Genomic DNA, 72,089 nt, shown 5'->3' on the forward strand with positions numbered 1-72,089 from the left:
AATGCATCAAAGAATCTTCTAGTGTAGTAACTCGGGCAACATACTGATCATAGAGAAAAAAATTATAATAGAAGTGTCCATACAAAAATCAATATCCAGGTTGAAGTGTCCATACAAAAGCATAAAGGGAAAGCCAATCTTCACAATCCTCTGGGCCACACACTATTTAGGCATGACACTGTCAATTTCTCTATTATTGGATTGCACTACAAATTTTTATTTTTTACTTTTTTATTTTTAAAAAGCTACTCAAAGTATGTGAATTCTGTGCAAAGTTTCCACTGAGTTAATTAGTACCTCCGTACTATATATATATATATATATATGCATTCACTTAATTAATTTCCTATAGTAGAAATTTGAATTAAATTCAGATAAAAAGAAGACCAATATTAATTAGCCGTGGACCATAGCCGTATTCCCCTAAAACACATCAAGCCAGTTAGAACAAGTAAACCCAACAAATATAATCAAGTTGGGTATTCCCCTAACAATTAAAACCAAACCCAGAAATCCAATGGAGGTCCAGTACTCTACTCAACCAAGTGATTACCCCATCCAATGGAGGTCCAGAATCATAGTTACAGGGGGAGAGAGAGAGAGAGAGAGTACGAGATGCAGTGACCGAGATGGGGCGAGGACGAGCGGCGACAGGGATGCAGCGACTGAGATGGGGTGAGGATGAGCAGCAGATAGTTATGGGGTCACGGCTCACACAATCACGGTGATGGAGGCATGGGCTTAGGATTTCTGTGTTTTTGCACTTCTCAGCGTAACGAGACAGCGAGAGAAAGCGAGCGAGAGAGACAGGGGGCGGGGGAAGAAGTATATAACCGGTATCAAAACGGCGTCGTTTTGATACCGATTTTTATTAAAAAAAATAAAAATCCGAGTACCGATACCCGGGTTTCAAACCCGTACCCGGACCGGGTTGGTCCGGGTTTTCAAACCCGGGTTTCGGCCCGTGTTTGATCCGGGCCGAAACTTGGAACCAGAACTCGATTTTTCGGGTTCCGGACCGGGCCGGGAAAAAACCCCGGCCCGGATGAACAGTCCTACTAGTAATCCATTTTAAGTCTATATATAAAGAACTATATAAATCATTATAGTATTAGATAACTATCAGTGATATAACTATATTGATAGTTATACTATTATATAGTTATACTAAATTAAAATCACTATAACAAATACTAATATATAATTATACAAATTAGTAATCACTATAACTTTAACTAATATAATTATACTAAATCACTATAACTAATACTAATATAGTTATACTAATACTAATACTATTATATAATTATAGTAATCACTGATTCTCTATAACTAAATCACTATGACTATATATAATATATATAAATCAGATTTTTGTAAATAGTAACATATTTTTAATAAAACATATTTTTTTAAAGTAGTTTTTTTTCCCTCTTAGAAACAGATTTTGTATGACAAATTTGCATTTTATTAAAACCGAACTGGTTACACCCCTAAATGAGTGTAATGCCTAAGGCCGCTCTATCCCTCTCATGGAGGAGTTTGGGTCAACCTTTGGCTACCCGAAGATGGAACTCCATTAGCTACTTAGGGTTGTTTCGGACCGGTACATATATATTTAAATTTTTTTATATTATATATAATTTTATATTATTATTATATATTATATGCTACATTTCTAATTAATATAACATGAATTCTAATTTTATTATTCAAGTTTATTAATTTTATAACATAAAATTAATATACTAGTATAATTAGACACTAATTATAATATTTTGATCTTATTATTCAAGTTTATTAATCACACTAATAAGTAAGACACTACTTATATTATACTACTATGATTGAACATTAAAGAATTAGTAATTGTTAATAATAAATACTAAATTCTCACAATTAAATTTAGTATTAAAACAATTATAATATTAAACATATATAGTATCACACGTGTAAATAGCAAACCGAAAAACCGGATCGGACCGGACCAAAACCAGAAAAAATTGAAAGTTTCGATTTTGGTGATGAATTGGTCCGTATCTGTTCTTAAATTTTCAAAATAGGTATATACCGGTTTGGTTCCAAAATCTCTCCAAAAACGGATTGGTTTCACTCTTAAACAGAATCTCCACCAACGAAATCTCCATCAACAAAATCTTTATGAACTACTTACTTCCCTGCGAGACACCAAAGGGATAAGTGTAATGCCTAAGGCTGCATTATCCCTCTCACGGAGGAGTGCGGGTCAGCCTTTGGCTACCCGAACTACTCCTGGGGCGTCATCTCCTGCAATGGAACACCATCTCCTATAGCGGAACGTCATCTCCAGCAACAGAATGCCAAACGGATAGCGCCTCAGACCTTCCCCGCACCCATGCAAGACATTTCAGGTTTACTAATTTCGCATTTATGATTAGAAAATATTTGCACTAACAAGTTTGACTTTTGTAGTATCTCCTACTTGCCTTCTCGTAAGGGTCAACAGGTGGGTTCAATAGTAAGGTGGCTTGGCTTGCCTCACGACGAAGTGCAGGTTCAGTCTTTCGATTGCCCAAGATTACTTTTGAGACAACATCTCCACTAGCGAACGCCAAGTGATCGTACTCGTGCCATAACTGCTGCTAGTGGGGTTACCTTTGGGAGTGAGCTTTCGGAGTTAACGTGCCTCCGAATTCTACAACCGCCTGAATTGGACCTAAAGGGTCGATGAGCTTCCTGACCACTTTACGCGGGTTACAACAAACATATTCTAACATTAACTGCAGTTCACATCGGAAAAGGAAAGTTCACCAGCATCATCGAAAAGAGAGACGCCGAAAGAACGTACGCCTTTCGGCAAGACTTGGGGTGAGTTCAGTCTTACAAGTTGCTCGACCTTCTTTACCATTTTTATAAAAAGTCAATAGTAGGGAAAGGTTAGGAACTGCTTGACCTCTCAGGTGCCCGAATAGGAGGGCAAGTCACTTGACTGCCTAGCCAACCTTCGTACGCATCTTATGCGGTCGAGCTCATCTCCCGCCATGGTCAAGCTACGTGCTCACGCCCTACACATCTTACGCGGTCGAGCCCACCTCCCGCCATAGCCGAGCTTCGCACTCGCGCTCCAAGCGGTCGAGCCTACCTCCCGTTTACCTCGCTAAGGCAGGCTTCGTGCTCGCACTCCAAGCGGTCGAGCCTACCTCCCGCTTATCCCACCAAGACAGACTTTACACTAGCACTCTACGCAGTCGAGCCCATTTCCTGCCTAATCTCGAGCTCGAAAATCTTTATTGCTTAATGCGAGAGGAACGAATGACCAAGGCCAGCTCCTAGAATTTATTTTTCTACGGACAGTGGTGGATCGGTTCGATTGCATATTTTACCTTTGAAGATTCTCAAGGTCTTTTTTGAACAAATTGCCCTTAAGAATCGCAGGCAACTGTGAGGGGATAAAATACACCAGGCCTAAAATGGTTCTCAAGGCCCAGCCTATCAAGGGGCCATCATTAGAAGACAAAGGAAGAGAGAGGAAAATTGGACAGAGAAGGGACAAGGTAAGGCAATGGGTAATGTGTCAGGAGAGAAAAAATGTTGACTTGATGTAAAATATAGGGAAATGACATAAAGTAAAAGGGGCAGGAGATAAAAGGGACAGGGTGCCTACGGTTTCAAGGACTTTTCTTTTGGACGCTTGGAGGGATTCTTGGCTAGGCTTCTTGGGGGGGCTTTTTCTTCGGCTGCTTCTTCAACCTCTAGATAGAGAGTGTCAGAGAGAACATTTTCTCCAGCAAGTAGATCTCCAGCTCCCATTGTATAGTGAGAAATGAGAGGCTATGAGAGACTGTAAACAAGCATATTATAGTGGAATCTCCCCTCCCTAAACCCCCGTGGACGTAGGCTTAATGCCGAATCACGTAAATCTGTGTGTCCATCTCTCATTATTTTATCCGCATTTAAATATTGTTTACTGCCATAGATGTACACACATATAACGTATAGTCATACCGGATCATCACCGGGGGCTGCGCCGTTCCAGGTCCAGCCCACCTTAGTGCATCAAAAAATGAATCTTTCTCCCCTTTCGGGTTGTGCCGTTTTGAGCGTTAATAGGGGTTGGCTCAGAAGCCATGACAAAGGGACGTTTCATGGCGGTCACACACATTGGTTAGGGGGAACATGGTGGCTACACATCGGTTGAATGGGCTGAAGGATAGTCATAGTAGGGTGCATGTAGAAAAACAAGGGGTGAGGATTTTTTTGTTGAAAGTTTCTCTGAAGGAGAGAGATCTTCATGCGTGACATAAATGCGATATGCGTGCATTTAGATCTCATTTGGTTACGCAATTCAAATGAGATGAGATATTTTGTTGAAAGTTAAATAAAATATTGTTAGAATATTATTTTTTAATATTATTTTTATTTTGAGATTTGAAAAAAGTTGAATTATTTATTATATTTTGTGTGAGAATTTGAGAAAGTTGTAATGATGAGATGTGATGAGATGTTTTGTGTATCTAAACCAAGCCTTAGGGTGTTGATTGTAATGCTAAGCATAATCATGAATTGTAAAACGCAATGTAATTATTTAAAAAAAAATAATATGATCTATTATTAAAATGCTAATTTTTATTTATATAAATATTATATTTTAAAAAAAATATGCACATTCTGTTACTAAAAAAATCATCAGTTACTGCCTAATTGGGTAGATGATATTTGTTTTTGGGTTACCGTTGCATGCTTTTCTTGGGATTGGCTCTCAGCAATTAAAACAGTTGAGAGTGTATCATTAATTGCTAAGCACAGGACTCATGGGTAAATACGCTCTCGCAGTTGATGCCCACAACCCATCTTTACTCCATTGCTGCAGGAAAATTATAGCCAAACTTAAAATAGCACATTCTCTTTTCAAGCTCTTTTCAAGAGTTCGAGGCTTAGATAATGTACATGTAGCTGCAGCCATGATTGGTAGGAGGATTTATCAGTGGAGTACATCTGATTTCGACTCCACTTTAGAATACTCTAGTATTAGAAGCAGTAACAGGCAAAGTGTAAAACCATAATTTTTATTTATTTTTATTTTTATTGCCTTTCAAAGTGGGAAATTCCCATTGCTAATTTATTTGCTTATACGCAGTATCCGTGCAACAAAAAGAATTATAAACAATGAACTTTGACAATGGCTACGCCAGCATTTTCTTATTGCGAGACGCATCAGACAATCGTCGTCTGCATTATCAGCTGGTTTATTGCATCTTATCAATGACAAAAGGCTACAGCTCTGTATAGAAGGAGGACTCTGTGGATTGGAAAGAAGTTGTTCGCAGTTTCGTCAAATATTGCCTCAACGCCCTGATAATAGAGAGAGGGTTCTCCAGATGGGCAGCGTGGCCACTGTTGGGAACCTCAACAATCTCATGCATCTCCTCCCTTGACTCATCTCCACTCTTCAAGCCATTGCTAACTTCATGATACATTTCACGAGCTATTTTCTTGAACTTTGTATCCTTGTCCCCGTGCACGAGCAAAAGTGGCGTTTTGCAATGCTTCAGGTCATCCCACAAAGACCTATAATGCAAAGGTAAAAAAGAAAACAATAAAAAACTACTATCTTTGTATAATTGACTTAATATTTCAGAAGCCTCACAAGCCTAAGGACAAAGGTACCACGCAAATTCCATGTTCAACCTTTTGCATTAGATGAGGGGAGCATCAAGTCATGCAAATACCAAAGAAGTTGCAGTCTATATAGATGACATGTCACCACAACATGGTTGTGATGTGGCACAGATTTCATCAGGTTTTTTAATGGAAGTTGGAACCTTGACCAAAGGACCTGTTGGGGGAGACTTTCTTTTGATTTGGAAGTCTAGGCAGTGATTGAAAACCAAGAGACTAATATTGAATTTTCCCTTTGAAGTAACTACATGAGATAGCACAATTTGAGTTGACATGTCCTAAATGCAAAAAGGAATTTGAAGCAAGTGCAAATGAATTTCACTTCAATAGGTTAAAGTTACCACATGCATCAATTGATTCAGCCCAAGCACTTAAACCTCCCAAAGTTAAAATTTCAAAACCACAATTTTCCAATTCCATATTTTCTAGAGAGATTTGTACGTATAAAAGATGCAGTTCAGATTCTTTGGTCTCCCATCAATATAAATGGGAAAAAACAAAACTTAAGATACAGATACTTTAAATGTGAAAAATTCTTATTGCTCCAGATAAACTTACAGCTGTCTCCCAACGCTTAAGTCAGCGAGAGCTTTTGCAAGATTCCGTTCATCATCATGCTGCAAGCGGCTGGTGACTATTTGATTGAAATGGGGATGGCCTCTTAAGCTGTTCAAATTCAGAACTTTATCAGATGACCCATAAAGCAGGATTTATGTGTATAGTGGAGCCTATCATAGAAGCTAGACATCCTGAAAGATAAAAACATAGAAATCACCTGTTCCACAAATCGGCAGTGTACCAGGTGTCCACAAATGGTTGTAAGCCATGAGTAAGAAGGGAATGTGCTTTGGAATCATCTTTAGCCGTACGAACTTTTCTTGCTGCTTTATCTTTTAAACCAGGGCTTCCAGCTATTACAACAGCTCCTTTGATCTTCATGATAAATAATTATCTCCATCAATTACAAAATAATAAATGTGAAGCACAGAATTATGATCAAAATCTCAAACATCATCAATGTACCTTATCACTAAATCTCAGGGCCATGTGCAGTGCGATCCTAGCTCCCATTGAGTATCCCACGCAAATAACTTTCCCTGGAGTAATTTGATTAATCATTTTGTACAATACATCTGCAACTACCTCGATTGACAAACTTGGATGCTGTGTGGCATCCTTAGCACTGTGGTTTTGAATCTTTGATCCCCCATGACAAGGAATATCAATTGAAATACATCTTGCTGATCCTGAGATGGCCTTCATGATAGGAATCCAGTCTTCACCAGTCCAAGAAATCCATGAAGAAATAAAACTGTATCATCCTGCACCAGCTAAATCATTGTGGAATGAGTATGCAAAAAATGAACATTACTGCAGGCTGATTCTTATAAGTCCAAAAAGTAATGGCTGCAGCAAATGCGAAGAATATTTAGTAAATGAAATTAGGGTCATGAAAGTTGTCCAGCTACCATGAAAAGTATAGAATTACAGACACCAGTGAAGCAAAAATTTAACCTCCATGTCTCAAGATGCCCTCACAACACCATTCAACCAACAAATCATACCCTTCATATTCATAGGGTGAATTTCCTTTGAGAATTTTGAAATTGACTAAAAACGGGCAATACCTCTATTAACTATCCATTAATAAGCCAAGAATGTTTCTCAGCATAAGAATTTGATTACCAAAAATATGATTCCCAAATATCATGTCGTATTCTGTCCAGTAATTGTAGCAATTATGATCCCAAAGAAAGGTGGACCATATATGCACGTTAAGTTGACAAAAGAGAGTAAAAAGAAAGACAAAATGACTAGTGTTACTATTGTAAAATTCTTACACTTGCATTGGTTCTTTGTCCAACCTCATGAACTTTGACAGAACAAGAGAAGCCCTTCACATCTACATTCAATCGGTATGTACTAACTTGCTCTCCAGTAAACTTTCTACGAATAACGTTGTGGTTAATTTGAAATTTCTGCAGAACTCGATTAGCATCGGCAACAGAAGCTTCTATGAAACCACTAGATGGATCACGATCAATCCTGAGAGGAGCAGTTGTAACATCCTCTTCAAGCCAGCGGTATGTCCCCAGACCATGGGCTATAGATGGGATCGGCTCATTTTTCATTACTTTGCATAAGTCTGCATTCTGCAGCTCAAGATAGCAAGAAAACTGAATATATGCTGACAAACCAAGGCCACTTTCATATGCAGCACTGACAACAGCCATCTTTCCCTGGTGTTGTGCCCAGCGTGCAACCAGTGCTGCATTTTCAAATCCACCAATGACACTTGGTTTGATAACCTGAAACGGCCAGCATAAGAAATCTAAATCAGAATAAAACCAACACAAATTTAATCATGACGTTTTTCATAATTGGGAGTTTATTCTGCACTTGCTCTAATCATTTTTCTGGACCCATAATTGTTCATCACATATAAATTCTTGTAAACGCTGGCAATGCTCTTACAATGGGGCACCCAGCAGCATGAGCTTGGCCAATCATAAAAAGATTTCACTAATGATTGAGCCAATAGTTGGGATAATGAGTTAAGTTACCCTTAATCCTTGGTGTTTTGGTATGTACAGATCCTTATTGAAGTATATGAACGTGTAAATTGCAGCCTAACTGCATCACTGGTGAAAAGTATGACACCAGCTTCCAAGACAAGCTTGTAACAATTAAAGTTTAATGCTACTTACAACAGCAACTATTCCAGGGTGAGTATACTTCTCCAGCTTTTCGAGAGTATTTTCCTGAAAATTGGCGATAGTTTCATCCAGAGCTACAGGCAAGCCGCTTTCTTCACAAAACTTGATGATATCATTTTCATCCTGAACAGGTTCCTGAAATAAAGGAAATATATATGCTAAACAATTACTTTATAAGAAACACCAAATATATCATATCTGCATCACAAATACTTGACAAGTGTACTGAATAAAAAAATATTGGACAAGTATCAGTATAACAATATAAAATAGAGATGTCAAACAAAGTGGAAGGGTCACTAGGGTATTCTTAAGACTACTGTGACTTTTCTTGAAAATCATTGGAGAAGTGTGTATAATTAGTTTTGGTAAAGGATACCTAGTATTATCCATTCTTAGGACCAACAAGGATTATAACAGTAACATTCACTGTTTATCCTCAGACTATACCTCAATATACTGCAGGTCACAATCCTTTACCAAAGAGCCAAATTGTACAGCTTCTTCTAAGGTCCAGTTTCGATTAGCATCTGCACGGAGATCTATCTGGCTGCCAACCCTCTTTCTTACTTCTTGTATTACAGTGGCATCATGCATGGGATTGCCCGACGCCCGACCTGTAGTGAGAATAATTGTTTAGCTAGTGAACATTACCAAAAAATCCAGGCCTATAGAAACATCAGTAAGGAAAATAGTGGAATCACAAACAAATATTAAGGAGAGTAGTATTGGCAGAATGATCACTGTAAGTTTCACTTACTTTTAACTTTATCGCAGTAAATCCTTCTTCAACAAGAGTTGTAGCAGCATCAGCTACTTCTGAAGGAGTTCCCTTGGGATCAAGAAGGGCACAAATCTTAACCTTTGATGAACTTTCAGATTTTTCTTTTTCAACAGTATTGGGCTGTAATATGTTTAGTAAACTGGAACCTTGCCTTGCTGCTATGGCATTGAGGATGGCCATTTCTAAGCCACATCTCACACTGGGAAAGACTGAGGATGGCTGTATCACCATGAAATCATTTAAAACTTTTAAATTTTGTTCCATCATAGATATGAGAAAAAGATATAAATAACATCAGGATTTGACCATGATCTTTTTAAGAATTTTGTTCACGGACCATGTCAATATTTTACTTTCAGAATAAACACAGAAGGACCTACCGGAATTCCCAAGTTGTTCCATATCCAAGAAGAAAATGAGCCCTTTAGCAGAGGAAGGAAGAAACTAATCTTCTTTCCTTTTATTACATGAAGAATAAATCTGAGTTGCTGCTCTACATCAAGCATATTTTCTCTGTCGATATCCAAAGGTGCAACCTGTTTAACAGCAGAGTGCATGATCAGAACATTCTTTGAAATCTTGGGGGATAAGGATTGAGGTATGAGGGAAAGAGGAAACAAGGATAATAAAGATAAAAGAAGGAGAGCAAATTCAAGAGTAGGGGGAGGGAGGAAAGTAGAGGATGATGAAGAACAGAGGCAAAAATCAGGCACAAATTATGCCGGCTTGTGACATGAAGGTTATATCTTTGTTCAAAGTGAGAATAGTAGATGAAGAGCTAACCTCACCAAGCCCAACACTTCCATCTTCAAGATATAAAGACAACATATAACCTTCTCGATAAAGCTTGGTATGATCACGATCAACTGAAGTCAAAGTAGATGGAGCAGAAAGCGGGATTCTGCCACAAGGGAAAATTGAAGATTTATACCAAGTTCTTCAACTTTGCAAATTTCAGATAAATGAATACCCACCTAAACAGGGAGTACTCCATTCTCTCGACCTTGCAAAGGAAGTCTCCATGTGAAATGGAATCTTGAACAGAAAATCTTGAGAGGATGCTTACAGCATGATTTGCCGCCTGGCTTGCATATTGTCTCAAAATACTGAGATGAAAGGCACAATATGTCAGTAGACAGTGACAAAACAATGGACCTATAGAGAGAGATTAATTGAAGCAGCAATGGAACCTAATAACCTGGCATAGGTAGCATTGGCATCAATGGCACTCTCAACTTCAATTACACAATCCATCTCATCACCTTGAGATATCATTAAAGCATCTTGAAGCTCCATCTTTGTCTGCACTGGTAAATGCTTCACACTGCACATTTGATGATTATCTCTAAAGTAATTAGAGGAACATTTGATTTACAAAAAGAGATGATTCATATATTCTAGGCATAATAAGTTTGCACTTTAGGTTCTTTCCATTTTAAATATGCTTTGCATGTTTATCTCATAAGCAAATAATGATGCCTAAAGATATTGCCCTTCTGAAAATTCATGTCTATTACCCTCAGATTGCTCATTGGACGGTAATCGTCTTCGGGTGGGGGGAGATCACTTCTCCTAAAACCTATCCCTAATTTTAGATTTTGTTGATTTATTGCTCACTTCTGATTAGAAAAAGTACCCAACAAAGGACATCAAAAGGTAACAATTTAAGCCCCCTTTTGGTGCCTTTCAGTATCATTCACAATTTTGTATCCAATATCAGGATGTGATGGTTTGCAGAGTAACCAATGGGAATATTAGAGTCATCTATAAAAATTATACAATCTACTAGACGCTTTTCATACTTGAAATAATGTTTTTTTTTTGCTACAAAAATCAAATGACTAACAAAGTCTGCAGATCAATTAAGGTGCATAATTGCTAATTTTTCAATCTCTAAATCTGCGATAGTAACTCTCATCAAAACACATATAAAGCAGAAGAGGTACACGTTGGAAGCAATTAGAGATAATAGCATACCGTACATGATGTAATCAGTAGACAGACAGAGAAACAAAAACAGTAAAAAGATATCAAGGTTATTTTACCCATGTGCGGCACATAGGCTGCGAATTGAAACATCATGCTCGGTGTAAAAGAATTGCTTCATTATACTTGGCTCGGCTCTCTTTGCAATAGGAAGGTGACTGAAGATTGCACCTCCATGATTGTTTATCACAATAACTGTCATTGGTTTCCGCGAATTCCTTCAAGAAAATTAAAGCTTTCAGATCGAGCAACAAGTTTTGATCTCAAACAGAGGGATGACACGTTGTACATCAATTACAAGAGGGTAATTCATAACCTATATCATATTGCATTGGATTGATAAGAAATTGAAGAAACAAAACAAAAAACTAAAAAAGCAAAAAATGCAAGAATATATTATGACCCGAAACCCAAATCTGAGATAAATTTCTAACCTTTGACTCAAAAGTGACAAGCCATTGGTATCGTGGAGGAAAGATACATCTCCAAACACACACAGTACCTGAAATAAAATACAGAAACATGAATTAATGCAATTTTGTTTAAACTGGAAAGACACAACATCAACTTAATTTATGTGAGTAGCTATATGATAATGAAAGAACAAAGTTCTTGCCCATTTTTATCATTCAGAGGGAACAAGCCCCTTTCAAAATATGTACATATACAGAACATTGAACATTGGGCAAGCTCCTACGATCTTGTGTTTTCAATATCAATATAAGGACAGAGTCTATATGATAGGTTAGTAACCATCCCACCACCCACCCCCAATAAAAAGGGAAGGAAACTCATGAAATCTTCTAAAACACATGGGCACCATATCTGTGCCAAATTCTTTCATGCACGGTGACTACACCACCAATCATCACCCAAAGTATGTCACCTAAAGAATCTAATGAAACAACGCTAAACTAAGTTTGAATTACTACTCAGCCACTTGTTGAAACTCTAGTAAATAATACCATGCCAGTAAAAATATAAGGACAGAATGGCACACTGAGTTCCAATCAACGTCAGATGTGCTAAAAATAACCTTGTGATAATATCAACAATCTGATCAAAATCTATGAATGGTATAAGCCCTTTAATGTTACACTGCTGCAGGAAATATATTTCCCTTTATCTCTTGTTAAGTACTTTTTGAAATGTCAACCTAGCTGAGAGATCAATCACACTATGAGGCTGGATTGTTTGTTAATCTCTTCAATGAAAGGCTACTAGGTCTCCCCCTTTAGAAATAGATTTTGTTAACATGGATGAGTGGCAAAATGAGGATAAAATGAGAGAGTCACCTGAAGTGGTTATGCCATGGCAGTGAACACTAAGGAATGCACAAATACCAGAAGTTGCAAGGAGCAAAAATGGAAAAAGAGAGGCTGCAAAAATGGAAAAAGAGAGGCTACAAAAGGGTGTGGTTGGAATTGCTTAAAATTGGTGTGGCAATTCAAGATGAACAGAATAACTGAGCAGAGTAGAAAATGAGATTAAGGTATCATTGTGATGAGTTGTTGAATTACAGGAACATGAAGCTTGGATGTTGTTGAAAGTCTAGCAATTCATCAATTTCTCATTCTACTTAATATAATTTTTCATATATCGGTCAAACATCAATAACTTGGGTAAGAAACTGAGATTTCAAAATCCTCAAAAGCATAACGAAAACCAAAAAGAAGATATATCTTCAACTGTAGCATATGAATGGCTCATTTGAGAAGAGAAAGCATATAAAGACAAACACTGAAAAATAATTCCTGCTTTACAAAAGAAAAGGCACTTTATGTGTAACTGCAAAAATAAACACAGTGCAAAGTTTGCATCAACCATACAAACTTGTATCTTGCTTCAAGGTAAAAAAGAAGTTTTAAAATCCAGACACCAGGAAAAAAAAATTGGCAGAGGATGAAATCTCTGTTGATGGGCACATCTTTAGCATATAAGTAGCAACGGAAAAGTCTTCTAACTCAACTAACAGCAGCAACCAGCACTAAATGCTCATTAAATAGTTCAATTGGGAAAGAAAAAACTACTCTTGAAACTTACACGTTTGTTGCAGCCCACAGCAAAACCAACAGCTGTGCTGAGCAACCCATCAATTCCACTAGCTCCCCTATTTCCAGCCACCAATATCCCGTGACATGGTAGTTCTGAGTTCAACATTGTAGCCGCAACACTATGAATACATTCTGACCCATTATGTCCATACATATCGAAATTGCGTATTGGCATGCTATTCCCAATGAAAAGAGCAGACTTGCATGATAGTGCTTCTGAAATTACACGTGCAGCTTGAGGTTCAGTCAATGGGTACTTGCTGCCAATTTGAAATGTTATCTCCCATGAAACCTACAAAATACGGAAAGGAAATTCATAAAGACACAATAAAGAGGGAGTAAGTGAATTCAACAACACTAATGATATCCTAAATTAAATTCAAGAACACCGATCGATCTCTTTTTTTGGTAAGTAAACACCGATCAATCCCAAACCACTTTTTGGTAAGTAAACACCGATCAATCCCAAACCACCCAGGAAGCAGAAATTCCCTCCCAATACAGAAAACTAGCTGATATCAAACTTTAGAGAATGCAACAAATAGCTCTAAAACAAGTTAAACTATGATTTCTCAAGTATAGTGTACTTGTTTGTAGCTGATTCCAGCTGCATATTTAAGGTTTGGTAGTGTTTAAGATGGTTGCACAAAACATATCCGGCTAAGTTGACAAGGATCTTGCCATATAAAATACCAAACGGGGTAAAACAACATAAATACAGAGCAAAATATCATAATTAGAGACTTGTTGCCTGTATCATTACCATTGTATTCAATATATGCAGAAAAGAGCTCCACTTGCTGTTCTTTTGTGGAGATTTAGCTTTAAGTAAACAATCGGCAAATTCAACAATGGTACTCTGAATTCTGTGAGTCATAATATGTGAAGGATCATGACGGAATGGATGCTTTTCAACCATGATATATGAGCGTGGAGAGCACTTCTCTAGCATCTGAGATACGCGCTTGCTTGTTATTCTACTCCCAATCTGCATATAATGAGATCAGGTTGATCAACAAGAAGAAAAAACACAATGAACTATTCAGTTGGCAAAGAGAGCAGATAGATGTTCCTTTAACTCACTTTTAATAGGAACTGTAGCACCCATTAACCAAAGTGCATGGACTTGAGTTAAAACAAATACGATAACCCTTTTAACATCCCATGACTAATTTGTCAAATATATAAAGTATAATTCTCTTTAAATTTAGATTCATCCTAAATTCTTCATTTATAGAATAAATCAATTTTTTTTAATGGAGAATGAATTTTATTCATACCATCTTACACAAACACTGACTTCTTTGATTTGACTCCATGTTCAACTCTTCCATTTGTAAAATAAAATCAGAACTTTTGATGCAGAAAGTATCTTGGTTACCATCTTAAGCAAACACTGATGAAATGACTTGCCAACATAAAAAATCACCCCAATTATGGGAACTAGGTTGACAATGGCAAATAGCTGCTTAAAAGGTATGCATGTAAATGAAGTAAACATTGATATGGTCCCATTAGACGTTTGTATGCACCAGCATAGACTCTAAATCACAATTTTATTGTCAATAGCTTCAAACTAGATGCGCCAGATGTCTGCGAGAGGTACTAAGAACAAACAATAGAGGCAATAAAAATTTGCCACAAAAGGGTGAAAGTATTACCTGAATAATCACGTCAGGCTGCAACCAATCCCGAACAGAATCTGAAATCAGAGCATGATCAAGATGATCAGCAAATATAAAATTCTCTTGAAGTTCAGGAAAAGCCAAAAGCTTCCGCAATCGTAACCCTGACAAGATGTCAGCTACAGTAGGCCACTGCAGGTGTTTAGCCAAGAGAATAGCTGCCCATATCTCATCCTCCGTTTGTATTTCACCAATAAGTAGAAGTCCATTCTTAGCACTTTGAATAACATTTAAAATCTCGGTCATTTGGCTGTTAGTATTAGTAAATGCACGAGAACTCTGTGCTTGAATATATTTAGTAAATGGTTCGGCATTAGACATCCAAAAGTCTAACCCCTTAAGACAGCTTGGCACCCATTTTTTTGGACTATTTTCCAGTGGCTCCCTGAAAGGGCAGTTGATATGAACAGGGCCACGAGGGGAAGAGGTTGCCCGATATACAGCAGAGTCAATGGTGGTAAGTAATAACCGTGCAGAAATCTGATCAGTTGCTGCAGGAAGGTTGAAGAACAACCTCACAAAAGAACCAAAATGGTTCACCTATTAAAAGAAATTCAATATGTGATTCAGGAGTATGCTAACAAAACTTTGGAGCAAAATATACACCCTTAGTCTCATTGCAGAAACTAATCCACGTCCCATGCAACTAAGCCGTGATAGAAAATAAGATCTTCCAATTGCTTCATTAAGTCAAGACTCTAAAACAAATGAAGTGGCACAAAAAGAATAAGTTTATATATGACCTAATAATATCAAAGACTCTACATAATCATGTTCAACCAACCCAAAATCCAGAATCAGCAGCTAGGATTGTTGACATCTTATGAATGACAATAGGCTAAGTTTAAATATTCCAAGTATTTAATGTAGACATAACAAAGAAACTAGCCCCTAGATCTGTATCCTATCTCACATGATGGAAGAACAATTTGGAAGCAGTAGGAATAGAAGAAACTTGATTTGCTTATGTCTCTTACGTTTTTAAGCTACAAAAAAGTTAAGTTGTCTTTCATACCTAATAGGGTGGGAAGAGAACAGTGGGAACCCAAACAGGTGCATCACCATATATATTAGAGTAGGAATGCAAAATATGTTTTTTCAGCATTACATTTAATACAAAGTCAAAATCAAATCCTATGTCAAAATTTTGTATAAGTATGCATTACTAGTAGTTGGGAAAAAAAAAAAAAATTCAGCAACTTCCTGTTCTTCAAATCATAAGTTGAGAAAAACTTATTAATCACCATGATAGAAGCAATCATTAAGTAGTTCTGGTATAGATGGCATCACAACACATCCATCCATTGAATCAATTAATTTAACAAGGTATATCATATGTTGCAATAACTGAAAACTTGAGAATGTGATAACAGAGTGAATTAGTTGTTCCATACCTGATTAATTGCTTGGTTTGCTCCACAATCTATCAACTCTGGAGGACGATCAGCTGTGAGCAACAGTAGCGGTACAAAATCTTGACTAGCCTCCACAACCTGTAGATTGTCACATATTATTACTTGTATGCAAAACTAAGCTACATATCTACGTGCAAAATAAAAGTTTCAGGATAAAACAAATGGGGAATGCAAACTGAATTACAATAATGGTATAATAAGAAAAATTGTGACAGTGAGCCATGGCCAAAGCCAGTTATAATAAAAAAGATTGTCCAGCATATTACTTATTTGTTGCTCTATACCCTAATCACAGTATCAGATTGAGCGCATCGAAAGGAAAGAATCAATTCTAATTTATTTCATTGTTCATGAGTTTTCATTTGCAGCTAATAAATGGAGTCCATATCATAAATATTAAATGAAACTCACAGCAGGAAGAAGATTTGAAACTGCTGTGCCAGACGATGTTATGACTACTGCTGGGGTCTGAGATCCTCTTGCATAACCGACAGCATGAAATGCTAGTGAACGTTCATCAAAACATGCAATACATGTTACCAGGGGATGAGCAGAAGCAGCAATTGCAAGGGGGGTTGATCTCGATCCAGGAGCTACACAAAAATACTACAGTGAAGAATAAATCAGACACGTGTACCTAAATAGAGAGAGAACATATTATTAAAACTTAATCTCACCGTTAAACCAAGTCGAGTGCATTCTTCAACTATAAGTGATGCCCAGACCGCATTGATGTTGGCATAGTCTTGTGATGAGTAACACATTTCACTGGTATGATCCAACTGATAGTAGAAAGAGACGGACAAACCAAAAAATCTTCACCCAAAGTTTGTCCCTTTTAAATTGTTATGCTAAAACCTCAATATGATAATAACAGAACTATAAAAAAGCTTGATACCAATTACCCAAAGAAACAAAAAACTAAACCAAATGTGCCATATATTATTTCTTTGCTAAGCACCACATGTGTCTCCCATATAGTTTTCAAAGGAGAAAATATGTTCTCATTTTGGACACCATCAACCCCCATCCCCCTCTGGCAGTTGGCTATTATGGGAGATTTGTTGTCAGTTTGACTTAAATACACCAGCCTTGACTATCCACAGGATTCTATCCAATTAACTTGAGTTAGCTAATCATTCTTAATAAAAAGTTTTGGCCCAGGAAAAGCCATTATTTTCACTTATAGGAGGTTGAGATCACTTTTTACAAAATAATCCATTCATTTTTGTCAGTCCTCCCCCAAGTTAGAACTTCAACTCACATATTCTCATGCACAATGCTATACTCCATTTTTTTCTTATATTCTAGAATGGTAAAAAGTTAGTGCTTTTCTTTGATAATCTCGAGAATATCTCACTGCTTACCATTAACTACTAGCAAAGCGTCAATCAGTTTTTTACTGCTTAACACTAATGCTTCTTTGAGTCTTCTATCTAAACATCCACATCTTCGCTTCGTCAGTATCGATGTCAAGGCCGTTCTTTGTCAAAACTTCACTAGTATTGAGTTGTTTAATCAAGCTGATTCCAGAAACAAGGACTTTTGCTTGAGCCCACTGAACTGAAACCAAGTTTTTCTCATGAACTTTATAAAACTTCTCAAGCCTAATATTTTCTGTCCCTAGACAAAACTAAAAAACCACCAAAATGCCTCACGAAAAGGTCACCAGTCTCTCAATTGATAAGTCTCTCAATCAATAACACTTCTGCAATTCCTAAGCCAGGGGCGAACTGCTTTAATAACCCAGCTTAGCTGGGCATATCCAAGCTTGGCCATTTAGCAACTCAGCAAGGAACTCCAAACCAAAGGTCAGCTAGCTTAGTTGTTGAAGGGACTGATTTTAATAGACCAATCTTGTACTATTTGTGACCAGCATGTTTTTCCACCATCCTCCATACAATCAGAATAAATGCAACAACGATATGCTCATTAACATAAGGAATTAAATATTTTGTGAGATCATATTCCTACTTCATTTCTTGTACACATGGACGGAACTCCCAACTCAGCATCAGTTGGGGTATTGAATAGGTCCGTATTCATGCATATATGACTGACTCTCACATGTTCACAAATGGGTGAAAAATCCAACTTCATAATGGGCCTTACATTGTTGCCATCATCAGCATTGTAAATCATACTACTATGACTTCTGCCAATGATGATGACGACAATGATAATTTATTGATTAAGGATGATGATGGTGGTGGTGGTGATAAGAAAAACCGCAATAATGGTAATAATGAGAGTGTTGATAACAATAAAATGACTGCCCAAAAGATGTACTTGATTCATTTTTTTTTTTTATAAGTAACAGATGTACTTGATTCATCTGGATATGTAAAAGGCACAGTCAACCTTGAGAAAATGCCACATAATTATTTAGTTTTCTTCTCACTTGTATATGGCATTTGACCAAGGCTGCTTTTGTATCCACTTTCCCACTGCTGGTGGACAAATAAAATATTTAGAAAGATATGCTTTTCTATGCTTACTGACAAAATGGTGCAATACCATGTTACTGGCAACAGCAATGGCTGGTGAAAGCCTGATGCAGAATTGACTGGAAGATGGAGCCTCTTTCTGCGATATAAGTGGAGGACATTAGAAACAATCAGCATACAAATGTAGAATTGAGTATACTAACCAAATAATAGCAGTGTCACAGTGATGCAATAGTTATGCGCCCAATCTCATTATGGCAAATTGAGAGTCAAAATTAAAAAGGATGACAGTTACTGGGAAAAAGAATATACCAGTTCTATAATATCGGCCATAACTTCTCTTCTTCCTTGCGAAAGAAGGTTCATGTACACCTACAAAATTATATTGTTCAATGTTAAAACACCAAACCCATAAATTCAGCCAGTGTTTAATTCAGTTCTGGAAAAAAAGTAGAAAAAAAAATGCTCAAAGTAAAGATCTTTCAGAACACTAAAAGGTCTTCCATTTTTTTCTGCTTTGTTGTTTGGATTTTTATTTTTAGGTGTTTGCTTCCAATCTTTTCTCTCTATAGAAATTTCATAATGAATCCAAACATAGGCTTACATAAGCAAACTCACTTGACTGAAACCCAGAATGTATATACATGCAACACAACACAAACCATAGATAACGTGCACAGATGTCAAAACTCAGAATTGCCTCTCCCTTTTCATGAACTGTTTTAGAACTTTCTAATGGAGTTCTGATTCTTCCCTTTTATTTGGCCTCTCTCATATATTTCCTATGTATATTGGGTTGCATACCACTTTTGTGCTTTTCAATAAAATACTTGTCAAAAAATTAACTGAAACACCATGAGTCTATATAGGTGAAGAGTTCTACTATTCTCCTCTTCTGTCTCTTCTTTTGTTAATGGAGCCACCACACAGCTAAGATATGCTTCTACATGGTGAGCCAGGCATTCATCAAATGTAGGTTATCTCTCATCTCCTTTTGATTAAAATCAGGCCTTACAGGCAGTGGGCCTTACCTACCATTCAGCCCTCTCTAAAGAGATTGCAAGTCATGTAAAAATGCAACAGCACAGAAAGCCTGAACTGCTTATGTTGGCACATTTGGTTCTTGGGAGGTTAAGAGTGGATATGATTAAAGTACAATGTTGGAAGTGTTCTCGAGGTGAAGTCGCCAGTCTCTCATTAATTTTTCATCCAAAACTAAGCCACCCTCCTCAACACAGCAAGAGCTAGCAGAAGCTCCCCAATATACTCTCCCTCCCTCTTCCAGCGTATTATCTACTTTATATTTTTATGAGTTTTATACACAGCTTGTACAAGCAAGAAAAGTTTCATGCCCAAAACTGACACAGGTGTTCCAGCATGTTTGGAACTAAGATTAAAAATGAAATATGAAGTTAGCTAAAAGTTTCTAACTTACCACACTGAATCAGTTTGGGACTGCCTTCTGAGCCTCCAGAACTAATCTATCTGAGTACACATGTATGCCTCACACTGTAAAAAACTACGGATATGTCTAAACTCTCTCTTAGGATTCTCTTTGCAAACAAATAACATTAGAAAGAAATCTTTCCCATGCTGAAACATCTATGAAAACTCAGCATTTACAACTTGTCGATATGTATTATCTTCTTTCTAAGACAAGTATTTGCAATCAGTTATACAGATTAATGGCATTAGAATTTCCTTTTTGAACTAGCATATCTTTCTTGTTTTAACAGAATTGAAAATTATATAATTATCAGAGACATATGGTGAAAACACAACTTAGACTTCAAGAATAAGTACCAAACAACAACAATATTAAGAAAAATAACAGGACCAAGGAGAAAACGAAATACAGTTATAAATCCAGTGTCTATGAATAACTGAGCGGTAGAACTAATCTAGAAAAACTTAACATCCATACCATCGAAAGAGTTTTATCCTCCACCGCATTGAGCTTTCCAAGAGTAGATCTTATGCTTTTGGAGTGGGGCCAAGAATGAGAACTAGCCTGAAAATTAAAAATCAAAATAAAGATTATCAAAATAGAAGGATACTACATTTTATGACCACTTATTGGACAAAAAGTCCTTGACTGGATTTTTGTAGAAACTTCACTCACTAAGGAACGTGAACATCTTAACTCTAAACAAAAACACCGAGGGTTGTCCAACCACCCCCACCCCACACCATCCCTCCACAAAACAAAAAAATATGAAGACTTCAATATTCTTATCACTTAATATTAGACCTAAATATTTGCAAGAATCTTAAAAAACTATGAATAGCGCTTAAAATAGAGTATTGTGTGAAAGAATCATGCAAGCCAAGAAATTCCAATCGTAGTTAGAAAATAACAGTTGAGTTGATAAGTAGTTATGAAGCACTCATAAGATAATGCTCGTCCAAAATTGCTAAATGTGAATATTAGCAATAGGTACCATGGGGGAAAAAAGGATATACATCCTAGACATCAAGGTGACCTTTAGGACATCACTGAAATCCAATGCCACAGAACTTCCACTCAGTTCTTTAAATTCTTCCTTAAAAAAACTCAATTTAGGTAACTATTCCACTCAAAACACAAGTGCTCGAACCATTACCAACCAAGCATGAAAAGCAGGAAACTATAAAATAAGAGCATAATGGGAAAAGAGAACCTAGAATACCTGTTTGAGGGAAAACTCATAAGAACAGAGTGCTTCTTCAAATGAACAAAGAGAAGAATCATTCCAAGCAATTGTTGCTGCTAAAATAGAAACCCCATCATGCTCATCTAATTCAATCTGTCAAAAAGATATTGATATTATTAAATATTCCATATTTGTGTTGCCACATTGTCATCTAAAGTTAGATGATGATAGGCATGAAAACAAGAGGGATAAAAAAAGACAAGCACTACATAGTTGCACCACTACATGTGTAAGCAGATACAAGTTTTACCTGTGGAACGAAAAAGTACGAAGAACCAGCCTCATGCATCATGGAAGATGACTCAATGTTGAAATTAACATCCATAAAACCATAAGCCATTATAAAGGTTGAATCAATTGATAGATATCTGTAGAGGAACACATACACATCCTTTAGTTGGACAGAACAAACGTAGAATCCACGTTTAAAACTTCAGAGTAAGTACCTTTACTAGATAACGTGAAAGAAAAAGAAAAAAAAATGAAAGGGGTGAAAAAGGAAATGTATCCTTATATTCATAATAAATTTGAAAAGTGGAGCATCACTCCATAGTAAGTGAAACACATTATGTAGATAGTATACATCCTCTAACTAGACCCTGATAAGGCTTACGGTTTGTGGCCAAATATAATGTGTCTAATTATATTCAACAGACGTGCACTAATTATAACCAAATATTTTTTGTAAGTAATTTATAATCAAGACTAAGATAAACTAACTTCCAAGTAACTATATAGAAATCAAGATTTTGAGCAATAAAGGCAATGTCAGGTCAAAACTATGATGGAATGGTAATGGCCAATAATGGAATATTGCACTAACCGTAACTAACTACAAGTAGCAGCAATGGTGATAGTTATGGGGAAAATATACTTTCCACACTTCAACTAATAGCATTTTACACCTCGCACCCAAACCTATCAGAATTGACACATTGACCCTCTAACTATCGAAAGCTGATGAATAACACAAGAGTTCAGATATGAGATAGATGTTGATCCCAGAAAAAGCTTATGTACCACTGTTATCACGTAGCACGATTTTCCAATCGCCTAATGAGTCACAACACAGAATAAATGGATGTAAGAGAACCATCTCACTGAAATTAAAGAAGTATAAAGAACCATAAGATCTATATGCAACTAATTCTCCAACCAATGGTAGAATGGATGGAAAAGGATTTTATTACCAATATGTTCCACGTCTTTTATGGTCTAATCATTTTCCTACCGATCCTTGTACCTAGGCCATAAAATTCTTCGAACAACTTACTTTCTTCTTGCAGTGAGAAAGTTAATTAAACTAGGCAAACTACCATCTAAAATAAAAAAGAAAACCGAGTAGCATCATTTAGTTGGTTATAAGAATTGCTAAGACTTATTAACTAACTTCCCAACACCCTAACTTCTACGCACCACATTTTTTTAAATTTTTAAATTTTTTAATATTCTTTTAAATTTTTTTTGAGTTTATTCTTTTTAAATTAATTCAATTCTTCTATTTATTATTCATATATTAAATATTTGATGAAAGAAAAAATAATAAAAATTAAAAAAATGTGGTGTGTGAAGGTGATGTGAATAATAGGAGGTTACTTAGATTTTTTCAAATATTTTCGAGGAGCAATGCTATACAACCTTTAACTTTTACACATCACATTTTTTTTTAATTTTAAAATTTTTTAATATTTTTTTTTAATTTTTATTTTTAAATAATTCAATTCTCTTATTCATTATTCATGTATTAAACATTTGATAAAAAGAAAAAATAATAAAAATTAAAAAATATGTGATGCGTGAAAGTTGTATGAATAGTAAGAGTTGTGTGAATAGTAAGCGGTTGCGTAGATTTTTTCATTTTCGAGTGGGAGAGATGAAGTTTTAGAAAAGTAACGAGTGAGAATAAACGAAACCAACCTTTTGGTCGAACTTCGCGAACTAGAAGACGAGGAATCCTTAAAGTAAATCGCAGCACCGATTCCAAAAACTCCACTACTTTTTTTTAAATACAATGACTTGTCTGTTGGATCGTCTGTATTCTTGGAGAGGAAGAAGAGAGGATATACGGACGACTCCTCCGGTTGACAGCAAAACCAATTCAAAGCTTTTGGACCTGGAGGAACAGCCACCTGCAGATTCACAGCCACATTGCATGATCCATGGAGATCCTATCAGCAAAGAAATGAATCAAAATGCCGCAACAGTCGTACCTGAAACCTTAAAATTCCACTAGAAGAAGAAGGAGGATTCATCTTCAACTCCTCAACAGCCTCGTTGATAGTCTGGAGCCCCTGCTCAAGCGTCAATGCCGGAGGCAGAGTGCGGGCAACGCAAGTCTCAAACTCCAACTCCCCGTCCTCAATTCCCGCCAAATCCCCGATCTCAACCACCGGACCGTCATATCTCACCGCTTCGACAACCTAACAAACCAAAAAAGAAGAAAAATAACAACAACAATAAAAAGAAAACTCAGTACAACATCAAAAAGCACGGAAGCCAAAAACGAAACGCGAAAGAGAGGAGGAGGAAACGACGAAGAACCTGCAGAGTAGGATCAGGAGGGAGGCGGAGAAGGTCGAAGCGACGGGAATTACGGCCGAGAAAAGGTAGTACGGGTGGGCGCATTGAGCGCGGGAGAGAGCGTTTGGTAGAATAATGGAGGTTGGAGAGAGGGCAAAAGCTGCCGTTAGACAGTGATGCTTGGGAAATCATTGCTTCCCGTTGAAAGGGATAGAATTTCAAGTACGAAACAAACGATGATAAAGACACCGAGAGAGGTCCCAGAGAGAGAGAGAGAGAGAGAGAGAGAGAGAGAGAGTGGAGAGTGAGCGTATCGGGGTGAGTACTTATTTGGAGCTGAGAGGCAGAGTGTGGGGGATTATGAAGGGGAGTGGCTCGGAAGGACCGGTGTAGTAGTTGGCGCTACCCTTCCCAGAGACCGGCGGTTCGAATTAATGGGCTTTAGACCAACCAAATGTCTGGACCCTTTCCCAATATCAACAATGTCCCATGTGATCTTTGGTTCTCCCATTCCGTTTCTTTATTCACCAGATTACTAAACCGCTACTGGATCTCATCTGCCCGGTCCCATGTGATTCTCTCCCCCGACTCTATACATCTAATACTCCACGTTTTACGCCGCCCAGGCTATTCCCAATTGGTTTGGATTTTTTTTTTAATTTTTTTTTCCCACATCACTCATTACACTTATTTTTATTTTATTCTTATTAAATTAATTAAAATTTTCTACTCCTCATTTCTATATCACCCTACTTTTATCATAATAATTATTAAATAATAAAGAAATTCTTTTTTTTTTTTTTTTTGTCTTGAGTTTCGTGTGCGGACATATTTATCGTATTTTTAAAATCTAACTAAAAGACAATTAAATCATGTGCATGTATGAAGTTAACACCTGTGTTGAAGATTAATGTTATTCAAATGCTGATATTATTATTTATTTTTTATACTCGTTACCCAAAAATATTACCAAATCAAGATTTGTTTGGAAATACAATATTCTATAGCTAGTACTAATAATAGATAGTTAGGTAGATAATAAAAGAGTATTAGATGTAAATATTTTTAAATTCCAAATATATTTTATTCTTCATAAATCAAATATATGCCGGCCCATTGATTCATTACGTAAATCTCAATTTTTTTAATTTGATTTATTATGTTGTGCATGCGTTTAAATTAGTTTTGAATATCTGAATTTCCATGCGTCATTTTCTTTGCCTTTTATTTTGAAAGCTTAAGTTGAACATTATGCATGGACAAGCCAAAAACTTTAAATCATAGACATTGTTAAGAGTAAAGTCTCGTTTATTTTTAGAAAACATCTTATTTCATTTCATTTAATCATTACAATTTTTTTAACTTTCAATACAAAATAAAATAAACAATTTAACTTTTTCAAATGTCAAAATAAAAATAATATTAAAAAATATATTCTAACAATATTTTGTTCAACTTTTTAACTTTAATCTCAATTCATCTTATCTCATCTCATTTCATTTGCGAAAACAAACGAGGCTAAGTTTCAAAATAAAAATAAATTGAACGAACTTTTTCAGTTTTCAATATTGTTGAGATAAGATACTTTCGAAATAAAATAAATGACGAGTTTTTTTATAAATTATTTGCTAGTCTATATTGAGAAAGAATGTGATAATTAATGATCTTTCTTTGTTAAAAGAACATTGAGATCAATTGATACGTTAAATATTTTTATTTTTTATTTTCTATTCAAATTCATGAAACTTCCTATATACTTCATACTCGCTTTTAAATAATCTTTTAATTTTTGTTATATACAAATTTTTATATATCCATAAAGTACCATGGCACGCTTCGTCCCTACTTGGGTGAATTAGCCCAATTTGGAAGACTCGATATCTGGACCCAATTTCAGCTCCTTGGATATGTATAAGTTGTATATGCGCGCAGTATGTGCTTGGCTAGAGTACGCCAGCTATTCGGACTCTCATCATGTCCATGCATTCAGAGGATATAATATATGGTTATTATCTGGTTCATTTATGGGACAAAAAATAAATGGGAACGTGAACGCCCATAGGGTAATTAATGTGGGCATTCGCTATCGTAGTTCGAATAGAATCCTTGAGACTTGAGAATACGGCCATCACCAAAATCCGCCCATACATTAGGTCAAAACAAAAAACTAAAGAAGACACCACACCCTTATATATATATATATATCATGCACTCCCCTAAAAATTGAGCAACTCGCACTCAACTATATATATATATATATATATATATATATATATATATATATATATATATATCATGCACTCCCCTAAAAATTGAGCAACTCGCACTCAGTTGAGACAGCCATGACCACTCATTTCAAGCAGCTCCATGCACTCCCCATCTTTCTTCAAATCTCCTCCTCCGGCCCTTCTTTTTCGTGCAAGCTTCTGCCGAATGTGTATCAGAATCATTTTGAGGATGCCACAACAAGGTCGAGGCGTTGAAGTTGAAACTCATCGCCATTTTTTCCATACTAGTGACTAGCATGATCGGGATGTGTTTGCCATTGTTTTCATGTGCAATTTCGGTGTTTAGACCCGATCGGTACATGCACGTCTATCGGACTCTTTTCATGATTTGACATCGGATTGTTTGCCTGAAACCCCTTGGAGGAAATTCCCCTTGACGACCTTCGTGGCAATGTTATCGACGTTGTTGACTGATCTTATGGTGGATTCAGTTGCATTGAGCCATTATAAGAAATGTTTTGCTAAACTTGCTACTTGTAATGGAGAGCAAGAGAATCAAGGGACTGCAGAGATGGATTGTAATTGAAAGACTCAATTGTGGTGTGTTGGTCGATGGTAATCATGCAACGAAGAACATTGACTATTATGATGTCATACGTGACATTATTGAGTTGAAATATTTGACATAAATGTAACATACTTATTTAAATGTGATTAGTGAGATCTAAGTTGTGGCAGATATTTCACAAGTGTCAACACAGCATGTAAGTGGTATGAAAATGATCTATTTGCATTGGTTTGTCAATTGGTCCAAGTGTCTTACTTGGTTGCCAATGAAAGAACTTAATGAAGATAGTGGAGATCCAATGAAAGAACTTAATGAAGATAGTGGAGACGTAAGTTGGTAAGTGGTACAAAAGTTTCCCCCTAGGAATATTTATGATGCCTTAGCAGTAGTGGATTATTTCTGTTACATAGAAGATGATTGTTCAAGTACAAAGGCCTACCAAGATAGTGGACAAAGTATGAATTTATTTGTTGACTTTGATGCATACAAACTAATCTTATTTTGTAGATATCATAATGTTCCACCTGGATATCTCAATGCATTGATATTAGGTGATGTGCCAAATTAAGATGTTGAGGACTTTGAAGCAAAAGACATAAAAGAGGAGGACGATGAGGAAGATAAAGATGATGAGGGAGAAGATGATGAAGATCCCGATTGAAGATAAGGAAGAAGACGTGAACGACGTTATTGAAGAAGATTTTAGAAGAACCATAGACAATACATCCGAGGACGATGAAGAATAAATATAGTAAATGTTTTGGGTTAAGTCGATTTATGCATTTCTCGAGATCATATAGATTTACATCTGAATGCAACTAACTTAATGTTTAAACTAATTACAGTGTAGCATTCTAACGTTACTTAACTAACGTTCAAATGACGGTTATGTTTGAACTATTTACTTATTGTTCACACTAATATAATCAAACATAATATTTTATATTCGAACATGTATTTGCCACAATGTTTGATTTTAGAGTGCGGAAGATTTGTCCATACGGTCGAATGTTATTTGGGTGACACAAATGAATTATCATAAATTGTGTATCAAGTTCGAATGTTAAATTGAAAAGTGGAAAGAAAACGGTCACAAAACAATATTTTCTGTAATGGTTGAATATTAAACCAACACAACATCTATTTAGTAACACGACTCTTGAGTCGGTTAGATTTTATGTCCGTTTTATTTTTTATGTTACAGTTTTGTCCGTCACAAAAGATACATGAATCTTTTTTATATAATAATTAATAAGTAATAAAAAATTGTTATTTTTTTTTTATCCAACATTTTGTTTGCGTCATATTTATTTTATTTTTAATATCAACTAAAGACGCTTATATTTAAGATGTGCGTGTATATATATATATATATATATATATATATAAAGTGGTTATCAAACACAAAATCTTGTTTTAACAGTTTTTATTTTTTTCCCATTAAAGTTAACGCTGTTCGAGATCTGTCTTAATGATCTATAGAGCTCATAGATTCTCGCCGCCTTTGCTTTAAATCATAGTCATTTGCTCAAGATCTTTCCTCTTCTTTTTTTTTCTTTTGCACAAATCTCAATGTCTCTCTCCCCATCTCTAAGGGCAGGTTTGGGGGATGAGATGAGATACAAAATTCTCATCTCATCTCATCTCATCATTACACATTTTTCAAATCCTCATACAAAATATAATAAACAATTCAACTTTTTCAAATCCCAATTCACATTTTTCAAATCCCAATACAATAATAATATTAAAACATAATATTTTAAACTCTCAAACAAAACACAAAATTCTCATCTCACCATCCAAACCTGCCCTAAGGCTCTGATGCAGTTGTCTCTCAATAATTACTCTTCTTAGAATTTTTTTTATTTAAATATGTTTTTAATAATGTAGATATTTGTAGACACAGTATGAGTATAAGTAGATATAGCATGTTAAAGTTCTATTTTAATTTTTTACTTTGTTATGAAATTTTAGTATTGAAATTTGCATTATTAATTTAAGCTTTTATTAAATTTTAAATTTAAGCATCTTTATTTTTTGGATTAAAATTTTTAAATATTTGAGAACCTCTTTATGATTAAGGAATTGTTTTTTAATTATGTACTAAATTTATTTTATTTTTAAAAATATTTAAAAAAATTAAAAAAATCTATATAAAAAATAACTTTAAAAAAACACATATTAGAGCAAACGATAGCCCAAGCGATGGCTCTAACATTGTCATGTATAGAATGGTAAAAGGTTGGGTATAGAGGCTAGAATAAGAACAAATAAATTATTATTGTGAGATAATTGATATGACAAGTAATAATAGATGATGATATTGATCTACGCCCAGTACGGTGTATAGACCAGCTGGCCTACGTCTGAATCATCCACATGTTCTGTGTGGTGTCACCAAACCAGTTTCAGATTTGTCTAATCAAAAGAACAATTTTGCTACAGGTACCCGCCTTCGGGTACCCGTAGCGGAATCGTTGACGTGACTAATGCCATGTCAGGTTTATTTTATTAATTAAAAAAACAAAAATAGAAACTTAGGACCCGATTTCAATCTTCAGACCTAGGCGCCAAACTAATTTCGGGTTTCAGAAACCATTTTGCGCTCTCAGAAAGGAAAAGCAGGTCCGTCTTTGTTGTTCTTCGTCGTCTTCGTGCTGCCTTCCATGGCCATCTGAGCAACGGGAATCAAGTGAGTGCCGTCGTGTTGGACCTCTGTTTTATGCTGTTTTTTATTTTTTATTTTTTATTTTTTATTTTTTATTTTTCTTGATCTTTGGCATCACCGGCTCCATCACCGTCAGGGAACCCAAGCACGAACCCAGCCGCTATAGCCTTTCTTCTACTAGTATTCGTCTTGCTCTGTCCCAAGAAACACTATAGTCTTAACAACAGCTGCTCTTCTTCTTTCTTCTTTTTCATAACACCTAGAAGGGTTTGATACCAACACAGAAATCAGAATAAATCAATAGAACACCTGCTTTTCTGCATTTATTTCTTCTTCTTCTTTGTTATAATTTTTTTTGTCACATTCATGTTGGTGGAATTCCTATTCATTGTTTTTTTCTTTTTTTTTTTTTTTTTTTTTTTTTTTTTTTTTTTTTTTTATAGTAGATGTGTTTGTTTTTATGCCACACCTATGGGCGCACAGTCATTAACTTCTTTTCTTTTATTCTGGAACATGACTACTGATCCCTACCTCGTATTGTATTGGCCGGCTTGGCCTCGATGATATTGGACTAACGGCATGAACGGCGTTCAAGTTTAATGAGTGAAATCTGCCATTGGATGCTTGAAAGAAAAACACGAAGAACACTTGAAAAGAAAAGAAATATCCAAGAGTGGCAATTTTTTTTTCTTTAATAAGAATGGTGTCTTTTTTTTTTTTTTTTTTTTTTTTTTTGTGGGAGAAATATAGGATACTGAGTATAATAGGAGTGAATAATCAATCATGGCCATGGTGGAGGAGTTTCAGGCTTTGGATTGGTTTTTCTGACTTTTTTCATCATCTGGGGGCTGTTGGATTTGGTGGGTATGTCAAATCTTTGAACTATAATGGCCACAAAGTCTCCTTTGTTGTTGTTTTTGGCACTTAATTTGTGATGGTCAATGTGGTGATTTCTTTTTCTTTTTTTTTTTTTTTGGAAGGTGGGGGGGAGCATGCGTTTTTCAGAGCTATTGCAAAATTGTGGTTTCAGTGTTTTAAATTGGTTAAGAGCTTGAATTTTGAGTGGTTCTTAATATCATGTTGTGCTTTAATTTGGTCTAACCTTTTTTTGACTGCTTAATTTTTTGAGAATTTCATAGTGGATATGGGCTTGAGTCATAATGGGTTTAAAGCATTTAATTCACCTTTATGGATTTATATATTCTAACGAGAAGATAAAACTTTGAAGTTTTGTGGCCGAGTATTTTTTTATGAAGTAATTGATTGTGGAATTATGCAGTTCATCTCCTCTCTGCATGGGAAAATGGAAAGAACACTCATCTTCCCAAACACCATCTAGCTCAAATCTCCCAACCGCGGTATGTTATATTTTTTACAATATTGCTTTATTTCTGTGTTGAGTTGATATTTATTTCTAAAATACATAAATAACTTGTGTAACAACATGTTAGGATATACCATCAAGTAACCGGTACTTTGTAAATTACACCAGTGCTGGTTACTATGGACCACTTCTTGCGTGGCCATTGCCTTTTCCGCCATATCCAGATGGCGGCCAATATCCAAGAAACATTCAAGTGATGATGCAATTGTGTTCTTGTTTTTTTGTTTGTATAAGTTGGGCCTTCTAATGTCATTGATTTTTTTTTTTTTCCATTTTGCAGAATGCTGGTGACCCGGCTCCTCTCATGACTACAAGCTCCACTACGAGTGGAAGAGTTGATATAGATAAACCACCTGAATGTAGAGAAACTGATATTCCATGTACCTCTGAAAGAGTTGAAGAAAGCAAAGAAGATATACCAAATTCACAAGAAACTGAGGATGGCATTGCCGGGACACTGCAGTTAGAGGATGAAGTTGGTGGTGATATGATTGAAGAGCCAAGGTCGGGTATGGAGTTTAATTCTTTTGAAGAATTAATGGTTTATTATAAGCAGTATGGTAAGAAAAGCGGGTTTGGGGTAATGATAAAAAGGACTGATAAGGGGGATGATGGGACTGTCCGATATGTCACCCTTGGTTGTGTCCTTGGTGGGAAGGCCCGAAATAGGACATTGAATGTTGCCAGACCACATCCAACAGGAAAGACAGAATGTAAGGCAAAGATTAATGCCTTAAAAGTTGATGGAAAGTTCTGGTTGACAACAGTGAATAATATCGATAACCATGGCCTTAGTCTAAATAAATCTCGCTTCTTTCGATGTAATAGAGAAATGAGTGACTCCGTAAAAAGAGTCCTAGATATAAACGATATGGCTGGCATCTGAATGAATAAAAGTTTCGGATATTTCGTCGTTGGCTCTGGTGGATTAGAGAACCTCCCATTTTTAGAAAAGGATTGTCGTAATTATATCGACAAGGCAAGACATCTAAGGCTTGGTAAAGGTGGTGCTGGAGCGCTTCGAGAATATTTTTATAGGATGCAGTACAAAAATCTCGGTTTCTTTGCACTGATGGATTTTGATGATGACGGGAGGTTAATGAATGTCTTCTGGGCAGACCCCCGTAGTAGGGCAACCTACCAATACTTCGGTGATGTGGTGACATTTGACACTACATACCTGATGAATAGATATGAGATGCCTTTTGCACCAGTTGTTGGTGTAAACCACCATGGGCAGTCAATTTTGTTGGGAGCATGATTGATTTCCAGTGAGGATACAAAGACCTTTGTCTGGTTATTCCAGATGTGGTTGCAGTGTATGGATGGTATCGCTTCGAAAGCTATTATCATCGATCAGGATAGAGCGATGAAAAATGTAATTGCTATTGTCTTTCCTGAAAGCCGACATCGACTTTGTTTGTGGCATATACTGAAAAAAGTACCTGAGAAGCTGTCCTCCTATGCTTCCTACAAAAGTGGGATGAAGAATCCATTGATGAAATGTGTGTATGACACGCAAACTGGTGAAGAGTTTGAGAAATCTTGGGATAAGTTAATCACTACTTACAACTTGCATGAGAATGTTTGGCTAAAAAGTTTATACACTGAGCGTGCGTATTGGGTGTCGGCATTCTTGAAGGACTGGTTTTGGACTGGGATGAGTACAACGCAGCACAGCAACAGCATGAATGCTTTTTTCGATGGTTATGTTCATGCTAAGACAAACTTGAAAGAGTTTGTCGATCAGTTTGATAGTGCGTTAAAAAAAAATTGAGAGTGAAACTAACGCGGACTTCCACTCATTTAGCGTAACCATTCCTTGCATATCTAGATCTCCTATCGAAAAGAGATTTCAAGAGTTGTACACAAATGCTAAATTTAGGAAAGTTCAGGTGCAACTTACCAGTAATATCGATTTGGATGCAGAGTTAATTAAGAGGGATGGTGCAGTAAAGACCTATCTGGTAGAGGACAAAGTTCGTGTGGAAGAGTTCACTAAGTTGGTTAAGTTTTCTGTGGACTTTAGTGAGGAAGATACAGATGCTAAATGTTCATGTGGTTTATTTCAGATGAGGGGTATATTGTGTAGGTACATTTTCGTTGTATTTAAATGTAACGGGATAAAATTCCTGCCAACGAAATACATTTTAGACCGATAGAGGAAGGACATCAAAAGGAGATACATGTTAACCGATAGCAGCTATGACGCAGGGGATCAGTGGCTAGATGCTTGCAGATATTCTAGTCTATTAAAAATGTGTTATCAAATGATTACTCATGCAGTAGGTTCGAAAAAACATACTGAGGATGCCACATATAAGTTAAGTGCAATGATTGAATTATATAGTGAGAATCAAGAACCTCCATCAATGATCCTCACTGGTTCAAATGTTGGTTGTTCTCAAAATGACACAACCACTGTGGGTAGTTCGAAACAAATACTCAATCCATTAGTTGTCAGAGGGAAAGGCAGACCCTCATCTCTGAGGAGAGCATCCAGGATGGAGAAAGACATACGAAAACTTAAAAGAAAGATAAAGAAAGCACCAGTAAACCAGAAACGTAAACATGTGCACATTATTTCAACTTTAAATAAGTATTTTTAGGCGGGTTATTTTACTAAGGTAAAAACTTACTTCTTGCCAATGCTACTTGTTGATTAGAGATATGGAGGATATACACCAGTGCCGGACTCGTGCAGGAATTTATTTGGCACATTAGAGATATATATTTCTAATGTTCATTATGTGCAATTATAAAGTATATGGTTATGTTTATACTTGAATTGTTATATTTATGTATTGATTTTTTTTTCTTTTTTTTTTTAGTGCCAGCTTGTTCAAGACAAATCAGCTACTGTCATTGGTGGAACCCAGCTCAGAGAAACAGTGGTTTGGAGTCAAGAAAGTGTAATATTTATACACTTTTCATATGTTAATAGTAATATTGACATTACTCTAATTTTTGCTTATTAATCATTCCAGATGCAATTTGGGTTGGATGGATCACAACCGGAGCAAATTGGGTTGGATGAATCACAACTGGTTCAACCGTGGATGGAAGGCCCAGGGAACTAATTTACGTAATGTATGTGTTATCAAAGTTTCCACTAGTAGGGTATTTTAACATTTTTGTGTAATTTCTGATGTTAGATATGGGGCTTGTATGGTTTGGTTTCAATGGCTGATTTTGTGGTCTGCTATGGTCTAGTATGGTCTGGTTTCAATGGCTGATTTTGTGGTCTGCTATAGTCTAGTATGGTTTGGTTTCAATGGCTGATTTTGTTGCAGGTAATAGATTATCCTCTGTGATATATTCCTGGAAAAAGAAAACATGTCTTTTCTGATAATCCTTGTATTCTCATTTGCGTGTACCATCTATTGGTTGATTTCTGTCGGGATGCATTTGTGAGCGAAGTCTGGATAGTTTTTAGATCCTTTGGTTCAATCTCCACACCAATACTGTTACTAAATTCCACTTCAATATTGGCTTGTAGGAACAAGAGATGCTTGTTAATTTTTTAGTGAACTCGTTTGATGAATTTGCTGTTGCATAAATGTGTTGATAAATCTGTGTCATGAGGAATGCATATGAGGATGAGAAAATTAGGTGACTGTTACGTAGTGGTTCATGTGAACGTAATTTAGGAGGCGTATTCTTTCATTTATGCCATGACAAAGCAGATCCTTAAATGTTTGGTTGCTGCTGTAGGAGAAGGTCTATTTTTAATGACAGGAGAAGCAGTTTTATGGTCATTTAATAGACATCCAAGGCTCTGTTTTTTTTTTTTTTTTTACTAAGAGTCCGGATCACATGTACTAGTGCTCCGTCCCTGAATTTATTCAAAAGACCTTACTTTTGGCGAAGGAAAACCGTCGTTACATCTAACCAAGAACAAAAACAACACAACTAAAAATCAAAGACATTAACAATACAAAACCACATCCCACTAGAGACAATAAATTCTATCTTACGTAAGGGAAACTAGCTTTATCGGTTCTTAGAAGACCTCTCAAGAGAGGAGGAACCAATTCCCAATTACTCCATGAAGACATTATAACATCATCATCCGACGCAAGTCGAGCCAAATAATCTGCCGGCGCATTACCTTGCCTGTAGACATGGCAGATAGTAAAAAATTTTCCTCCAAGCAATCCCATGAGTTCATCCCAATAATCCTCCAGGTACCACACTGGGCACTTAGCCAACCAAAGCCAATTTACTACTATCTTTGAGTCCAACTCTATTTCCACGTAATTCAACCCAAGTAAACAAAAAGTTCTCACTCCTATGAGTAAACCCATAAATTCTGCATAATTGTTTGTCCCATTATCAAGTGGATTAGAGAAAGCTTTTATCAAGTTTCCATTTTCATCCCTTAAAACACCCCCTGCTCCACTCCTCCCTGGGTTGCCCTTGCTATTGCCATCTGTACTTAGCTTAATCCATCCTTATTTTGGTCGACGCCAATAAATAGGTACCACACGTTTCCTATATGCAGGTCTTGGGTTGATATTGAACTCAATTAGCAGTCTCTCATCTTGACCAGAAAATACCTGAAGACCACGGGCCTTCTCACTGATTCTTGCAATCCAAAATTTAACTTCTCTCCACAGCTCTTCCACCGACTCTTTTCTACCTTCCATCCTAGCACTACATCTCCTAGTCCATAGAACCCAGGTGACAATGGCAGGAATTATGCCAAATAACAGTCCACGGGTTGACCTCTTTGCTGCTCTATGATACCATGCAGTCACCATCTCAGTCTAGGAGCCAAAATCATAACGCAATAGCCCCACATGACTAGTACATCTCCTCCAAATATATTTAGCCACCTCCCCTAATACTAGAACATGGTTCAGATCCTTATACCCCCCTTCTGTACAGCAATCACACTTAGATACAAGTGGAATGCCCACTCTTCTTAACCTGTCATCCATACTTAATGCATTGTTAAAACATTTCCACAAAACAATAGTCATCTTCTTTGGAATACATGGATGCCATATCCATTTCTCCCATCTGATTTTTGGAGCTCTTATTCTTATACATTCCCAAGCCCCCGACGTGCTGAAGTTTCCGTCCTCTTTAGGCAACCAAACCATCCAAGGCTTTGTTACTCATTCATTTGAACTAACTCCTAATGTGGAGGTCATTCATATCTCTTATGATCAAATATATGTTAACAGAATTGCATTACATTGAGAATATGTTTGCACTTTGCACATCGCATGAGCGTACAATTAGTTTAAATTTGCATGTAATGTTTCATATTTAACAAACTTCTATTGCAATTATATTAATTCTTTTTTTCTTTTTTTTTTTTTTTTGTTCTTACTTCACATGTAGGAAAGTAAAGGGTTTATTCTCAATGTAATAGATGGGTTTTCAAGAGGTGAAAGGGTGAACGTGAAGGATTTTCAAGAGTTAATACAATATGATGGATTAGTCATTTTTTGTTTTTTGGCAGAAATATTAGTCATTTTTTGTAAGTTTTATCATGTTGTACTCAGTGGTGGGATGGCATGTAAGATCTTATTAAAGTTGTTTTTTTGTAAGTTGTAAATGTCACTTTTTCAGATAGATTGACAGAAGATACAAGATTGTTGGCAATGGTTTTTGTGTAGTTGGAACAAATCATAACATTATTTTGTATGTTATGATAGTTTTTCTTCCAAGAATGAGCATGAAAATATTATTTCCTGGATTGAATTTTTTGGCAATTTCTTAGAAGAGAGTAGCATTTTTTTCCCTTTGTAGAATGCTTAGTTTATTTATTAGTGACATTGATTATGTTAGTACCTATTGGTATGCCATAGTCAAGGAAGATTTTGATGTGCAAATAGACCAGTATTTCAAGACCAATTTTAATGGATGGTTGTGACATATTATTGTGAGTTGACATATTCTTGTGACAAGAGTTTTTTCCACTCAGTCCATTAGTTGAGTTAGTTACCCAAATTAAAGTAGGTGATTTTTTGTCCTTTTTTTTTTTGGTAGAATGCTTATTAATGCCTTGCACAGATAAGATACTTTCTGAATTAGTGCATAGATACAATAGGGTTCAAATAAGATACTTCCTGAATTAATAATGCCTTACACAGATACAAGCAGCTACTTCCACAAGTCATTAACATAAAATACAATTCAATTAGACTATACAATCAGACTAAGTTCTAACATCACCAACCAACATATAAACAACTTAGATATACATAGCAACTAACTTCCAACACTAATTCTAAGTCACTTATTTGCAAGACAAGTAACATGCTACAACAAATGCGACAGCCCAATACACCCGGAGTAGTATGCGTGAACGTCTTATTTCAGCTTCGCGTACAAGAAGCGCCAACTCCTTGTTCACAACCTCATCATTTCTATTGGATAGCGCCATCTGTCTCATCTCAATCTCATCCTCTCTCTTATGGAGATCAATCTTGCTCTTTTCGATATCGTCGAGTATATTCTCCAGCTCTTTCTTGGCTCTTAACAATTCATTGTGAGTTTCTTTTAGATCGAACTTTCTGTATTGATCCTCCTCTACCCACTTGAAATACTTACAATATGGTAATCCCTAATCATTTTGGAAACATGTTAGATGCACATAATATTAAAATTTTTATTAAACATGAATGTAGTTACCTTTGTGTTGTAGTTAGGACACCCTAAGAAGGGTCGTCCTGGATTTCTTGTAGTCGATGAGTATCGGGCTTCAATTTCACAGAAGCATAATGGTTGACCCAGACTTCGTTTATCAAAAGATGAAGAAGAGTCCATGGTGGATGATGAGATATTCTTAAACTGAACAAAACTAAACTTTCAGCATCTTCTTTCAAAGACTATCAACTATCAAGACAAATTTAAAGTCTCCACACATTTAAACTGAACAATTCTTACTCTCCACACATTTAATAAGATATTCTACGTGTTGGACCTTACAAATAATTAAAGTCTTCCTCTTCCCATCATAAGCTAGATTCCTTAACCACCAAAGCCATCTTTAATTTGGTACCATTTGCTCCTATATGTGAGACGAAAATTGTTACATAGGCATGTTCAAAATCTAAGACATGATGCTTATGAATATCAATCACATAATGCTCATGTCTCCTACACACAACTTGTGTAGGAGACATGATTTGAACGTAGATCCTACATGAAAGATCATTCTTGTAAAGTTTAAAAAACAGCACACAAAACCATCCTAGTAACATTGTAACAAATATCTTGCAAAAGAAATGATTAGTCAAGATTTACTTATCAAAAAAAGAAATGATTAGTCAAGATAAAACACACAACTAAGAACAGATGAAGGAATTAAATTCTTCCTTGATACTCCTCAATCTAAGTCTGAAACGCTGATACATAATTGAAAACCATATTGAAGATATGACATAACATCTGTTACTTATTATCCAGAAAGAAATAATGATCAAATACAAAAATATTAATCAATGAGTAACACCATCCACTATTATCAGAAAGAGTAACACCATCCTCTAAATTCAACTAGTAACACCATCCTTCACCTACTCATTTTTCAATCAAGCCAATGCTTTCAATGTATTTGGGATCCAGAACATTTTTTACCTTTTTTATTTTCCTACCAAAATAAAGATCATACCTAAGTGAAATGCTTTCATTTTTTTTTTTTGAGATCAATCATTGCTACTGCTACTCAAACTGAAGGAGACGAAGACACAACCACGGCAAACGAACAATCAAGAATTTATAAAAAAATAAAATAAAATAAAATAAAATAAAATAAAATAGAGTATATATTGATTAGGGCTAAGGTTTCGAATCTACAAGTATTTCGAAATCATTTGCAATTTTGAATCTAAATCAAGTGCTATTTCGAATCTAAAAGAATTTCAAAATCTCCCATTAGGGTTAGGGTTAGGATTTTCAGTTATTTAAGATGGATGTGTATATACCGATTTGGTGATTTTGGGAACATCGAATTCGTGGGTTGAAGAAACAAAGTTTAATGAGTGATTCGGTTGTGGGCATGCGAACAAGAAGATAAGATGAGGAAAATAGTACCTCCCTTTGTGTTTCGTCTTCCTGCACGTTGGTGGGGCAGTCGTGTGTTTGAGCAGAAGAAGATGACCACCTTGTGTGAATCGTCTTCGTTGCTTGCTTGGGAAGGTTCCCATGTTCCATGCGGGGCTCCATGGTCTTGATCCTTGCTGAGCGCCAAACTAAGGTGAGGTGAAACTGAGGTGAGCTGAAAACGACCCGATTTCAAATTCAAAACAATGGTCACTTCGAGTTTTTGGGAGTCAAACGAAACGGTTTATTAAAACGCATAATGCGCACCGTTTTAATAATCCCACGTGGACTCCCGGGTACGCGGGGGGTACCCCTCCCGTGTATAAGTAGAATTTTTGTCAAAAGAAATGGGAAAAGGTGTTTACTCTACTTCATGAGCTTGCTTGCAATTCAATAAGATATCTATACATTCGCCAATGACAATTACCCGCTTACTTATGTAGTGATCCCGCACTCATTGTTGGAAATCTTTCCCTCCAATTTTCATTTTATAAACATTTACTTTTCACTAGATATGAGTTGATGAATGGTTTGCAATTAACGATGGTAAATATTATTTTATTAATAATAAATTAAAATATTTACACAAATATTCATTCTAAAATTTGATTATGATTTAACGTAAAAAGCAAAATTCTAGATAGAGGTAAAGATAAATGTGATTAACTTGACCTAAGTATTTTATGACATGTTATGTGTTGGCTATAATAAAGGGATTGGATATAAATACAATGAAAGCTTCATTTGTATATATTGCAAAAGTCAAGGGGTATGCAAACCACAGTAAGTATCTTACAATTTTAATTTATAATTGATATCTAATTTAATTTAGAATTTAACACTGTTCAAATTGAAAATAATATATTCACTGCATTTAAAGTGCTAGGGCATATGTTGAACTGGATGATAATATTAAAAAGATAGCTATTACTATGTTTGGTGAAGTAACAGAAGAGGCATTGGGTTGTTCAACAGTTGAGTTGATGGAACATGCTGGAAAGATATCTTTTAAAACTTTTATTCAAAAATTGAGTTTGGTTATAATGAGTTAATTAAAAAATAAATTGGGTTTTTATTAATTATGTAAATCTATTTAAAATTTATTTTATAGGAATATCGACCATATATTAAAAGTGTTGTGGATAAATTATAAAAAAAAAAAATTGGAAGATTCAAGTTTATGTAGATCTAGAGAAACTGAAGGAGAAAAAACATAGGCCTTTTAATGTCCTCTCTATTGAGGCAATGCAAGATAAGGAAAATGCTGGATTGTCATCCTAGAATCAAAATTATCTCAAACAACTTTCATAAAACTATGGGTGAAATTGTTTATTTATAGGACCATGTTGTAGCTTTTATTAATGTTTTTCTTTTATAACATATCACAGTGTGTAAATATTTATAAATTATATAAACATTACATCGTTATGTAATTAACCAAAATCATTACGTCCTTACTAATAAAAAATTAGGTTTTAACAAAAAAATAAAAAATAAAAACTAAGCAAGCGTGCATTGCATGTTGCTTTCACGTGGTATGTGTGTGTGTGTGTGTATATATATATATATATATATATATATATATATATATATATATATATATATATCACGTTAAGGTCTGTGATTTGTAAGATTATTATTATTCAATTAATGCTCATGATCATATTATTATTTATTTACTATACCCATTAGACTGTAAATCTTACCAAATCGTGACTTGTAATTTGGAAATACAATATCCTATTAGTGATAATAATAATAGGTAGATAATGCACGTCGATCATATGCTATATATAACGCTTCAAACTCATAACCCAATTGATTGATGGCAGCTTATACATAAAATTACAAACTTTTTGGTTGGTTTCTTCAACCGATATTCATAAACTCAGATTCGTCAGATCATATCAAAATTACTTAATAATTACTAGTAATCTCTCATGTTCCGATAGAGACTTCCTTTGGTAATTATTATGTCAGGATTTTTTACATTTTTTTAAAATGGGGTTTACTTTTTTATAAAGGCTTGTATGAGATTTGTCTATTTGAGACTTGTACAAATCATTTCTCTTGAATTATTAGGGTTACCTTTATTATCTATTTCGCCTCCAAAATTCATAAATACGGGTTGATGACGCGGCACGTAGAGTCATGCTGATCTGTTAATTGTGGGACATAAAATAAGTACTGGGAACATGGAACCCAATAGATGATCATTGAAATGCCACGTCCCCGAAAGACACACATGTTTGACTGGTGCCAACATAAAGCAGAAGAAGTCAAACAATGTGTGTGCACTAACCCACACACGCCATGCACAAGTCTTCTTCTTCCAGTTCTATATAGTCTAAATTACCCCTTACTAACTACAAATTACCACACTTAGTACTTAAATATGCCATTATATTGCACTCTTGTTTAGGACAATGTGGTCATTCACTATCGTAGTTTTGAATAGAATCCTTGAAACTTGAGAATACCATCACCAAAATCCGCCGATATATTCGGTCAAAACAAAAAGCGAAAGATCAAGACACCCCACGTACCCTTGTAGATATATAAATATCAGCTCTCCCTAAGGAATTGATGATCACTGATCAGTCGAGACAGCCATGGCCGGCACACATTTCAAGCAGCTCCATGCACTCCCTATCCTTCTTCTAGGTCTCCTCCTCCAACCATGCTTTATCGTGCAAGTTTCAGCCGAATGTAGATCAAAATCAAAATCATTTCGGGGATGCCACGACGAGGCCGAGGCGTTAAAGTTGAAACTCATCGCCATTTTTTCCATATTGGTGACTAGCATGATCGGGGTGTGTTTGCCGTTGTTTTCGCGTGCGGTTCCGGCCCTTAGACCCGACGGGGATCTGTTCGCGTTGGTTAAAGCCTTTGCTTCCGGTGTCATACTTGCAACCGGTTACATGCATGTGCTGCCGGACTCTTTTAATGATTTGACATCGGATTGTTTGCCTGAAACGCCTTGGAGGAAATTCCCCTTCGCGACCTTCGTGGCAATGCTATCGGCGTTGCTGACTCTTATGGTGGATTCAGTTGCACTGAGCCATTATAAGAAACGTTTTGCTGAACTTGCTACTGGTAATGGAGAGCAAGCGAATCAAGAGAATGTAGAGATGGAGCATGTTGGACATGGTCACGATAAGAGTGGCAAGGAGCACCCAGAAGACGGGACACATTTGTTGCGCCATCGCGTTGTAGCTCAGGTATATATGATCAACACTTTAATTTAGTAGTGATCAGATCGAAACACATATACCAACGATCGAACGTGGAAACAACAGAATTCCCGATGTTATTTCTCAGATCTCAAAATGTTATTTGTTTTTTTTTTTTTTCCTGTTATCATTTTTTTCGTTGGATATTTGGTTTTTTTTTTTTTTTTTTTAAACCAATCCTTACAGATCCGAACCTCTTTTCTCCACACCTGAAAATGTTCTTATTTTCTCATTTCTGGTTTTATATATATTTTTCTCTTCCTCTGGTTCGATATTCATTTTCCTCTGGAAGATTTTTTTTTTTTTTGAAATTTGTTTTATTATTATTTGTGTTTGTATATTATAGATGGTCAGTTATGTGAAGAACGTAACAAAACTAAAGGAAAATCTATAAATATACAAGCAGGGGCAAAATTGAAAAATAAAATATTAGACGAAAATACTGTTCATCTAACATTCGCATTTATATATATATATATATATATATAGTAGATATATAATATATATGGTGTAATAAATTATAAGGCCATGATCAATAATGCAGGTACTAGAAATGGGGATTGTTGTGCACTCAGTAGTAATTGGTTTGTCAATGGGGGCCTCTGACAATCCATGCACAATCAGACCTCTCATTGCTGCTCTCTGCTTCCATCAACTCTTTGAAGGAATGGGACTAGGCGGGTGTATACTACAGGTGATCAACACGATCGATGATCTCTCTTCTAATTCCAAAATTCTCATATATACAAGATAATGCATGCTTATATATTATATATACAGGTTTTTCTAATTGAATTATCTATATAACGTACTAGGCTGAATATGGAATCAAGATGAAAGAAGTCATGGTGTTTTTCTTTTCGATCACAACTCCATTTGGGATCTCGCTTGGAATTGGTTTATCAAATATATACAGCGCCCAAAGTCGAACTGCTCTAATCGTGGAGGGAGTGCTAAATGCAGCGTCGGCTGGACTCCTAAATTATATGGCATTGGTGGATCTCTTAGCATCTGATTTTCTGGGATCTAGACTCCAAAATAGTTTAAAGCTCCAAATATGGTCATTTATTGCAGTTTTACTAGGCGCGGGAGGCATGTCATTGATGGCAAAATGGGCTTAATTAATTAGTAGATCGAACAATTGATTATATATGATCTATATATATATGTGTGTGTGTATGTACATAGATTATCCATGGAGAGATTGCTTGATCATTGATTGCGTCAATATTATTCCTTTCTAAGATTTTAGCTATAACTAATTTTCAGGTGAGGTTTAAATTTTTTTAAATATTCTTCCCTTTTTATAAATATATATTAAATACAGAACCTCCAAACTATTGATAACTGTATTACAATAATTCTCAAAAACTCATTCACAAGTTCGGCTAGATCAGCTATTAAATTCTAAATAATTACAATACAGACACTCTAACAAAAATTATAAAATAACTAAAATATGATTATAAGAAAACTCACTGTACAACCAAAACCATTTTCAAACAACAAAATCATCAAGCCCCCAAACTTCCAACCTCAAGTAACTAATCCAAGTCCACTCTAAAATCTTTGGCTCAAAAGCTATCATTTCAAAGGAATGAACTTTCTACAACTCTGAAAAATATGTGAAATGAAGTGGTAAGCTGTCACGTGCTCAGTAAGTAGCAGTTTAATGGGGGTGTGGGAGTTGACAATTTTCTTGACTATAAGAGAGTGAATAAATTTTCAATAAAATAATGTGAGTAATACAATTTTATCTCAACCAGCATGTTCAACCATATATTATATTATATTATATTCAAGGCCACATGATAATAGAGAAATCACCAATATAGCACAAGGATGTTATGCCACGAAAACATACATCATACTGCGAGGGCATCAATATATCACAAAGATATAATGTCACGAAGACACCACGCCGTGAGAGCATCAATATACCACAAAGATATCATGCCACGAAGACATCATGTTGCGAGGGATGTCAAACATGTCACAAAGACATTCATATCATGGGCTCAAGAATAAATAGCATGCTCACATATAACTTTCAAATTTAAAAAAGCCACATAATATTTTTCAAACATTTCAACCATTATAAAATTACACAAATCCCACGAGCACAACCAAAATAGCATAAGAATGTGCACAATTCTAAAGTTTACACAAGTTGAAAATATAATACTCAAGTGCACAAGTCCAAACAAACCAACAATTCTTTTATTAGAAATCCATTAAAGATCCACTTACCTTGATTGCTAGTCAAAATAATCACACGACATTCCTTCATCAACAGTCACTCGGAACCTATTTCAAGACCATCACAATCCGTTAACTTCTACGCTAAAAAATAATCTCACTAAATTTTAAAATTTCACCAAGTCCTTAATAACACGAATCTAGACTTGTCCTAAAAGATTATCCTTCAAAATTGACAACTCTCAAATTTCTAGATTACAAACATGCTACTAGACAGCACCTATACCGACCTTTATTCCCTTATTATTTTAACATAAATAAAGTCTACACTTAACTATATAACAATGACATCAGCATGGATTAATTCTAGCTAATACACACCACTAACACTTGAATATTAAAGAAATTCGCCCCTGAAATTTGATATATTATCCATAGAAAATAACTAAGGGTATTTTGCTTGCATTTTATCCTCTCGTTCCCATGATAGTTCTTATAAAGTTTGATTTTTCCAAAGAACTTTTACAAATCTTATTATTTTGGAACGTAACAATTGCTCTTTGGAATCTACAATTTGAATTGGGGTTTGTTCGTATGACAAATTTTTTTGGATTTGCAATGGTTCATAATGCAATATGTGCGAAGGATCATATACATATTTTCGTAGTATGGAGACATAAAAAACATTATATATTCTAGAAAGTGCAGGTGGTACGTAATGCAACTTGATAAACAACTGGACCAAATTTTTCCAAAATTTCAAACGGTCCTAGATAACAGGACTCAACTTTCCTTACTTACCAAACCTTATAATACCCTTCAATGGTGCAACTCTTAGAAATACTTTATCTCTAACCTCAAATTCCAACATTTTCCTACGTCTGTCTGCATAACTCTTTTGTCTACTTTGAGCCGTTTGGAAACGGTTTCGAATTAATCCTATCTTTTCACAAGTTTGTTCTACACTCTCAGGCCCTAAAATTTTTCGTTCACCAACCTCGTCCCAATAAAGAGGAGATCTAAATTTCCTCCTACAAAGAGCCTCATAAGGCGCCATACCAATGCTCGCCTGGTAACTATTATTATAAGCAAACTCCACTAAAGGTATATGGTCAGTCCAACTCCCTTTTAAAATCTATCACATAAGCTCTTAACATATCTTTTAAGATTTGGATAATTCTCTCAGATTACCCATCTGTCTGCGGGTGGAATATTGTACTAAAAGTTAATTTAAGACCTAAGGCTCGTTGGCACACCATGTAACCTTACAATCTCTCCTATATAAATTTGGGCAAATTTGTCAAGGGATAATTCACCTTAATAGGAAGAAAATGTGCTGATTTCGTCAGTCTATCCACCACTACCCAAGTTGCATCTTGTCCTTTATTCGACCTCAGTAACCCTGACACAAAATCCATACTTATATGCTCCCATTTCTATTCTGGAATAGGAAGTGGTTGTAATAAACCCAAAGGTATTTGGTATTCCACTTTCACATGTTGACACATTAAACATTGTTATATATAGGGCTGTACACCGATGGGTTAGGCGTCGGTTTCGGCGCAAAATCGAGACACCACCGACGTCTGCCATGGGTCTGTTGAACGGGCTGAAACAGAGGGTTTGGAGAGAGAAAACAAATCATATCGATCTCGATGTGCGTCAGCACGGTCTTCGGTCCACCGTCGGCTTCTTCTATGAATGAGGAGGAACTGAGGAAGAATGAAGAGGTGTCTCACCATCGCTGCCATGGAAGAAGAAAAGAGTTGCAGAGGCTAGAGAGGAAGAAGACGACGCGGGGAAGAAGAAGAGGGGCTTGAGGAGTTATTAATTCATCTTGAAACAGCATCGTTTGGCTTTTAAGCCAAACGGTGCCGTTCTATTATAATTTTTTTTTTTTAACTTTTAGGCTCTAAAACAACGTCGTTTCACTCATTATAAGTCAAACAGACATATATTAAAAAAAATATAAATAGACCGGATCGGCAGTTCAGCAGTTTTCCAAGGGTTCAAACCGGCGCCGTATCGCCGATATCGGTTTTCCTTCAATTCTTCTCGACCGCCAACCGGTTCTTTGCCGGTTCCGGCCGGTACAGTGCTCCGGCAGTCGGTCTGATCGGTTCACAGCCGATTCCGGCTGTTCCTGTACATCCTTAGTTATACAAATTGGGCTATTTCTCGCTTCATGTTATTCCACAAATATGTGCCCTGAATATCTTTATACATTTTTGTACTCCCTTGGTGTATGGTATAACGAGAATTATGGGTCTCTTCTAAAATTTGTCCTTTTATTTCTAGATCATTTGGCATACACAGTCTATCTCTAAATCTCAAAATACCATCATCTGACATGTTGAATTCAGACTTCTTTCCATTACGTACTTCCTCCATGATCTTTACCAATTTTGCATCATGCCTTGGCTCTCTTTAATTTTCTCAATCAAAGTGGGTTGTACATTTATCTAGCTAGGTGAGATCGAGAATTCTCTACTAAAACCTCTATCTCATACCTCTCTAAATCCAACATGATTTGCCTCTGAGTGGTCATTAAAGTAGCTGTAGCACTCAAGGATTCCTGCTAAGTGCATCTGCCACTACATTTGCCTTACCAAGGTAGTAGTTGATTGTACAATCATAATCCTTAATTAATTCTAACTACCTTCGTTGCCTCATATTTAATTCTTTTTTAGTAAATAAATACTTCAGACTTTTGTGTTTGGTGTAAATTTCACACTTCTCACTATATAAATATTGCCTCTAAGTTTTTAATGCAAATATTACATCAACCAGCTTTAAGTCATGAGTAGGATAGTTTAGTTCATAGCCTTCAATTGGCGGGAAGCATATGCAATCACTTTTCCTGGTTGCATCAACACACAACCTAATTCTTTATATGAGGCATCACTATAAATGACAAAATTACCAAAATTAGAGGGTATGGTTAACACTAGGCAGTAACTAACTTATGCTTAAGCTCTTGGAAACTACTATTGCATTCATCAGTCCACTCGAACTTAACATTTTTCCTAGTTAGTTGAGTTAATGACACTGCTATACAAAAAAATCCCTCTACAAACTTCCTATAATACCCCATGAGACCTAATAAATTGTGAACTTCACTCACATTAGTTGGCCTAGTCCACGTAGTCACAACCTCATTCTTACTAGGGTCTACCATAATTCCATCTTTGGATACCATATGTCCTAGGAAACCGACTTGACCAAGCCAAAACTTACATTTCTTTAATTTGGCATACAATTGTCTTTCCTTCAAAATTTGTAGTAGCAACCTTAAATGCCCTTCATGTCCTCCCGACTCTTAGAATAGACCAAAATATCATCAATAAAGAAAATTACAAATTGATCTAGATACTCTAAAAAAACTCTATTCATTAAATCCATGAAGGCAGCTGGGGTATTGGTCAATCCAAATGGCATAACTAAAAATTTATAGTGCCCATATGTAGTCCTAAAAGTCGTCTTTGGCACATCTTCCTTTCTCACCTTCAACTGTTGATATCCAAAACGAATGTGAATCTTAGAAAATGCTTAGCTCTTTGTAGTTGATCAAATAAGTCATCGATGCGGAGAAGGGGGTATCTATTCCTTATAGTAACCTTATTTAACTCACAGCAATCTATGTATAATCTCACACTCCCATCCTTTTTATTCACGAATAATACTGGAGCTCCCAAAGGTGATATACTCGGACAAATGAACCCATTATCTAATAACTTTTGCAATTGTTCCTTAAGTTCCTTTAAATCCATTGGTGTCATTCTATAAGGTGTCTTAGAATTAGGATTGGTACTAGGAGTAAGATCAATAGAAAAATCTATCTCTCGATCAGGGGATAATCTAGGTAAATCCTCAGGAAATACTTTAGGGAAGTCTCTAACTACAAGTTTCAACTCTTCTTTTTGGATGTCTACTATACTATCTAAGAACCCATAACATCCCTTCCTAAGTAACCGGTTGGCCTTTAAAACCGATATTATTCATGATGGAGACTTGGTAGACAATCATATAAATCTAAACTCAGACTCTCCAAGAGATTTAAACACTACTTCTTTTTCAAAACAATGAATATTAGCATGATATGCAACCAACCAATCTATTCCTAAAATAACATCAAAATCATGCATATCTAAGACTATCAAGTCTACTAACAATTCTCTACCCTCAATAATAATCATGCATGACCTGAGTACAAGATTTGTTATTAACATATTTCCTGTAAGAGTTGAAACTACTAACTCGTAATCAAGTAGTTTTGGTTCCCTATAACAATTCTTAGCAAATAACTTGGAAACAAAGGAATGAGTCGATCCATAATAAAAAAGTATGTTGGCATTTACGGAAAATAAATTGACTATACCTGTTACCACCTCGTTCGTAGCCTGGGCATCTTGCATTGTCATAACATATACTCGTCCTTGAACTTGTTTCCCCATATTACTATTATTTTCTAAACTGCTTGTGGTTGTTTATTATTCAGACATTCACAAGCAAAATGACCTAGTTGTTTACAAGTGTAACATAAATTGACCCTGTAGTGCATGGTTGCCCTCCATGATATTTTCCACATCGTGAACAAGGTCTTCCATTCATGATTTACTAGGAAGGTTGTCCCTTTTGATCTCCCCTATTAAAAATTCTCCTTTTAAAGTCTTGCCCTTGGTCCTTAGCTGGTTGGGCATTAGGTTGCAAGTATCTCTTCTTGTCTACATTGGAAGTATATCTCAATCTAAAATCTTCTTTTAATGTCATGGCTCTCCTAACTATTTCCGTATATGTGTTAACACTTGAAGCTAGTATGAGGTGACGTATTCTATCACTCAAACCTTTCTGAAATTTTTGAACTCTTTTCCCTTCATTCAAAATCAAGTGAGGGGCAAAATTAGAGAGTTCGGTAAACTTGGGAGCATATTGCTTTATGCTCATGGGTCATGGGCCCTTGAACTAAGTTTGCAAACTCTTTTTTCTTTCGATCTTTTACCACTTCAGGATAGTAGTTATCATTGAAACATTCTTTGAATTTATCCCAAGTAATGGCGGTACCTTCACCAAGTTCTTCTTTTAATAGCAATTATGTACTATGCCACCACCTCTCAGTAGTGTCATTTAAGGTGAAAGTAGTATATCAAACCTTCTGTGTGTCAATGCAAGTCAACACTCATAACAGTTTCCCCATTCTCAGTAACCATTTTTCCGTTACAACGAGATCTAGCTCTTTAGAGAAGGTATGAGGGTTATGTCCTTTAAACTCTCCAAAAGAGCAACCCTTAATTAGATTTTCATGTCTCTTAGTACTCTATGCAATTTTAGAATATATTCTATCAACCACTTCATCAATTTCATCTGTCTCAGTTGCAACAGACATTTCTTCCTCTAAATTACATTCTGGGGCCGAAATTTCAACAATAGATTTTTTCTTTTGCCTTGGTAGCATATTAAACCTATTTTACCAAAATGGGTTATATAAATAAGAGCACCATAATAAGTCCAGCAAAAAATACTATACCAAAACTTATCAAAAATCAATAAACCTCAAATCAAATGTAGACTAAAAACTACCACTATCAATTGGCATCCAAATCAAAATGTAGACTATAAATAGCATGCTCACATTTAAGTTTCAAATTTAATAAATTTTTCAGACACTCCAACCATTACAAGATTTGCACAAATCCCACAAGTAGAGCCAAAATAGCACAAGAATGTTCACAATTTCAAAGTTTACAAAGTTGAAAATATAATACCTAAGTGCACCATTCCAAACAAACCAACAATTCTTTTATTAAAAACCCATGAAAGAGCCACTTACCTCGATTGCTAGTCAAAATATTCACACGATATTCCTTCATCAATGGTCACTCGGAACCTATTTCAAGACCATCACAATCTATTAACTTCTATACTAAAAAAGGATCTCACTAAATTCTAAAATTTCACCAAATCTTTAATAACACGAATTTAGACTTGTCCTAAAAGATTATTCTCCAAAATTGATAAATCTCAAATTTCTAGATTACAAACATACAGTTGAACAACACCTATACCGGATTCTATTCCCTTATTATTTCAACAATAAGGTTTACACTTAGCTATATAACAATGACATCAACATGGATTAATTCTAGTTAATACCCGCCATTAATACTTGAATATTAAATTCATCTTCAACACACCCTAACAACATAATTAACTAAGTATATTCTCAATAATTCACAACACCAAATTTGAACAAATTTCATTTTCAAAATTTATTAAATATACTACTTATAAGGGAGAAGAATTTAACTAATATTGTCGTTGGTTGTGATAAAACAACAATAAGCATTGGTTATGGGTGGATCGCAAACAAGTGTAAGAGAGATCAATCACTGTACAACAATAAAGGAATTCAATACCTTATAAAGACACATAGACGTGTTGCAAACCAAAAATAGAAACCTCAAACTAGGCATAACAATAAGAACAGTAGCAAAAACACATTGAGGTAGCATATTTTATATAAAATTGTAAGTTCTTTCCATCAAGTCATGGGAAAAATTAGAATTTTGTGTGCAAAACATTCATTCTAAAAACTCAATTGAATAATTTTTAAAAAAAAAAAAAAACTCAACTGAATGTAGAGATAGAGAGAGATCACAAACAGATTCAGAATATCAATGCTTTAGCTATATCAAAGTGTTTGTGATCTAGTTATAGTTTAGCTAGATCACAAACTCAATTGAATGTGGAGACAGAGAGAAATTACAAATACACTAAGCTCATAGTGATGCAATGCTGAGACTATCTAGGATGAAAGATTACAACTCAACATTACAAACACTTTACCCAACTTACAAGCCTTTACCCAACCTTTAGAACTATTTCAGAGAGAGAAAGAGACTGAAAGCATCAATTCACCCAACCTTTACAAACACTTTACCTAATTTACAAGCCTCTTGGTAATACATACATATTTCCAATTACAACTCAATATAAACACACATACTCCATAACAAGTTTCCAATCACCACCTCAATTCTTCATAGTTTATTGAAACCTACACATTTCATGCATAAAATACAATAAGAAATAGAGTGAGATACTGAGAGGGGAATGGAGGGAGGTTGTTAGAGAGAGAGATCTAAAGAGAGAGGCTTACTAGCGTGAGGTGCCGCGGCCGGTGGTGGAATATTGGGGGTGGCGGCCGAGAAACGAGAAAACAGAGAGGAAGAGAGAGAGGCTTTGGGTGGATCTTCGATGGCATCTACGTGAAGGTTGGTTAGTCGTGTGTGTGTTCGTGGTGGCTCATGTTTGCGGTGGCTCCGAGGCTGCTGGCAGTGGTTGGTGCGAGTGAAGGAAGGAAGAGGGTCATGGTCCCCAGGGGGAACGGTGTGGGGAAAGGGAACGGAGAAGGGGAAAAAGGCAAAGGAAGAAGGGGAATTAGGGTTTTGGGCAATAGATCCTAGCCTGACATCTTGAGGTTCCTAATTTTAATTTAAGGTTAGAGATCACTTCATGAGAAATAAAATGAATAAAGAGAAAGAAAAAAGAACATAGAATAGGATAACAATTAGAATAGGATAAACCCCTCAGGAAAATTAGGGCTACGTTTGAATTTGGAGGAAAGTTTTGGGAGAATGCGAGATTTGTACAAGGTTCTCTTTTTGGGTAAAAACTCATCGCAAAAACAATAAGTTGGATGCAATTGTTCAGTTATAATGTTGTGATGGATTCGAATCGACGCTTACAGTACAACGCAAATAGTGTTTTGCGTCGACTTAAAATGACACAAAATGACCAAATCGTGGCCGCAAAATAAAACAACTGTTGATTATCCCAATCTCAACTTTAGCGACGGAAACTTGTGACGAGTTTAAGATGGACGCAAAAAAAATCATGTATTAGCGTTAATTGATGTAGGGACGGAATGATTAGTCGCAAAAACCCGACTTGTGATTAAAAAATTAAATAAAACAAAAACAAATTTGAGTTTGGGCTGGATGGGCTCGACTTTTGGTGAGTTTGGGTTATTACACAATCATTCATGATCTTGTCGATCGTCGGCCGACTTCGGCAAAAAGGTCGAAGATCATGTAGATCTAAGTAGGGTTGTAAATGAACCAGTCTCTTCGATAGCCCGCTCAGTATTCACTCGACTAAACTCGAATCGAACTCGACTCGTGAAAAAAAAAAAAAAAGCTCGTCTGTGAAAGCAGATACCCGCTCAATTTGTAAACTACACATACTCGACAAAAATCGACTCGACTCGACTCGGCTAAGACTCGTTAAGGCCCGTTTGTTTATGCTCAAGTCAACTCATTAACTCGACTCAATTAAAACTTATTCATATATTGATAAATATATACATACACCTGTGTATTAAAATTTATTCATATATTGATAAATATATACATACACCTATGTATATATACATATATATATTAGCTAATAATATAAGCATACCACTTTTATAATTAAATATATAATATGTAATCTAATTAACTATGTCTATATCACTACAAGAAATACGGGTTTTTCCCAAGAATAAGTTTTGTGGCAAAAAGCAGACTTCTTGTGAGAAAAACTATTTTCCCACAAAATTTTGTCGTGAGAAGCTCGTGGGAAAAAACTCATTGGAAAATGTATTATAACCCACGAAAGGTTTAAATCGTGGCTAATACGTATCTTTTCCCACGACACTTCTCGCGGCAAGAGTTGATGAAGTTTGCCGCAAAAGCTCATCCAGTTTTGTTTATGTTCGTGGGAATATGAGCAATTGCCACGAGATTTATTGGTGGGTATAAATATTATCCACAAGAAAATTTGGTGGAAAAATCTTTTTCAGGGAAAAAAAAGTGTTTGCCGCGAGTTGTTTTCGCGCCAAATACTAAAAGAATTCAGCAAAAAAAATTGTAAAAGCAAAAAGAAAAAGATGAGAATGAGCCAAAAATGATTATAAAAAATTGTCTAACGTAAGCTAAAAAAATTATATACAAACTTTGGATATTCAAATTGACACTAACAATAATTTCAAAAAAAGAACTAAAATTGTGCTAACATGTTTTAAAGAAAAACTCTTAATGAGAACCTAAAAGCAATCAAGAGTTTAGTGTTTTGGCACTAATAAGAACATTCATGTGGAAAAAGAACTATTTACCTTAGTTTTTCCATCACGAAAACACTCACAAGTGGCTAACCAAAAATCACAATAAAATCACAAATCAAAATAGAGATAGAACTCGATATGAGACTGGAAAACAGAAAGCTCACAATGCATGCAGGTTCTTCTTGCTTTTTCAATAGGAGTAACTAAGTACAAAAAATGTATACAAGAAACTGACCAAACTCTTCTTACCTACATGCATGCAGGTTCTTCTTGCTTTTTCAGAATTTTTTTTTTTTTGAAAAGCAAGTAAATAATACTAAGACAAAAATACTCAAAAGAAATAGTCCAATACCAGAAAAAAAAAAAAAAATGAACTTTTAGTACCTTTCCCCCTTTCAAGTTTTGGATGATCACTGCCATTTGGAATGAAGAAATATCAGTCTGCCACAACTTGTTCAATAATGGATAACATTATTTACACTATTTATTCTAAAGATGGAGTACATAATTGGTCACAATAGAAGAACATAATATGATAGCAATGATTTCTTGCCTATCTAAATGCAGCCAAACAAAGTACAAAAACAACATTCAACTTGTATATGATAAATAAAATTGACACTAGCACTTTTTGCATATTTAAATCTCGAAGAAATAATTCCAATTCCTATCTTAAACAAACATAAACCTAACACATTTTTGCAGGAAAAAAGGAGGAAAAGATATATGAAGAAACATATAACTACAAAACACCCCACACACACAGTAAGTTGCATATGTGCTTCTGCAGTATAATGTTGCCACAAGGTCTTCCAAGAAGGTAAAAAGAAAGTACCTCACATCTAATATAGGATGATGACATCATGGAGTTATTGACCTTGTTTGTATTGATCTCAGATCATCATCTAGGAGTCAAAATTCTGATTTTTCAAGCACAATTATACCCTGCTCTTGCCAATTTATCTTGAATTTAAATCCACAACATAGTTAACAACATTCAGATATCCACTAATACTTTCAGAAAGAGAAAACAAGTATGCTAATCAAAGCTTGAGAATATTACCTCAATGAAAAAATATTGAGTGACCAGGTTTTGAAATTACTTGATATAAATTCTCCAGCCCTCTGTATTCAACATTCGTTAGATAAATGTGTGATATGTAATCTTCAACATGTGCAACAAAAAAGCATGTAGATATTCATAACATCATCTGCAGCCCCCTCCCCCCAAAAAAAGAACTAAAATTGCGCTAATATGTTTTAAAGAAAAACTTCTAATGAGAACCCAAGAACAATAAAAAAATTTGTACTTTGGCACTAATAAGAACATTCAAGTGCGATTGGAATCACAATCCTCAAGCAACATGCATATTCATACGATGCATATTGTGAATATCTCCCTTTCAATTACAAATATGAGATTGGAATCACATATGGGGCTAGTAATTCTAATATCATATGAAAACATTGGAGTATGGAGTAAACAAATTATGGATGGGAAAGATGTGGATAATTAGTCATGATATAAAATGGAAAAGACTGGAGTATGGAGCTTTTATGGAAAGATGCGACTTGAAAAGGATTAATGCTAAGTCTGCCTTTATATATGTCTTTCCAACATATTCATATATTCATTCCACACCCTAATGCTAAGTCCGGTACCAGATGTTTTTAATCCAAACATATTCATTCCACCCCCTAGCATATCAAGCTATTTACACATGATGACCAAACTATAATACTTGAAGCACATGTAAATTTATATAGAAGGAACCTTGTGATATTCAAGAGTATCCCAAGCAGCCTTTCGAACATTGACCACGAAAGGGATGGTGCAACTTCAAAAACCTATACACAAAGTCAATGCATTGCTACCAAAAACGAGAAAAGGGTAATGCAGATTTAAGACAAAAAAAAAAAACAAAATCAACAAAATATTCCAGTAAGCCGTATATACTGATTGCAATGCAGTTTGTACATGTGCATTTTCAAGTGGCGTTTATTAGAAGAGTTTAAAGCGTGAGACATATATGATCATACAATAACCAGAGTCAAAGGAACGTGACAATTACTTGTGAAGTTTTATGCAAAGAAAGAAGAAAGTATCTTGAGAAAAGACTGCTTAGGATGACTTGATAGAATTGGTAGCATAGAGGCAGATGCAATGAAGGTGCCTTTTAGAAAATAATGCCTATATTAAATATAGTCCTTTTTTTTATTTAAAAGAAATCCCTAAGATAATATATCTTACCATGATCAGTTTACAACCCATTGAAACCAAATTATTATATATTTTCCACAGTTCTAACTAGAAATAAATCTGGTGCAGATCTTGTTTTCCAAAATCTGTTTTGTCACTAAGTAATAAAAGTAGGGATCGACAATAGGATTACACATTACACATTCCTCTAAACCAGTCTATCAAATTGTCATGTATACAAATTCACAAATTACACAGATTACAGATTACACAACAGGATTAACACAAATTTTACAGATTCATAAATTACAGATTACACATTACACAATAGGATCAACACAAATTTCACAGATTCACATTACACAGATTCACAAATTACATAGATTCACATTATACAGACTCACATTACACAGATTCACAAATTACACAATCATATCATCACAAATTACACAGAGAGAAGAGGAAGGGAAAACAGAGAGAGGCTCACCGTGTCGAAATAGTGCGTCTACTAGACTACGGCAGGCGGAGGTGGCCACGATGGGGGGCGGACTGGTGCTAGGTGACTGGGTGAGGACGCGATGGGGTGCGGACTGGTGCTAGGTGACTGGGTGAGGTCTCGCGGCAGGGGGGAGAGGCTCGTAGTAGAAGGGTGAGAGAGGTGAGGTTGCGGCTCGCAATTGCCGGGAGAGAGAGAAAGAGACGAGAGCGACGCGGGGTGGGAGGGATTGGGAAGAAGAAAGGGAAAAGGGGAAAATACGGGGGTTTAATTGTGTCGACTTTTCGCCACAACATAAGTTAATATCGCCGCAAAAACTAAATAACCCATAATTAATTCAGTAAAGTATGTCACCGCAAAAAGTCTATAATTTCATCGCAATAGGTTAATTACCCACGAACGGACAAATTTCTGACCAATCTTATTGTGGCGATCAAAATTCATCTCAATAAATATTTTTTGGCCGCAAAAACATCTTTTCCCCACAAAGTTTTACTTGCCAACAATATTTTGTGAGGAAAGACTTGTTTTATTTTCCACGCACTGGTTTTGCGTAATTCGGTAATTATTTGCCACAATCATGTGTCTTGGAAAAAAAATCATGGCAAAAGGCCATAATTCTTGTAGTGATATAATGAATATACTTCATATGTATATTTTATAATTTGTATAATAATTAGTTAATAAAATTTAATAATTTCATATACTAGTATGTGGAAACCATATATATATATACATATATTGATGAAACAAACAACTTCATTGAGATAATAAATAGATATATGCTATCATATTAAGTGTATGTATTAATAATATATGTAGGCATATAATATATTGTTATTTTGGATAAATATCAACTAGTTAGATATTATTTATTTAAAAACTTTATAATTCAATAGAGGTTCTACTTGTTAGTTGTATAAATTAATTATTAGATCTTTTATTTTTTCTTTGTTTAATTTATTAATTATTAAATCTTATTCAAAAAATTAAAAAAATAAACAATTAGAGCTCGAGCTCGGCTCAACTCGACTCAAACTCGTTTGTAAGACGAGTTCAAGCTCGAGTTGAGAGTTTAGTTTATCGAGTCGAGCTCGAAACGTAGATAAAAAAAAATCTCGAGCTCGGGTTCGAACTTGAGCTTGAGTATTTTGAGTCGAATTGAGCTCGGCAAGCCAAAGACTGGCTCAGCTCAGCTCGATTACAATCCTAGATAGGCTGCGTTTGGATGTTGAACTGATTTAAGTTGAATTGAGTTAAGTTAAGTTGAAATAATAAAATGTTGTTAGAATATTATTTTTTAATATTATTATTATTTTGAAATTTAAAAAAATTAAATTGTTTTTATATTTTATATTAAAATTTAAAAAAATTATAATAATAAATTGAGATGAGTTTGATAATTTGATAACCAAACGTATACCTGAGAGATTTCCTTCGCAGTTTAGGTGGATGATATATATATATACACAACGCGCAAGGCCCGTGCGTGCCTAATTATTTTCCAGCAGCACTCGATCGGCCGGGGAAATTAGAGATCGGGCAAGTGCAGTAGAATTTAGCAGCACTCGCTTGACTAATTGAAAATTCACTAATTAATGGACTTCAAAAATTAACCCATGCGATCTTAATTAATTACCATGCAATATTATTGCACTCATTCTGGCCACAATTTGTGGATATATAGCTAGCTTAATTAATTATGGCGCACTTAACTTCTACATTAATTTCATGATTATTAGTACGTTCTTCATTGTATTTTCAATAGATTTTATCACTTTATAAATAAATATCACGCACATATCAATGCATATATATATTTACTCTATTATAATAAGTGGTTATCTAATTGTGAATAGTAATTTTTATTTTATTTTTTCATTAATTTTTCTTGTTTTTCTTTTAAGTCCGTTAAGTCTTGTTTTACTAAAAGGTCTTTAAGACTCTTGACCATTTGACGTATAGTTCTCTTGTATAATTTAATGAAGGAAAAATCTAATTGCAAGCGATTCTGCGCACTAATACGTGTACCCATTCAATATGATTGGTCAAAAAGTAGATTTTATTGAAAACAGTGCTAATTTGAATTTAAAATATGAAGGCAACAACATTAGTACGCAGATTGGTACGCAAACTTGCTTGTATATAGCAAAACTCTTTAATGAATGATCTTGTTTTACCAAAAGGTCCTTAAGACCATTGACCATTTGACGTATACCTCATTTGTAGAATTTAATAAAGGATCATATTTTACCAAAAGGTCCTTAATAGCCCTGCGGCACACATGAATTGACGTCTCTTTTTCATGTCATTTTTATTCTGACAATGTACTTATTTTCCTTTCAAATTTTTTAAATAAAAAATTAATAATATTTTATTATTATATAGAGATTAAATAAATAATCCAATATGGATGCAAACTAATGCTCATACTTTGCTGAAATTTAGATTTTTTTTTTAATCTTAATTTTTAATCTTTCTTTAATCTTGTATTTTCTTTTCCCAAACAAATAAGTTACCGACTTTTTTTTAATTTTTTTTTATTTAAATCATTATGTCAGGTGCACTCCGGGACTAACGCATCCAGGGCCATTCCCTAGTATATGTATATGTGGCTATTGCTTTTAAAATCTAAGAAATTAATTAATGTCTATATATAGTTATAAATTATTGATCTATTTTTTTAAACATTGATAAACAAACATTAATATTGACTAGTTTATTTTTGTTTATAATATGAATAATATCGGATGGCTCTTTTTAAAATCATCAAATTAAGTACTAATCAATTATAAAATTAGCTATCTATACAATTTTATTTTATTTTTATTTTTAGTTAGTAGTTCAACATTAATCATGGGAAGGGGGGGTGCATGCGTCACATTTATCCATTGACTCATGATCATGTTATCTTAAACCTTAACTCGTGAACTATATATATAATCAAATCCTAAAAGGCCAAGATCAAAGACATGATGTCACTATATATATATATATATATATATATATACACACTTCTCTCTCTCTCTCTCTGCTTCCTTTCTTTTCTACAAATAAAGTTGTGGTTGGGCCGGGTCATTGACACTACTACTACTGATCACCACATAATGTTAAAAAAAAAAAAAAAGACTTCAGTATACTATGGGCAAACCTCATAATGTGGTGATACTTCGTTCATCAATCGATCGGTAGTTCATCATGTCCCATTCAAGAATGGAGAAGACAGTAGTAGGCCTCACGTGTCTCTAGATGCATTCAAAAGGACACTCATTTCTTCTAATGGCCTTGAAAAGCTTGGCTTTAATGAGTGGCTTTGCTTTGTCTTGGCACTTTTCTCTCCCTCTATTTTTCAAAAGGGACTAGTACTAAAATTTAGGACCCCATTTTTTTTGTTTTTGGATCTTATGAAACGCACTTGTCAATCGACAGTCCTACATCTACAGAAACGATTCCGAATCAGCTGCCTAGTAAAACAATTAAAAATTTTATTAAAAACTTTAATTATTGAATTAGCATGGGTGCTAGTGGACAAAGTGATCAAACAAAATTGAGTAATTTATAGCATGAGCAAAAGTTAGATAGCTAGCTAGCTTGGCATTTTATTTTATTTTGGGTAATGTTAAATAAATGTTTAGAATGGATAAGTTATACGAATTCTTTTTGAAAAAATATGAAATTTATTATTAAAAAGAATAATTTTTTCAAGTCAGCTTCATATAATTTATTTAATTTTTAAAATAAACACGAAAGGTTAGCATACAGTACGACTGTAATTAATATCATTTTGTCTTTTGCTTTTTGCAATATTTTATAAAAAAAATAAAGAAAATTCTACCGAGTAGAGGCAGAAAGTAGCCAATAATTACAATAATTTTAAATTTTTATAAGAGGAATGTTACATGTATAAAATGATTTTATAAAAATAAATTTATAAAATAAAATGACTTAATATAATATATTAAATTTACATTATAATAAAAATAATTTTATAATTTAATGTCAAGCCATTATAATTTATAAATTTATTTTTATAAATTTTTTCTTTTAATTGTAGTACTTTTTTCTTTTACAATTATCGTTCAGAAAACAATAGTAATTAATCCCAAGTTGTTTCAAAGTAGCTAGCTAGCTAGCTATTTGAAAGTACTACTGAGGGATGCAGGATGGAGCAATTAAATCCCTAATGGAGCTGACACCGAAAGCTTAATTATATAATAATATATATATCATGATATGCTTACGCCACTTTCCTAGTAATTAGTCAGGTTCAAATTAGTTGACGTTGATAACCACAACATAATTTGCACATTTCTGCATCATGATGCCGGTGTCGAGTTTATGCTATAGCTACCTTATCATGTATTTTGATGTCACTGGGTATATAATTATCGAGCTAGCTAGTGTTTGGTGGGAAGAACTCAGTGTGGTTCTCAGTACTTGGAGAGTCATATCTCTTAATCATTTAATTCTATGGAAAAAAAAAATTTATATATATATATATATAAAGTAATTAGGTATAGAAAATATCATAAATAACCGAAAAAGACCAAACAGCTTATTATAATGTTTTCAACCTAATTAAGTCACAAAGGATCGATGTGGCCGACTACAACAATATGGATTTTTCTTACGCATTCTTTTTCCACAATATATCATGACAAATAGTGGGCTGATGACACAAAAACCATATGTGGGAAAAAAGACAACCTTTTGTTACGAAATTACATTCGCAAGTAAAACTTTGTGGAAAAAAAATTTTGCCACGAAATAAACATTTTTTGCAGCGATAACAGGTCACCGAAAATAAATTTATCAGAATTATTTTGCTTTCGTGGGTAAATAGTTTTTGCGACAACGTTATTAATTGTTTGCAGCAACTTTTTATCGCCGAAAATAATCTTAGCAAAAAGACTTTCCTCTCGTGGGTTAGTAGTTTTTGTGACGAAATTAATAGCTTTATGCGGCGATTATTTATCGCCGCAAATAAACTTACCTGCTAAACGTTTTTTGTAATTCTAGGTATTGGTATTTGCGGTGACTAAGTACCGTTTGCGGCGATAAAAACTCGCTGCAAAATGTAATAAAATTTTAAAATCCTTCTTCCTTTAATTTTCTCCCAACCCCTATGATACTCTCTCTCTCTCTCTCTCTCTCTCTCTCTCTCTCTCTCTCTCTCTCTCTCTCTCTCTCTCCTGCGACTGTCGAGGCTCTCCTCCCCACTGTGTCACCATGAAAGGCTCCCCTTGCTGTCAAGGCACCGAGGGTCTTCCCCCTTAGCCCCTCGCCCTCTCACCGTCTCTCTCTCTCTCCCTCTCGGATTTGACTAGATTCGTGCACTTCCGCCGTCTCCAACCACGGTCATCACCACCATCAGCTGCTTACGACTCCTCACTACAAAAAAAAATAAGAATTACCGGCATTTATATTATCAGCGGTTGTTTATACGCCGGTAAAAATATATTATTGCCGACGCTTATTCTTTACGTCGGTATATAATTGAATTTTTTGATGTTTATATTGTTACGCCAGTAATAATATCAATTTATCAATTTTCCGTTGACAAATTAGCTGTTTCCCAGCAATTATATATAATAATTGACAGCGCTTATTATTATCGGCATAATAATATAAATGCTGGGACACAGCTAATTTACCGGCGAAAAATTGATAAATTTTCAGATTTTTTTTAAATGCTGCCAAAGCTAGATATTATTACCGGGTAACAATATAAACGCTGAAAAATTCAATTATTTACCGGCGTAAACAATAAGCGCTGGCAATAATATATATTTATCGGCACATAAACAACCGCCGATAATATAAACGCCGGCAATTCTTACTTTTTGTGTAGTGCCTCCGGTCACCAACCGTCGCTCCACCCCAACTCCCGCATATCTCTTCCTCCAAACTGTGCAACCATAGCAACTAGGCAAATGATTTTCTTCCTTCCAAGCCGTGCAATGCCCTCATCCCTCTATTCATTTTAGTTTCTTTTCAAGTTTGATTTAAGGTCTTGTTCTCATCTTTTCAAAAGGAAAAACTTGAAGGTAAGACCATTTTGATTCACTTTCTATTATGGTTTTGAATGGTTTTCGATTTCTTTAAGGAAGGTTACCCATTGATGTTTCAGTTTGGGATTTTTCAGTGCAATCACTTGTGTTCTTTTCTCTAAATGCCTATAGCATTCTTTGGTCCTCCATTTTACATCTTGAGGAGGAGCTAAGAACTAAGGTAAAAACCCTAACTTGACTCCGTTTGATTTGGGTATTATTTTGAAGCCATCCGAATTCTTTTGCGATGGAAACCTTGTGTCTTGTGTTGTGTTTATTTCTCTATGTTGCAAAATATTATAAATGCTCTGTTTGGTCCTAACCGAATGATGATGGAGTTGTTTTACAATATGATTTCCTATGTTTCAAATTTGATATTTTGCTAATGAGCTTGTTTTAACCATAGGTAACTTTAGTATGATTTTGTGTATGTATGTTGGTGTCATGTGTTCTATTTTGAGGTTGTACTATGTGTTCTGTCTTAGGATGCTAGAGGTGTTCAGTTTTACAGATTTATTGTGGTTATATATAATCATATAAACTTGCTTTTAAAATGTATTAAATGATTAATCTATAAACTTTAGTGTTTAAGAATTTTTAAGTTTACTTAATGGGTTATTCTTGGTATTCTCTATGTTATGTTTAATTAAATAGTGTATGTTAACTATGCTAATTATTATACTTGTGTCATTAGATTTATAGCATAGGTTAGTATTAGGAGTAGATGATTAATGATGCATGACACTAGTCTTTGTATGTACAATATTCTAACATTGGTAGCAATATTTTTTGAAAATGAGAAAAAAAAATAAATGAATTAATGGATATTGTTGTGTAAACTTATGGATATTGTTGTGTAATGAGTTTGTGTTGAACTCAAGTGTTAGATGAATGAAGTAAGTGTAATTTTGCTAGATTAAATTACATGACAGCAAGCATGCTGTATGTTTTATTAGTTGAATTATATATATGGAAGTGTGTAGAGAAATTTGTGAATTTGATGCTAAGTAGCCATGGCTGCATGGACGTTTATGATCATTTCATATAAGAAAGATTTTATTTATCATTCATCTTATATATATATCAACATCCTCTCGAGATTTTATGATGTAACATTAAATGATTGATTTATAAATTGGACATAACAAATAGTCTACAATCTTTTAACACTATGTAATGTGACGGTGGAAATTAAAATGATCATAAAAAGAATGGTGGGTAGCATTATAATCTTTATATAAATTATATTCAAAGGGGTAGAGAATATATAAAATAGTGGGTATATAGGATGATGATGATCGAAGCTGATAGATGAGTACTACATATATATATATATAATAAATAAACATTAAATAATTAATTAATGCTGGTTTCTTTAGATCGAACGAACACTTAATCAACTTTAACATCCACATTGTTAGTGGATTAATACGACTTTAATTAAATAACGTAAACAGGAACAACGATGGATGCGTGCGAGTCAGTACTATTATTCTAAGATGCAGTACCCATAATATATATGATATATGCCACCACTTAATGCGTGATAAGACCAAGATTAACACATAACAGATCGACAACATTAATGGCAGCATGAGAAGTTTTTTGGATAATATAATCATTATTATATATATAGTTAATAAACAAGACGGGAGATACGATCGAGTTGACGCAATAAAATATATTATATATATCATATATATGGAGATCATCATCATGCATTTAAGCTGCAGCTAGAAGAGAATTAAAAAAAGCGAATATATATATATATATATATATAGATGAGGATGATGATGAGCTTATCCTGTTTCAACCTGTCGCTACTATATGTGATGACCTGATCAGGAGGAATTTGGGTCGAAGAGAAAGAAAGAAAAAAGGTGGGTTGGTTGTTTAGTGGGGAGAGGGAAAGTGGAGAGTCGAGACACTACTACTGCATTTATGGTACAGGAGAAGGTACCAAACAATTGAGACCTCAGACCAATGATGATGAGAGGAACTCTAAAAAGGGCTTGAAAACATGAGGTGATCATGCGCGCGCATGGAATTTTCAAGAGACTATATACATATATTGTCATCAGGTGGTGGTGACAAGTGGAATCAGAGATCGACGGAGCTAGAATTACTTATACCACTTTGGATAGATGAAATCATCAGAAAATAATTTGCAGGACCGGTGCAGTAATGTATTGGCCTTTATTATGGAATGAAGCTTAATTATGAGAAAGAAGGAAAATGGGTAGATAGATAAGCAAATGATAGCTGTTTCCAATCTAATCCAAAAACCAGTTTATAGATGATTGAGGTAGCTAGTTCTAGCTACGTTGCCCGAACCCTAATAAATATTCCACTTCATAACTTTTGTTCAAATACTTTATTTTGACTTAATATTTAGATTTTTCATTTTTTATGATTCATGACAATAAAATAACAATAGCTATAAAACATACATCCTTTCATTACAGTTCGATAAGAAATTTGACTTGATTATGAGAGAAAGATTATCCTAATGACTTTACCTTCGGGTGTCTCCCGATGACTAGAGATGTAATAATATTGTAAGTGAGAACCCTTAACCCTTCAGAACTATTTATAGACTTTTGGCCATCATGAAATCTAAAGACATCCGTGTCCCATTATGACTAGAATAGAGGTATTCGTATCCCACTATGACTCATTAATTAAGTGATAATATTTGAACTAGTCTAAACTCATTAGGATATAGGTATGTGGGACATAGAGTTTTAATAAAACTCTTACATTCTCTCACTTGGCTCATACACCCATAAAATAACTTTTTCTATTCGTGGGTTTATTATAGGAAATTAACCATACTGCGCACGTTTATTTCCAGAAAACTTTCATAACTCAAAATAAATTACATGAATTCCATAATCAATGTCAAATCAGCTACCAATACGAGTCATGATGGTTATCTATTATATAACCAACAAATTTCCTTCCATGTACCACAACACTAGTAACTTAATTTAACACGATCTTTAATTGGGACAATTATGCCTTAGGTTCCAATTCATGTAAATTTTAGACATTATCTTATCATCATTCATCTATACTATTTAATGTACTTATAAAATGGACATACAAAAAAATAGAAATAACCAAAATAGATATATTTCAATAACCAGTAACAAAACACTAAGCATATCAATGATCTCTTTAACATATTCACATTGTGGATAAATACATATATAAGACCCAACTTCTCAACAAGTTTTTTAAACTATAATCATTAACGCAATATTAATATGGACATCTTTGTTTATGTATTTTTTTCTTAATACTTAGGCATTTAAAAAAATTCTTGCCATACATTCTTAACGGCTTGACTATAAAGTCGGCAACTCCAAATCCTAAGATAAATTTTCTCAGTCATATATCATACACTGTGACCTTAAAACATACCACAAACTTAGCCACAATTGCACATGAAGCATGCAGTAAGAGATTTGTCTCACACTTTTCCATAAAATAATTGTACTAGATAGCAAAATACATAATCAGAACTGGATTTTCTATCATTAGAGGAATTTCATAAAATATAGTCTAAATATCCAGTTACCTTAAGAGTATCAGTTTAAAGGCAACAATATAATCTTTAATTTCTTGCAAATAACTTTTCAAAGCTTTTAGGTCAAACATCATTGGATTACTTTGGCAACAATCAAGGATGTCAACTATAAAAGTGATGTTCAGCTGTATACAAGTTTGTGCAATCATCAATTCCTTATAACCATCATATACATATTTTTTTTAATAATCTCATCAATTTGAGAACTCTGTAAAATATTGAGCATGTCACGTTTTATTTTTAAAGTATTTATTGACCAACAATTTTACATGCAAAGTTGTTCAAAACTCTATGCAAATATACTGAGACAATCCTAATAGTCTTCATCTTGGTATTAAAACTCAATCATAATACCTATACTTAACAAAATGTCATATACATATATGACCATAAAAACAAATATACTCCCACTGACCTTCGGATATATACATTAACAATAAATCTTTTTCTTAAATCCAAAAACAGTATTGGTATTAAAATTTCAGATACCATTTTTTAAAAATCTTTTACCTTTTCTAAGTAGTACTTTTATTCATTTTTTGTAGATTTCAAACATTTACTCTACAATTATTTTTCCATCCATTTGATGTAACTATAAATCATAATGAGTTACTAATATTATAGTGATCCTAAATGAGTCATGTCATGTTTATTTGAAAATCTATCTTTCTGATTAATGCTCATTTATGAGTAAAATCATTAATTACAAGTTTGAATTTATATTGTAAAAAGTGTCATCGTCAAGGACACACTAGTGTGGTTTTAAACCTCTATAGACCAGTGATCAATTACGGGCCATCTCCATTTCATTTCCATAGCATGTGGTGCACTCATGAAAATTTTTTGGGGTGTGTAAAGGAGATCTGGCAGGAACCGAAAGCTGCTACGAGATTGGTGAAATTAGCAGCAAAGTTAAAGAAGACCAAGGTTGATTTGCGGACTTGGAACCGGTGCATTTTTGGTCATGTGGAACATAATATGAAGTTGCTTCAGGAGAGATTGGAGTTGCTTGAACACCAGCTACAAATGGCATATACACGAGGTGGAAACTTACTATCTTGTAACCAAAGCAGAACTGGAGGTATGGGAGAAAAGGGAGGAGATGCGTTTGGCTCAAAAAACTAGCAAAAAAGAAATGGTTACAACAAGGGGATAACAACTCAAAATTCTTCCATGCTATAATAAATCAAAGAAAGAAGACAGCTACTATTTCATATATGCAGCTTGAAGAAGGGACAATCTTGAATTCTCCTGAGGAAGTCCATGTAGGACACTCCCAGTATGATCCCGAACTACTCTAACGCCTCCACAGTTTCTCGGATTTCCCCAGCAGCTACCATCCACATTAAGCTTCATTCATCCCTCCTCTGGCTTGCACCACTTGATTATCCTTTGACGTCGTACTCTCTTGATTATCCACTAGATTAATGGCTTTCCCACGCACTAGCCTCAATGAATTTGACATTTCAATTTCTTCAAAATTTAAAGTATAAATAGAAACAATACAGCCTAAATCGTTTGAATCTCCCGACTAATCAATAATGATAATGTACACAATAACTATTATAGGACTCAACTTTCTTTCACTTGGGTTATAAAGTATTACTTTAACTTGACTATCCATACATGTATATGCCTTACATCAATTCATAACTCAAAAATAAGTGACTACATTACTAAGAACACGATATAAGTTTTACACTATTATTTTTAAGAGTTTTATTATATTTTTTTTAAGAAGTTAATGAAATAGGTCAGGATTATAGCCCAACTCTTAATATTTTTCATGACACTACACTTCAATCCAATTAAGTGATTTTCACCTTTCTACCTAGCTACATTTCCTCGCCATGAGGAAGTACCTCAAGAATTATCAATGGCTTGAGACTTCTCATGTAGCATATAAATACATCCATATCACAAAAATCATCTATGCAAGCAACAAAATACTTCTATCTATCAAACATTATAGAGAAAAATGTGTACATGCATCTGTATGCATTATCTCAAGAAATTCTCTATTTCTTATGGCATCTTTTCTTGATATATTTGATTTGCTTTTCTTTTATACAAATCAACGCACATATTGAGATTAGAAAATTTAAATGCGGAAAATTTTTTGTTTACTAATCTTTACAAGTTTTCTTTAGAGATATTCTCCAATATTCTATGCCACAAATAAGGTTTTTCTTTAATTATGCTTCAAACTTCTATGCCACATATGGGATAAATGATTATATATGTATGGCCCACCATACAATAAAAATCATAAAACCAATAATTGAGAATTTTGTAACTAATAGCCATAATTCAAGTCCAAATAATTCATACATTTATATGGCTTACCATACAATAAACTTATAGAAAACAATAATTCAAAATTTTATAACATATAATCATCATTCAAATGCAAATAATTCATATATTTATATGGCCTACCATAGAATAAAATTCATAAGAAACAATAATTAAGAATTTTATAACTAATAGTCATAATTCAACTTTAAATAAGTCATACATCTATTAAATAATAAAGTACATGCTTTGAAAGAAAAGAGAAAGAAAGAATTATTTTTCAGATTTGTTTTGAATAAATAATATTAAAATAAGAATATTAAAATAATATAATAATTTGCCGGTCTGGGTTTGGACCAGATTGGTCTAGGAACCTGGGCTGAAACCCGATTCAGTGTAAGTAACAAAAGCGAGTTGGGCCTACTATACAGGCCCGACTGTACAACCCTTTCCTTCTTTTTTTGTTGTTGTTATCGGGCTGGGCCACAACAGTGGCCCATTGTGCTGGCTCGTTGTCCCTTTGTTTTAATTTCTTTGGATTGAGCCAAAGCCCACAGCCCAGTACGGGCCCAAGGTCCACACAAGTTTTAATAGACCCTACTCTACTTCTTCTTTTTTCTTCATCCCCAACCAGCGTTGCCCCATATTTTGTTTTTAATCTTCCTTCGGTCTAGCACAGTTGTGGGCGTCAGAGGCGAGAAATAGTCAGCATGCCTTCCCCGGCCTCCTCCTACCGCCGACGTCCACCTCCTTTCTTACTTCTAACACTTTTTTCTTTTTTGTTTGTTTTTCGAAACCCATCTCATAAATCGAGCCACCACCCAAAAGGTGTTCTTACATGGCATCGATGGTGGCTTTCCATCTCGGGGTACCAACGATAGTACTCTAACCACCTTGCGCTGCCCCTGCCAGACCCCACTTACTGCCCTTCTCACTACTCTCTGTGAAGACCATACGAAAAAAGGATAAAACTTTCCACTGATTTTCACTCTTTTTCCAGCACAAGCATAGTAAAAATAAACCGGGAAAAATAAAAGTCAAGCATAAACAAAAGTAATTCCACGTATATGCATGAACATCAAGATCATAATTTTTCATATGAAGAACTGAAGCATTAATTTATCTTCAGTTAGAATAAAATTTCCAAGCAACAAGTTTTTGCTTCAGACCAAAAGAAAGATATTGATTTTTAACTTTTTAGTTAGACCACAATAAAATAAAAATTGAGAGAAACACACGGGAGGCATGTAAAAAATCAAATAGACATTTACGTATTATATATTTTATCGAAATCATAAATATCTGTAACCTGTAACTCTGATACTACATGCTAAATATTTTAATATGAATATTAATATTTGGATCTTCAATTTTCTATGATCCACGATAGTAAAATAACAACAATTAGAAAACATATATACCTCTATCCATTATAGTTTAATGAAGAATTTGACCTGATTATGATAGAAGTATCACCCTAACAATTTTACTTTCGAGTGTCTCCCGATGGCTAGAGGTACAATAATGTTGTGGGTGAGAACCCTTAATCACTCAGTGTTATTTATAGACTTTTGGTCATCATGAAATCTAGAGACATTTGTGTCTCACTATAACTTGAATAAAGATATTCGTGGCCCATTATGACTCATTAATTAAGATATAATATTTGAACTATTCTAAACTCATTAGGATATGAGTGCATGGGACATAGAGTTTTAATAAAAGTACTCTTACATTTAAATATACCACTTTATAACTTTTGTTGATCAAGTACTTGCATGCACCAATAAATATATATACCACTTTATAACTTTTGTTCAAATACTTGCATGCACCAATATAATTAAAATGTATCGATCTCTGCCTTACAAAGAAAGGAAAACTATCATCATCATCACTGAGCAACAAAATCAATCATCCACATATACGATGAATACCAATACATGCATATTGATGATCATTTAGCACTCGCAACACATATTGTGATCCATCAACAACTTGTACAGCAGAATATATGCAGGGTCGTAGTACTTCCAGCAATATTTAATCAGTCGTGCATTAAGATGTCATTGTAGTTCAAGAATATCATGTGGGTGTTTCTGTGTGTCATGTACTACTAGTCTTAGAGAGAGAGAGAGAGAGAGAGAGAGAGAGAGAGCTAGAGACAGATCATGGTTTGGCTTTTCTGGAGTTGAATTGACGCGGAGTGTGGCATTGGGTGGGGGTGGGGGTGGGGAGGCTGGTTGTAGCCGGCAATATCACCCACGCGGGATCGTGAAAATGGACCCACACTCGTTGGTAGCAAAATGAGTAGCCGTTAAATCGAGTCCCCCTCCATACCCAGCACTCAAGGTCCATTTGCGGTACTCTCTCCCCCTTTGTCTGCCTAATTTTTCTTTTTTGAAATTAAGAAGCTAAATTCAGTTACAGAGAAAGCACATACATATATATATATATATATGTATGTATATGTAAGAAACAAATATAGCCAGCCAGCCATCCATGGATGATGCTATATATAAGATTCTAAATGCTTTTATATTTTTCTCATCACGTAGTACGTACTCTTTTGTTGTTTTCTGCAGTTGGTACGTAGGACCCTAGCTAGCTAATAAATTTCGGCTACCTTCTCCTAGCCTTCATGTGATCTTATAATATTTAATCAAACCGAATAATTCATATTGCCTTTCTTTCTTTCTTTTGTTGATTGTAATTGGTATATATGTGGATCATAGAGGGCCAAATATTCTCGGGATTAATCATATATTTAGTGTTATGCATGACAAGTTGAGGGCGTATGCCCGTCTTTGGTCTGCCCTATTTTTTTATTATGGTCGATCTATATCTATTCTGTCTGATCATGTCAACATTTTTAGTCCTAGGTTCCATATCAATTTTTATTAATCTATATTCATATACACACATATATATATATATAGTACAATATTTTTATAGAAGTTTGGGACCGATTTAATCCTACGTACTACGTAGTACCTATGATGATAAAATATATGGAATATATATATATATATATATATATAATACATACACAACTCATTTTACAACCCTTTAATTATACCGTGATTATATTTTAAATGAGGTATATTTTTGTAAAATAACTTATAAAAATAACATCATTTACAAAAATACTCTCAATTTTTAAAACATAATTGTGTAAATAAAAGTTGTAAAAAAAAAAAAAAAAATTGTACCTGTATCATTTACTCTATATATATATATGGAAAACACTACTTTGCCTCCTGCTTTGACTGCTCAAAGTGACCACTTGACTTTTTTTTTACCTCAGTGATTAAGAAAGTAATTTTAAGTGTATTGGTATATATATTTTTTATTTTTTAAAAATATTTAAGTATATTAAAAAAATATGAATAGAAAAATAAAAAAAAAAATACACTATCGGTCAAATGAGCGTGGCGGCAGAGTAGCCCGACTATATATATATATATATTGTAGGCTGGGGAAAGATTAGGTACCTGTATCATTTACTCTATAACAAAAATATTCTTTAAAAAATAGGCCAACTTGCTATGAGATCCATTATAATTAAAGTTGCTAAATTGCTTTTTACTTTCCTTTTTTTTTTTTCCAGTTAGTTTTAATTAATTAAGCCATCATGGATCAGATAATTAGCATTATAAGAAGCTAGGTAGGCCGAAGGAAAGCTAGTGTTCGATCTGATCCAGTGGGAATCACCTAAACTGCGTACTTTTAATTGTGAAACATATAAGCTATTAAAGATTGGAATAGAATATTGAAACTGATCATCTGTAATTAAAATATAGAGAATATATAAAATGTTTGCGTTTGCAAGTTGCTGCCTCTGGGATTTGCCAAGACTTTTTTGAGCTAATCCACTCGCGCCATCGATCAGTACTCTTTCTTTTTCTGTTTATAAAAATAATCGATGATCTGCAACAATGAGTTAATTAATTAAAAAGAAAACAAGTATAATGGATTATATATATATAGAAAAAATCTAATTGTAAGCGATTCTGCGTACTAATACTCGCACTCATTCAATATGATTGG

General features: G+C 34.7%; 4 protein-coding genes and 1 long non-coding RNA gene across 5 annotated transcripts; 4 read left to right on the forward strand and 1 right to left on the reverse strand.

Annotated features, from left to right (window-relative positions):
- Nucleotides 1-5,029: 5,029 nt before the first annotated feature.
- LOC121254447 (protein PHYLLO, chloroplastic) lies at nucleotides 5,030-24,295 on the reverse strand. Its single transcript, XM_041154498.1, is given in 29 exon segments — nucleotides 5,030-5,547; nucleotides 6,217-6,324; nucleotides 6,434-6,591; nucleotides 6,682-6,944; nucleotides 6,947-6,980; nucleotides 7,500-7,967; nucleotides 8,367-8,510; nucleotides 8,826-8,992; nucleotides 9,132-9,378; nucleotides 9,540-9,695; nucleotides 9,943-10,060; nucleotides 10,134-10,265; nucleotides 10,358-10,483; nucleotides 11,205-11,363; nucleotides 11,580-11,647; nucleotides 13,189-13,491; nucleotides 13,963-14,187; nucleotides 14,861-15,424; nucleotides 16,279-16,377; nucleotides 16,711-16,905; nucleotides 16,977-17,081; nucleotides 18,817-18,885; nucleotides 19,059-19,118; nucleotides 20,671-20,757; nucleotides 21,416-21,532; nucleotides 21,690-21,807; nucleotides 23,357-23,568; nucleotides 23,650-23,859; nucleotides 23,981-24,295. Coding segments are annotated over 29 exon segments (5,178 nt in total). The 5' UTR covers nucleotides 24,152-24,295; the 3' UTR covers nucleotides 5,030-5,252.
- On the forward strand, nucleotides 16,047-30,367 carry LOC121254456. Its single transcript, XR_005938645.1, has 3 exons — nucleotides 16,047-16,266; nucleotides 18,960-18,961; nucleotides 30,194-30,367. It is a non-coding gene; the product is annotated as an uncharacterized LOC121254456 (long non-coding RNA).
- A 747-nt stretch (nucleotides 30,368-31,114) lies between these two features.
- LOC121255009 (protein FAR-RED IMPAIRED RESPONSE 1-like) lies at nucleotides 31,115-31,696 on the forward strand. The gene has a single exon (XM_041155308.1). It carries the CDS (start codon nucleotides 31,115-31,117, stop codon nucleotides 31,694-31,696), a length of 582 nt encoding a protein of 193 aa, XP_041011242.1.
- LOC121255010 (protein FAR1-RELATED SEQUENCE 5-like) lies at nucleotides 31,697-34,124 on the forward strand. The gene is made up of 7 exons (XM_041155309.1): nucleotides 31,697-32,032; nucleotides 32,129-32,547; nucleotides 32,645-32,915; nucleotides 33,642-33,704; nucleotides 33,798-33,857; nucleotides 33,966-34,022; nucleotides 34,104-34,124. Exons 1-7 carry the CDS (start codon nucleotides 31,697-31,699, stop codon nucleotides 34,122-34,124), a joined length of 1,227 nt encoding a protein of 408 aa, XP_041011243.1.
- Nucleotides 34,125-41,431: 7,307 nt separating this feature from the next.
- On the forward strand, nucleotides 41,432-43,225 carry LOC121254430 (fe(2+) transport protein 1-like). The gene is made up of 3 exons (XM_041154481.1): nucleotides 41,432-42,092; nucleotides 42,649-42,798; nucleotides 42,920-43,225. The coding sequence occupies exons 1-3, from the start codon at nucleotides 41,484-41,486 to the stop codon at nucleotides 43,223-43,225; spliced, it is 1,065 nt and encodes a 354-aa protein (XP_041010415.1). The 5' UTR covers nucleotides 41,432-41,483.
- The last annotated feature ends 28,864 nt before the right edge of the window (nucleotides 43,226-72,089 follow it).

The sequence above is a fragment of the Juglans microcarpa x Juglans regia genome, chromosome 3D, assembly GCF_004785595.1.
Source record: "Juglans microcarpa x Juglans regia isolate MS1-56 chromosome 3D, Jm3101_v1.0, whole genome shotgun sequence".
Classification (NCBI taxonomy): domain Eukaryota; kingdom Viridiplantae; phylum Streptophyta; class Magnoliopsida; order Fagales; family Juglandaceae; genus Juglans; species Juglans microcarpa x Juglans regia.

What these genes read in the sequence shown, in the direction of transcription:
- LOC121255009 (XM_041155308.1), top strand. Translation starts at nt 31,115, where the DNA reads ATGACTACAAGCTCCACTACGAGTGGAAGAGTTGATATAGATAAACCA.
- LOC121255010 (XM_041155309.1), top strand. Translation starts at nt 31,697, where the DNA reads ATGAATAAAAGTTTCGGATATTTCGTCGTTGGCTCTGGTGGATTAGAG. An exon ending in GCTAAGACAAACTTGAAAGA is followed by an intron (nt 32,548 to 32,644) that starts GTTTGTCGATCA and finishes TTGCATATCTAG; the next exon opens with ATCTCCTATCGAAAAGAGAT. An exon ending in GGTTGGATGAATCACAACTG is followed by an intron (nt 33,858 to 33,965) that starts GTTCAACCGTGG and finishes TTCTGATGTTAG; the next exon opens with ATATGGGGCTTGTATGGTTT.
- LOC121254430 (XM_041154481.1), top strand. Translation starts at nt 41,484, where the DNA reads ATGGCCGGCACACATTTCAAGCAGCTCCATGCACTCCCTATCCTTCTT. An exon ending in GCCATCGCGTTGTAGCTCAG is followed by an intron (nt 42,093 to 42,648) that starts GTATATATGATC and finishes TCAATAATGCAG; the next exon opens with GTACTAGAAATGGGGATTGT. An exon ending in TAGGCGGGTGTATACTACAG is followed by an intron (nt 42,799 to 42,919) that starts GTGATCAACACG and finishes ATAACGTACTAG; the next exon opens with GCTGAATATGGAATCAAGAT.